The sequence below is a fragment of the Tubulanus polymorphus genome, chromosome 5 (assembly GCF_964204645.1).
Source record: "Tubulanus polymorphus chromosome 5, tnTubPoly1.2, whole genome shotgun sequence".
Lineage (NCBI taxonomy): Eukaryota > Metazoa > Nemertea > Palaeonemertea > Tubulaniformes > Tubulanidae > Tubulanus > Tubulanus polymorphus.
Window position 1 is genome coordinate 23,304,435 of NC_134029.1, and position 69,987 is coordinate 23,374,421.

The following is a 69,987-nucleotide window of genomic DNA, read 5'->3' on the forward strand; positions in this document are numbered from 1 at the left end:
ATCTAATTTGTCATGGCAGCTCATAACAGAGTATCGTTACCGATTAATAAACCACAAATTGCGCAATGGCGCTGTTGTCTGCTGAAGACTTTCTGTTTCGCGTTGCTTTGCCGTTGGGTTGCAGATTCACTAAGCTCGTGTTACAAAAATACCAGTATTCAGGTATGATTTCATATTGAAATAAGGTAGGTATGTCACCCACATAATTCTGAATGGAGACAAAACTTATCTAGCTCGCGAAATCTCTCGAATGCTTTTGCCGTATAAACAATAACGATGATGCTTTCGTGATAAACATTGAGATTATCGCATCTACACAAGACATCCCTCTAATGTCAATAAATGTCTCATCCATCAGGATGCTTTCCGATGCCTTGTTCTTACTCTAATTTCATCAGATTTTATGAGCCGCTATGAGCGCTGTTAGAAATGTCGGTATTTCCGTATTACAAATAATTTTATCATTTCCGACAATCGCAAACATTATATAAAAAAATACTTCGTTTACACCATATAGAAACCGACTCGAATCGCTTTCAACCCAATTAATATTTTACATTCATCGACGTAAAAGTAATCATGATTAGCATTTGAGTCCGCGCGGGAGTAGGATTTCACGGTTTGATTGTGTGAGATGATCTCAATATTCAATGTCCTGTGCGAGAATTGTTCTTGTAAATGCAACAAGTTGCCACAAGACGACACAAACTGCTTCACAATGTCAGCTTCATAGGCGATTACATGTGACAAAATACCGATGCAAGTCCCCAGGCATCGGTGATTGGTATGCGGCATGAGTTTGCGGGTCTTCGGTGGCGTTTGGTTTATGACAAGACCAATACATACTGAGTCAACATGTCCTGAGGTGAGAACGTTTCCTGCATATCGCGCAAAATGACAGAATGCCCTGCTGGCTGGACACGTTAGAAAATAATGATCTAACGAACATATTGGGCGTAATACAGATTATAACAACAAAATCGTTTGAAATATGGTTGACTCGGTACGCGCTGGTGTCACTTTTTCCAAAACGGTTTCTGTTCCATTGCTCGGTGTTTGTGAGGGTTTTTGAAGTTGGATAATTCTGATTAATAAACACACCTGTTTAGTCAGCTTTCATCTTATTTCTACTTTAAAGATCACACATTTCCTTGATGTTGTGCGTGGCGAATTCTTTTTCCGCGTTTAATACGTCGTCGTGGTCTCTAGGCAAATCATCATACCAAATTCAAGTAATTATTGGTAACTAATACACGTGATACATAAAGTTTGGATGGCTTTGTCTTAGAGTATTTCCTCTTGCAGCTGTGGTGAATAGCAGCTGACAAACGATGCTGCTACATGCAACAGTTTTGTCATTTATGGAGCCATTTATGGGTTGGTATTGATGAGTCATCATTGGTTGGTACAGAAGAGAGGGGGATGGCTCTGTGATGCTGCTGCTGATGCTGCTGCTGCTACCGATGCAGTTACAGAGTTACGATACCTTCGTTAACTACATCTGTTAATCGCGTTAAGCGGGGATCAATTCGGCTAAATTTACCTCAGTGACAAGAACAAACACAACAGGTTCCGTCTTACTTCGATTTATGTAAGCAGCCAAGCAAAAGATGAAATGTTTGACTGCTGATAGTTTCATACCTTGATTTATGTTGGCAGATGACTTCGCTTTGCTTCGAATTAATGCTAAAAGGTCCCCTGGCTATTGGAATAGTCCGCCTGTTTCCTTTGTTATGGCTACAGCCACGACTTCTCAAAACGAATAAAATGGCTCAACATTCCATAATCGATGTTGCTAAACTGCATTTAAATACTAATGAAATTTGAAAAAAAAATGAAATTCCGTTTGAAAGTTGTCCGATTTATCAAAATAATTTTCGAGTCGATGTCTTCAATTGTACATTGTATTTGCTGATATCGTTGATAACGTTTTTTTGATGGCATTTCATCGATTCAAATGCGCGCATCGCTTTCGTCACACTCCGTGCCGCGAACGCAAATCTTCTGGAGACATTTTTCAATTAAATTGCCGCCAGTGTCAGCCGTCGATTGACAAAAATGTAAAAATGATAATCATAAATGCCGAACTTATTGTGCACGAGAAATCCCTCGATACCATAACAGTTTAGATGACACATGAATATTGCCCGGCGTGGCAGACGTTTGGGACGGCGACTTACGCTTGATTTGTGGCCGTTTGGCGCGCGCTAGGGGTACCCACGAAATCCCACTGTCAATATAATCCATCCAGCGTTGATGATATATAACTTATGCGCATTACGGTAATTGCCATTTTGAAAATCATGTCTTTGAAGGGGAAATTATATTCGTGCGCGTATGTATACACAAATCACGGCCGCCGCGTGCTTTGATTTGCGGGATCCGTCTCGATGATGGAATTTCGAGTAGCGCTTTGCGACGTGAAGCCGGCAATAAAAATGGCCGCGTCAGATTCCCCTAATGGGGTCTGTCAAATGTTAGCGACCCAATCAAATTACGCATTTGTTACCGGTAGTGAAATTAAAGATCCTCATATGGGAAACGGCCATTTTGGTGATGGTTATCTAAGCTTGATAAATTCAACGGAACATTACTGAAAGGATTGGTTGAACGGTGGTCATTGATCTTTGATCTCGAGCTTGTTGATTTAATCGATCACACTGTTGAACATAAAATGATGTCATCTTTTTATATCATCCTTTCTATTATAACAGTGCACAGGTTTTTCAATTGATCAACTGTTTTCGTGCGTCACATGTGAAATAATTCTAAAAAAAAACGCATTTTGACCGCGTCGAAAATACGTAGTATTCACAATATTAATGTCTACACTTCCCAGTTCACTCTTCCCGGTATGACGTCACGAGTAACCTGAACAGAAAGCAAGAAGTTATCAGGAAGTGATCGATACCTGTTCTCTCTGTTCTCTTCCATTAAGTTTGCGTTTCCGTTCATTGGGCAGTTTGTATCAATTGGTTGTAACGCGTTTGGCCGGACGTTTTGGGTCCTCTCTTTTTTCAGGTCAGGTAAGTTTTCGAACCCCTGCTTTCCGGGGTTACACATCGCTGAGGATTTGAGTAATAATTAGTTCAATACATTTTTTTTTAGTTCATTTGATTTGATTTCTCTTAGTTATTCAATAGGTTTCCGCGATATGTTTAAATTAATCTTTTTTGCTTTTTTTGCCAACTCGTTGCCCGGTAAGTTAGCTCATTCAAACTCATCGCCTGCCTCTCTCTCTCTCTCTCTTACTCTGGCTCGTGGATTGGGCCTCGTATAACATCAAGTCTCCTGATGACTGTCCACCACAAAACCCATTGACCGGCAGTAAAACTCTCAAGCCGTCAGTTCGGATAAGTGCAATTAATCCACGGGGAATTGTCGTCTTTGCTCAGTGCGGTTAAATCCGTATCGACTAACAGGTGACAAAGACAGTAAATCCTTGTGTCATCTGCAAATCGAACATGACAAGAGATGACCACGGTATAATACCCTTATAATACTTACCCTTGTCACCGGTTAAGACGTTTAAAGCCAGCTTCGGTCCGCTTTTCTTACTTGTCTATACGGTTTCGGCTCCGACAGGAGATGACAGGAGCCATCCTACGCAGTGTTTTAAGGAGTGACCAACAGTTTCCGGGATGGGCATGAAAGATAGTTGCTGATGCTTTGCGTTATGTAAACTTAAACATCATAAAAGAGTCATTGTGCACAGGTTATTGTTTTCATACATGAGTTATGCAGTGTAGGTCTATATACAGGGTTTGAAGTGTCATCGTTAATGCAGGCGTATCAATTTTCCGAATAATATTAATTTGAGATGACAATCGAATTAACTGTCACTGCGTATTGTCAGAAATGAAGTGAAGAGCCAGAACTTAAAAGCATTTGTTATTGTGTTTTTTTTTTGGAATTAATAATGTAAAATTGCATTCGATGGTTATACGCAATATAGCAGTCGGATACAGTGTCGAAGCACTTGGGGATTAGGTTCTTTATGCGACCAAAAATTCCTTATTAATTTTTCATTTTTCTAAAGAATTTTTCTGTTCTATACGAAAAAATCGATCGAGCTCAAAACTGCCGGTCAAACGAAAGACGTGGAGGTTTTTGAATGTAATTTGAGCTCATTGTACGCACGACACCTCGGCGACTGGAACACTAAGTTTTCAGGAAGTTATCGAGACCTGTTCTCTTCGATAAAGTTTCAGTTTCGGTTCATTGGGTAGTTTGTATCAATCGGTGGTGATCAACGTAATTAGATGTGACGGTCCGATCACGATAGATGATCACCGAAAAAGATCCGATCCCACATCAATTTGTCGCTCATCTAAACAAGAGATCATTATCTCCATCAAAATGACAGGCGGCTGGCTATATTACCAGCATTCATCAAGCCAAGGTGACCAGGGGTCAGTTACTGTTGTCCAATTACCAGTCACTGCCGTAATTATCTATTAAATCAATACGAAGATATCGGTTCCAATGACGATAGTTCAGAGGACAAACAGTGACTCTGTGGACAGAATCGTCTATTCACTTCCTTACTCCGATTCCAAGCCTTTATCGGGGTAGAAAGTCTCACTCCTTGTGGAACGTCGATACCGAATAGACGGTCATATCCGCCATTTTGAGGTTACAGCTCTTTGTGGCTTGATGACCTTATAAAATAGCCAGTTTGGCGACAAGGTTCGGGAATTATCGGTCTTAATAATGATTGCGACAGTTTGCCTGCGGACCGCCGAGATGCCGTGTTAACCCGGTTAAACACCGTGCAAATTACTGCCAATTTCACTAAACGTATAATTAAATTGACTAAGCACGTGACTGAGTCGACAATTCCCTAAAAAGATATCGGCCTCGTGTTCTATGTTTCTATGCTGCGATTGCAACTGCGCGGGTTTCTTCCGATTGCGAGATATTTTACACAAGACACAATTTCAATGACCTAATGAGGCGATTTAGATTCAGGACAACTGGTCGACATTACCGCCACGACCAACGCCATTTCCAAAGACAAATCTGCGTTGATTAATCGTTAAAACCGAAAGCTCGTATACCGCGGCGATAGACGGCAACGGGACTTATCTTGAAAAATTTGACAAAAGTTTGCCGCAGAATGAGATGATTTAGATGCGTGACTGTATCTCAAACGCAAGCGGCTATTTACAAAAACACAAAACATCCGATGGCAACGCGGCTCGTTTTCATGCACATTTTGACGCGCCAATCGAAGTCTCATTGTCAAAAGACTTTTTGGACAGGACATCAAGCGCGATGCCATCAAGAAAAGTGATGAGGGTGCCGCGTAGACTTAATGTTGCAGATTTGGCGATCTTAGATAATAAAACCAATTCTCCTCGAGCGAAGTGAGAATAATAAGTGATTTGCTGGATAGATTTCGTAAGCAATTCCACCACAGAGTTCTCCGTTCATTTAGCTGTTGTCATAAGGAAATGATATGGAGATGTTGGTAATCGTCATTTCATCAAAAACGGGTTTATTCCTGTGTCCGCGAAGTGAAGACTGCAAAATGACAGTTGGACCTATTTGTTTGTGAACATGATATTCGATATGGAAAAATATATATTTGTCTCTGATGGAAGAAATTACTTGTGATATTTTATATAGCTACAGTGAACGGTTGGAGCTGTGATAGTAATAGAGTTTAGACTCCTTCAATCCGAGCCGATGTTTTATATTTTCGACGATGATCTTTCCGCCGTGTTTTACTGATCCGTTCGTAAGTCACATTGGCAGCGATTTACCACCTCTTGGTACAAACATCGCTTATTTATGCGATCTGTTATCATCAAACTTCTATGAAACTTAGTGCATGTCATGTGCCAAGTATATTTCATGGTGCGTACACGGATTCTATTTCTGCGATGTTTCAGGCGATTGCTCTTCTCTTTTTTATCTCGAATGGTTTTTTCCGCCAAAGATCTTTCACACGGAGATCTTTCCTTGGGACTCGCTATTTGCTCTTCAAAGTAAAGAAATGATCTTCTTTGATTGTTAATTTCGCTCGGAACTAAAGCGGGAAGTAGTGGGCTGTGTGTTTTTCACTGACTGGGATGCTTCGAGAACAAAAGGATGTGATATTCTAAACATATGGCTTAAAAATCACTAATCATACGCGTACGCAATAACAGAATCTTTACACTTCAGTTATTTTGGTAGGGGAATTGTTTAGACATAATTGACACAGTTCCACAGTTCGGGGTGGATTTCGGAAGTCACATAGCGATGATTCCTGTGTATAAATTTCACTGCGAAACCGCGGTCCCATCTCATTACACAGCTACAAATCTATCAAAATTCGTCCATAGTTTCTTTACAATAAATTCGGTTAATTTTTGGGTATATTTGATCGTCTTACGCTAGGGAGGGAGGTGGAATTGGATGTAATTTCACTTTTGCTGTTCCAATCTCTTTTACTCCTTCAATGCTGATGATAATCACTGGAGTGAATCATTGGCGTCAGAAGTTGAAGAGCCACCACGCGTTGAATCGTCGGTTTACCTCTTGAAACACGCACGAGGAAGAGAGTATAAACTTTATGACATTAGCCCGTGGCTTTACCGATTTACCTTATACCCCGTACATACCGTGGCAAAAAGATAAAAGAAACTGCTTTGCACGTATCTCTCATCTCCAACACAGATATCACTTTGTGTGTTCAGATTCACCTGAGCTAAGTCATGTAACTTTCATCATATAAATCTTGCGGTAGATCATGTTATATCAGCTATTTTCTATCTGATATAGTCAGGGGCAATCAGTATAACACGACACACATGTACACCGGATTCTTTCCATACTCAATTTTGCAACCATCTAATGGCGGAATAGATTTTCAAATTGAAGTCATATCGATATATGGAGACCTCAATACTTTGTGAAAACTGGACCCAATCGTTCAGACAGTTTCACCTGTAACTACTTAGACTGTCTATAAAGTTGACTGTGCTTACTTTCACCAGGGAAGTATAACCTGCTTTCACTGAAGAATTTGAATAATTGCAAAGTCAAATCCCGATTAGATTTAAGGGCTTTTAAAAGGTATCCGAATATCAAATATCTCCTCTAGTATATTTACACGTATCTACTCCAGCGAATCTTTGCCATTTCTTCATTTGGTTGTCCCGTGTAGCGCAGGTAACGTTTGCCAGATGCTTGTTCTGCCAATCGTTTATGAACTGTCAGTAATTCACCCATTATAAAGACTGAAATAGCAGCACGGACCTCTTTAGCTTGTATCAAATACAAGCACAGCCTCACCTGGTATTTCAGGTATGTAATGACTTCAAGCTGAGAGGAGCAGGACACCCGAAGAAACGCCAACAACTCCGATCGGTGCGGTTGCAATAGCGGCGCTGAACAAGTAGCAAATCTGTCTCTCAACTGCGGATATTTCATCTGTTGCGGCGTGTTATCTCGAGTAGAAAACCCGTTCACTGCTGGTTCTGGCTCGCTGACGGAGAACCTCTGTGTTTCTAGATTATCAGCGCACTACTGATTAGAGTGATTTTCTTGCTTCCGATGAGACATCGACGTCTGTAAGAAAGTAAAAGTCTGGCCTGATGTGTTCGATTTCAATTCGTATTCAAGTCAAAATATGAATTCAATTAAATTTAAAAAGGGAGCCATATACAAGTTATAAGTAGGAATGTCATCACTGTGTGATCACCAATCGTGTCGCTACTTTCTAAGCTTCCCAAAAGGGATGATCGTTTTTGGCTCGGGGATGAATCTAATTTTGGAACTGGATTCTTGATCTTCTTTTTTTGTGATTTGTCAAATCAATCAAAAGCAGAAAATGTATATAACAAAGTGAAAAGCTAAAATTAGTATGTGGCTATTTGAGCTGCCTGCGATACGTAAGCGGGGGAAGTTTGCCTGGCACAAGCACCGCTGATTTGAACGCTCAGTTCCAGCACATATCCATCGGAATAATGATCCCCGGTTTACAGCTCGTCAGCCGAGAACACCCGTGATGCGTGCCGGCTAACAGAATGCAAGCCACTGCATCCTATATAACTAATTTACCTGCCAGCGATGGTTTATCCGTTCGGTTTTACCCCTCTCCACAAGACGAGAACATACGTCTGTTTACAGTTTACCCGGATTAACTGACAAATTTTGCGTCAAAAACGAAGGCAACTTCATCCGCTCATAAAAATCACGTTTCGTTGTCCAGTTCATATTTCTTAGGTTTCCTCCAGGGTTAACCTCCTTGGGTCCAATTGACGTATTAATAAATAGGGAAAGGATGTTAAAGATAGCCGCGGAGTTACTTTCGTCTTATCTTGATATGATACACTCGTGTAAATCAGCGATGACATATTTCAGGTATTGCGCTATACCTGAAGGAACACACATATTCTGTGTGAATGTCAGGACGTTGAGTCATGGATGGTTGAATCAGCTCGCTTTTCATAGCTACGATAATTCAATTCTGATGAACATGTGGCATCTGGTCGTTCTGACATTTCATTCCATCAAAAACAACAATGCTTGTGTGCATGTCTGTTTGTTTTACAGTCAGCTAGATGGTGCCTCTGTTATACTGAAAACTGAGTGTATAGATTGAGCGAATTATTTCAAGCATAAAATTTAATCCTAAAACCAGTTCTTGCGGAACAGTTTTTCATTTGGCCTTCCCAAAAATTACCCACGGTCCAGTTTCACGAAAGACTCAGATTTTTGTTTTAATTGCTGCTAATGATTTCAATGAGGCCATCAATATTGAAACCTAACCGTTATCTAAGATAAACGATTTTCACGAAACTGGTCCCAAATGGCACTCCGGACTTCAGACGTCTGAAGAAATGTTGTATCTTTTTTCATCGAGTTTTAATTAATGGTCGTCTTGATTTTGTGTATTTTCAGCTCTTGATAAACTCGCGTACAACAATCTATATCCGTTAGGCATGCAAGTTGAAATCGTACAGCCGAACATTGTGTTCGACATCGCTAGTTTGATGTTATATGGAGCCCAAGCGACACCTATTCGACTTAAGATTCTTCTCGATAGACTGTTCAGCGTACTGCAACATGAGGAGGTCCTTCAGGTAATTCATCTATCAATATTCTCCACATTCGGGATAATGATACTGCAAAGTATCACGAGAACAGTGCAAATAAGCCAAAATCTGTAAAATCGTCATAGTTATGCATACAAAAATATTAGTTTGGTAGTTTCCAAGATTGAAATATTTTCATAAGATTCCTTCAAAATTAGTTATGATTTTTCTGATCGGAATGTTCTTGTTTATACATTTTGCAGGTTCTGCATAGTTTTGGTTGGTCGTACGAAGATTATGCGAGGGGATACATCCTGCAGGTAGATGTCAGTATATTCATATTTTTTATTTTTTATTTCCAATCGAATCTTCTTCCGCGTGAAGAATGTTGAAAGATAAAGTGAAAAACCCTCAATAAGATAAAAATAGGCAAGAGGGAATCGTCTTTCCTAGCTCTCGACTCAAATCTATGAGCCATTTTCAAAATCAAAATCTGATTTTTCAAAACTCAACAATTGGAAAATAATTCGTTATTAGCTTTTTTCAACGTTGCTTCACGGGCTTTCTATCTATTTCCCTCTATTTTCGTTTAAATCGAAATCTGATAATTTCAAGAGAGATGTCGTACATTAATGAATCGTATATTTTGTATTTTTCAGGATCGTAACGGTCGAGTATTGGACAAATGGAGCATCGCTTCTCGCGAAGAAGAGCAGATTATTCTGCAACAGTTTCTACGATTCGGCGAAACGAAATCTATCGCGCAGGAGATCATTCTACAAGACACGAAGGAACGTCAGGAAGTTTATTATCGCCATTCTCCGCGTACCGAATCGGACATTAAAAAGTTCATCGAACGAAGCAGTTTGCAGATGCAGAGTTTCATGCGATCGTACGAAACTCAGCGCCAACAGCAGCAAGCGTTACTGAACTCATCACGTCCGGCTCACACTCCGACTACTACCACCAGCACACCGAGATTACTGAGTCCGAATGGTGCGCATATTTACTCAGCCTCATCTACAAACTCACTGCGCGATTCCCGACCTCTGAATCTACCGAATCCGAGCATGAGTCCGGTGTCGCATTCTCCGCTGAATCGATTACAAACTATGCAGCCTTACGATCTGAAACGTGAAGCGGTCAGTCCGCACGTGAGCCCTGCATCCGCTGCCGAGAAACGAAGCAGCAGCATACCGCCTAGTTCGAGTCCAATCAATCTACCTCAACGACCGATGCCCGGATTGTTGTCGATGACACCTTCGATGCCGGATCCCCGAGCGATTATCAGCAGTCGAATTCAACAGCAACAGCCTGAAGATCTGTCCAAAAATAGCTCCAAATCATCATCCTCGCCAATGATAGTCTCTAAAGAACCCGAACCCCGTTCTGAACGCGATCGCGATAGACCAAGTATGGCATTGAACTTCTCCAAAATGCCAATGCCCGACCGTCATCCGCCTGTCATCCCATCATCCATGAGCAATGGCTTCAACTCTTTGTATGCGGAGCGTAAAATCAAACATCTTCGCAAGTCTGCCAATCCGATCAAACGAAACTGGACAAATACTCCTGTAACGGCGTACGGAGGCTCACTGATCGGGCCAACCGGTAAAAAACGCGTTCTCTGTACTGCTTGCAATAAGACATTCTGCGATAAAGGAGCTTTGAAAATACATTATAGCGCTGTACATCTGAAAGAAATGCATAGCTGTACAGTTGAAGGATGCAACATGTTGTTCAGTTCTCGTCGTAGCCGAAACCGCCACAGCGCTAATCCGAACCCTAAGCTACACCGCCCAATGAAACAGAAGCTTCCAGAAGGAGCACGAATTGTCGATGACGGTGGAAAGGCTCATATCATCGGAGGCGCGTCTGATATTTCCGGCATAGCTCCGCAGTTGTTGAGTCCGACGATGTCTACGCACGGATTACCGGGCTTCATTCACGCGCCGTCGCCGATTACAGCGATATCTTCGGTCGCGCATGCGATGGTAGAACCGCCTAGAGCTTCGTCGGTGCCACATCTTCACCATCAACACGCAGACGGCACAAATCCGTATTTCGTCGACACGATGGAACGTTACACACTCGTCGAGCCGTCTATGAAAAAACAACGATTGGATTTAAGCGATGACGATGATGTCGGATTCGATCCAACAATTCACGATGATGACGATGACGACGATGACGATGAAGAGATCGTAGTCAGCGAAGATGTTAAAGACTCGGAATTAGCGGTCGTACCGTCGGCTGAAGAGCGATTCGTGGAACCGGTGGCGCGAAGCACGAGCAAAAGGAAAAGCCAGGTTCCCGTCAGGTGTAAACAAATGGAAGAAATGTTTGAAATTAGCGATGAAAATTCTGACGAAAATCTGACCGGAGTAAAAGGGGTTTTATCGATAGGCTTGGACCAATCTGCTGATTCAAAGGACACTTCTACTGAAGTCCAAACATCCGAATCTACGAATTTGGAAAACATGAACATGGATGTCGACACCGACCCCGAATCGCATCGTACATCGCCTGTAGATATTCAGATGAAGAGCGTCGATACTAAAGACTCTCCTGCTGATGCTAAAATACAGCATGATGCCAATTTCAACACGGAAAAGCCCGAAGATACATCGGAATCCCAGCATTTGTCAAAAGAAAGTGAATCGAAGGCCGAGTCAGTTGATAGCGGAGTTGTCCCGGATAAGAACTTTCCCGCTATATCTTCAAATCAACCCGTCTTTCCAGATATGGATCCAGAAAACAGTCCGCACAGAGAGATCAATGTAGACAATCTCTCAGATGCCGAGTCGAATGCGTCGTTCGGTTCGAACGAGTCGGGAGCGCATCTCTCCGAGAACGGGGACGGTAAAACTGTTTTCGAGATCCCGATGGATAAAGAGAATCCGCGACGATGCGTCGCGTGCGGAAAAATCTTCCAAAATCATTTCACCGTTAAAACTCACTACCAAAACGTTCACCTGAAATTGATGCACACCTGCACGATCGAAGGTTGTAACGCGGCTTTCCCGTCGAAACGAAGTCGCGACCGGCACAGTAGTAATTTGAATCTGCACCGGAAATTACTTTCAACTGCTGAACAAAACGATGGAGTCGCTAGTGCGGTTAGCGATACGTCAAGCGAGACGCAACCGAATACGAAAGACGAGGAAGTGACGAAAATGAACGGTAGAATTTCTCCTGAAGCGCGGGAACGTATAGATGTTCGCGCTCAGTTGCTCGAAACTTTAAGTTTGAAATCGCTCATGTCGTATCCGGCCGACCAGAGTGACGACTCCGGGGCGTTGAACAGCAGCAGCGGCGGCGACGCGGCTTCGATCACGTCGCAAAACTCTACCGATCAAACGCACGTCGAGTGTCACTTATGCAAAGAAAAATTCAGAGACAATCTCGTGCTGAAGGAACACTGCGAAAAAATACACCCGAAAGAGATGTACTACTGCACCGTGGGTGGATGCGATAAAATGTTCTCTACAAGAAAAAGCCGCAATAGACACAGTCAAAATGATAATCTTCATCGCCATTTGGGGGACACTCCTTCGTGTACACCATAGATTACGATGGTACAGACTGGCGCTAGTGATGGACTGCAGTATTCATCAAAGAGAAATGTATATCAGTAACATGTAACACTTATTCTCTGCTTGGTTACTGACCGAAGACCACTAATTGCTCAATGTATGATTCACCTATTGCACATAAAGATTAAATACGATTCTAGAGAATTAAGATTAAGATTACTGGTTACAGTAATTAGTGAATCGAACATAGCGGACTAGTTCATAATAATGAATCTCAAACTGTTGAATACTTATAGCATTAGAATTTAATAGTATTTCTGACCATTGTTTAAAGAGCAACCAATCAAGTCTATGCATTTTAGTGATGTGATTTATCACTTTTCGCGGTTTTTTTTAATTGCATTTATTTTACACCAGTACAAGTAGTATATGTAAAGCTTATTGACGCTTTTGAAATTATGTCGTTTTATTTATTTGTGTTGGGATTTCAAGTAGCACAATTTGTACAAAATGTTTTCATTGCATGCATCACTATTTCTATATTCATATATATACATATATCATAATGATTACCTTATTTGTGTTGATTTCGTCAAATGTTATATTGATATGAATTTAAGGGTGTACTAACATTTTTTACTGTTTTACCCTCAAGCAGTGGAATTACGCGAACTCCAACATTAAAACTGAATATATAGGTTTATCGCAAGGATGCAATACGGTAAATCGAAAGCTAGTGAGTTGATATGATTTCGCAGTTGTGTAGTTCCAGTGTTTGACTCGTAAATCAAGATCGTGTGACTTACTAATTCAATGCAGATGAGTGGATTTTAGTCATGGATAAGAATGTTAGAACATACACTAGAAAGTGGGCGTTCGTTTAACTATTATATCTAAAAATGTGTTGGAAAATTATTTACGCGTTTATTAAAGTATATTTGAATGATATCGCATCGTATTAGTAAAACATATAAGGGGTATACACGAAAACGGTTGCTAATGTAATTATGCTGTAAATTATTTAGAATAGTTTATCAGGTCGGCTTGTGTAATACACGTATGTCCATTATTTGTTAAAGGTAATATTATAATGAAGATAAGCATTTATTTTGCATGACAATTTTGTTATTAATATATTCATAATTGAGTATTTTATCTGTAGTAATTTCTGATTGAGGTTTATATTATATATAGTTGCACATTGCTGTAAAAAAAACGAGCTTTGAACATCGATAGTGTTTATGTGTTATATTTGTTGGTTGGGCTTGTAAGTTTGCACATTGCATTATCTTAGTGTACTGCGTTGATAAGAAAGTCATAACTCCTCTCAGCCTATTCTTCCTAATACCAACAAGCGACCAAAGTCTTTGTCTTCCAAAACGAAGAAAAATAAAGAATATCACCAGTGGCCCTGTGTGTTGATATGCCATCAAACGTAGGTAGTCATGCTTCAGTGTGACATGATATGTATACCATAGGTTTAGCTGTTTAGCATACATAGTTCCATTTCACGTGTTAGGAAATATATCTGTGAACATCAAAATTAGTGAAATTTAGATGAAATTCACGAAGAAAAATGTAATCGTGAAACAATCATCAGTAAAACAAATTCAAATCTTGTCTCGAGGAAAGATTGTCTCTTTGAGTTTTGTGGGGAGGAGAAAGTCTCGATTTTAAGTTTTTCCATCACGGGTACGATGAGATATTTTAGTATTCTAATATTGGCCAGTGATTGTGAACGGTAAACACAGTCAAAAATTCAGAAATGTGTACATTAAATCGCACACTGTTACGCACTTGCTTTTGACAACTTCAAATTGTGTTTCTTATGTAGATAAACGGATCTCCACTTGTACATATTATAGTCATATTGTAATTGTAAATAACATTGTTAAGGTACGATAATCGTGTAGCTGATACGTAGAGTAGTTGCGACTTAGTATCTAAGTCAGTGTTCACTTTTCTATGCATTTCTGTATCAAATATGTCCCTGCTGGATGAAATAAACAATGTACCTTCTGCTGTTTAAAAAGATATTTCAACTAAGATAAGCTCCAGTACCACGTTCGAGTCTATAGTTGAACGATACGCAGAAGGTTCATTGCGAATTCTTATCACTTTTATATGTTTTGCAGTTCGACAAATTGCTTTATAAATTTATAATAAGCTATTGATATTATGATTATTATTCATATGTACAGTAAATATATATATATATATATATATATATATATATATATATATATATATATATATATATATATATATATATATATATATATATATATATATATATATATATATATATATATATATATATATATATATATATATATATATATATATATATATATATATATATATACACGTACGTATATAGATGATGAGATTAAAACTCGCTAAGTGAAAATGTTTTATAAATTTTCAGGATAATTTTATAACAACAACAAAAGTATAATAGTGTGTACGTGTAAATAGGATTGGAAGTTTGTATAGGTGGTAATTTTAACTTCCAATTTGTGTAATAGATATTTAACTCATCGACGAAAAGAGAAATGTGGTGTAATGGTACTTTGCATGAAGAGATTAATATATTATCAGATTTTAGCTTAGAATAGATATTTGATTATTACAAACATGTAATACATAATTCTCTGTAGTAAAAGCATATGAAAATTGCTACATAATATAAAGGGTTAAACCATAACAAGAACCATGGTGTCCAGTAGAGTCTCCGTACTAAGATTAAACCGTTTTGAAATCATTACAATTCTGTACACATAATCAATGATCCTTGTCCAAGTCGTAATTTTGTACTAGTAATTATTTATTGTTAAATCTATAGCAGTCAATCAAAAGAATGTGAGTGAACCTGCTGTAATCGTTTTACCAGACTTTGTTTGTTGACTGTCCCAACTGATGATGAGATGATCAAATGATTAGAAAATACAAGTGTTGTTACTAAGAATCGGTTATTCTTTCTTCGAATTGTCGTTTTCTTTTCTGGTCCGTTTGTTCTTATTGGACATTGGCGATACATCTGGTTAAATGCTCTAATGACTTCACCAAGAACCTTAGTGACTGATGTACCACACAGGTTACACTATGATCGTAGAGCGACGGAGATCACTGGTGGAGACAACCGCTGCCAGTGCTGGGTGAACTAATGACGAACCTTCAACTCGTGGAACATCATTACAAGATCCTAAGAAAACCCGATATGTTTGCTAAAAATGCAACTTGAAAGTTAGCACATTAGGGTCATCTTGATATCATTGAAGAGGCTCCACTGTCAAAAGAAATAGATATTCCTCTTGCTACTGAATATGAAGAAAGCAGCGGAATAAACAGGACCACATGAAGAACCGTAGAAATATTGAAAATATTGAGACACGATTGAACAAAATTATATCTCTTTATCGATAAAGCAATTGAACATTAATAAATATCAATATAATAATCAAACAATGAAAACATACCACGCATTAAACAGCACATAAACGATTAAAACTTTGAGGTTAATTCCAATGACAGATTATTGAATTAACCTGAAGTGTAAATGTAATAATAATCCGGCCCCTCTCCAATAGACACAAGATACAATCATAAAACAATAAATCAAAAAATTACAAATGGCTTAAAATCTTGTTTCGATCGAGTTGATAAAGTTCATGTGGGATTTCTAAGTCCCATTGTCCTGTAGAAACTAACAGCATTGCAATCCGTCCTATCTCGTTGCTCGACTTGGCGCAACATCCATTGTCTCCCAGCGCGATACCGAAACCTGGCTGAATTAGATCGATGATTGGTCGACCGTCATCTGTATGTGTCGTCAGGCAAACACCGGTGGATGTGGAAACAGGTTTGATATCTAAAACATAACGTTTTATAGAAAAAAATGTAACTAAATTCATCAAAGAACATGACACAACATCTCCTCATACATAAAATCAATCAACCAACCTTTAAAAAATTCTCTCAAGGTTTTTTCCAGAAAAGATATTGCATACTGATTTCCATTGCTAGAATACCAGTTTTTCAGTTCCTCTGGCGTCCGAAGTAGTCGTTCCATGTCATCCTTCCCACGTTCTGCATGTCCAACCTTGATGTAGTATTTGCCTGAAATAAACACAGAAATGAGATTTAAAAAAAACATCAAAACTTACACATTGAAATGTCTTACGCCATCCTTTGGATTGTCCTTACCATTTTGGTATCGAATTGGAGGCATTAGATAAAAATGTTCTTTAGTATTTGACAGCCAAGTTTTGCTTCCTGGTTTGTCATACTTACAACCCACGCATGGCATTCCCCTAGAAAAGAAGGAAGATTGTGAATATCACCTGATTCACACTATCTCGCAGTACTCGTACAGTGGAACCTGGTTATAATGAACTCGGACACAACGATTCATCAGATATTAGAAATATATGGAATTTTGTCCCAAGTAAGAAAATATGATTAATTTCATACTGGATATAACGAACTATCGGTTATAACGAACATATTTTCTGGTCCCGTGAATTTCGCTGTAACGAGGTTCCACTGTATATAGAATCTCATTCACCTCAGTTGTGCAGCTTGTTTTTCGGTAACCTCCCAAAACAGGACAGTTTGCGTCAATGGCCGCAGTTCTGGTTGAATCTCACGAGGAAGAATATCGCGACAATAACTGAACGCACCCGTACAAACTAACACTTTTAACGAGCGGATGATAAGCCCGCTGTCAGTTTCAATTTCAAATTCTGTCTTCGAATTTCGTGATATGTTTCGGACTTTCTTCGCGACGTCTTTGATAATTTTACAACCGTATCTCTCGGCGACAGTCAACTGTGCTTCACGGAGCTTACGAGGATTTATTCTTCCTCCGCGTTCATCAAACAGAAACGTTTGATCGGAATGTAATTTAAAGTTCGGAAACTCCTCGACAGCTTCATCAAAAGTAAGGTTTCTACCACATTTCATTTTCTCAGCAGTTCTCCGATACGCTTGTCCCATAGAGTCGTCTTTCGCATTACAAATTATCAAATATCCGATGTTATCGAAAAATGAAATACCTGAAAAACAAAAACCATGAAAAATGAAGATTTGATTATAACATAGTTTGATCGAATGAAAACCCTTTCAAAAAAGATGGCTTTCAAATTTTTCTTGTCAGTGTCAACACTATAAAGCATGCCGTGATGACACTTGTATTTTGTACAATGGAACCTCGTTATAACGATCTCAGATATAACAATTCATCAAGTTGTTACAAATCTACAGTTTCATCCCAAATAGGACAATTCTATTAATCGCATGTACTGGATATAACAAACGTTGAAACTTACAAGATTCCAATAATGTACTACCGCAAATTGTTTTTAGATATTTTCTGATAATATTTTTGTTCTTTCTAAGCTCCACCATATTGGCTATGTGGGGGCTACTAATCTACGACCGTTGTAGGTTGATGCACTCAATGCATGCACCTAAATCAAATTTATGAAAACCTCTTTTTTCAATCCGGCGTACAGGCCTGCTGTTGCTGTAGTTTGAGAAATGGATTAAGACTCGCCAGATTCATTTTCGATCGCGCGATATCTGGCAGCAGATTTAGCGCTCAAGACCGCATATTTTTCAGTTCGATCGATGATTGCCGAAATACGGCCTTCGTCGTACCACGCTCCGAATATATCAGCATCTCCTTCAGCCTAAAACATCAAAGTTTGTTCACATTAAAAACTTGGCATAACGCTGAAATATCAAATTCAACTTCCCAACAAGCGTTTAGAACTGAAACGAGAGACAACATGAAGAGAAGAAAGCTTCTCAATTAAAGCTACCTTATTTTCTCCGGGGCCAATAATAACCACGTTGCCTTGAAGAGTCTTCGATGCATGATATGCGGCGCCAGAACCTATCATTCCATCACCGATAATACACAGTTCGAACATATCCTCCGTTTCCTAATAAATAAAACTCACATCCGTCAACAGGAATGGAGCACTTGCCCAACTCGTATGAAATCATGTGTGTGTAATCTGTCAGATGTTTTTTTTAGATAATCTTGATAAATCCTGTTTCTATACACAAGTTCGATTGAGTGAGTGATGGAATCGGATTTGACCTGATAGGCTCCTATTTTGTAGCTTATTTTCGAGTGGTTCGAGTAGGCCTACTTACTGACAGAAATATATTTTCATATAAAGAATTGTATATAATGTATGACAAAATATCATTATAAGAGATTTGTGAAGGCTGAAGTGAATTTGGGTGGGGGCAAGATGATTTAGAATCCCCGGCCGAGTGTGTCAATCCCACAAACAGGGCAGCGGCTCGTAGGTAGTTGAAGCAAAGGGCCGGGTCGGGGGGTCATCCCTATTACCGAGATGACGTATTTTACCGAAATGAACCGAGACGAACCGAGATGAAATGAAATATAGCATATTTATTTATTCCTTATCGATTTTAACACTTGAAATCATGTTATATCAGTAATAAATACCTACTAGAGTCATATTTTACATATTTTTTTTATTTAAAAAAATTTTGACTTCAAATACGTAAACTCGGTTAGCAATAAAATTTCATTGAATTTGATTGATCGACGATCTTATCTCGGTAAAGTTAAGTTATTTTTCTACAAAAATATCCGACAAAATATGTAAAATATGACTCCAGCAGGAATTTATTACTGATATAATATGATTTCAATGGTAAAAATCGATAAGGAATAAATGAATATGTCATATTTAATTTCATCTCGGTTGATCTCGGTTCATCTCGGTAAAATACGTCATCTCCTCGGTAATAAGGATGACCGGGGTCGGGGACGGGGTGAGGGTAGCAGATCATCCAGTATCCTAGGTACTGGGCCTATATACCGCTGCACCGGTATAAAAAGAATAGCCTCTATCTATCTTAATGTAAGACCTACTAACCATTTTAAAATTTGCAGATCTACTTCAAAGAAGTGATTCGATCAGGAGAACTTCCTGAATCTGATATGGATATTTTACTTTGCTCGACAACCTTGAGAATTTAATCTCTTTTTATCTTAACCGTCAAGTGCTGCCTCTGAACACATCGTTGGCGGTGAATATGTGAACTATATTACTCGCATGCCGCAGTAGGAATATTACACAATTTTTTAACTTGGCACAATTAAAGTTTGAAAATCGAGTCACAACTACCAAGGTATAAAAACCCTGGCCATCTCTTAAGACACACACACTAGGGTTACAATGTTACTTGCAGTTGGAACGTACAATTCTGCTTTACTAAACTAAACTTAAAATGGAATTACAGAATTCCTCAGATATTTGAGGTCCTTAGAAATAATTTCAACAGGAAGGAAATATATCAAGAAGTTTGTTGAAGTCAGATTATTCTGAAACAGGCATCTTTGCACGAATTACCGCAACTGGAAATCTGACTAGGGATCTAATATATCATTGAGAGTATGGAAAATTGCCTAAAACATGATACAGTAAAACCCTGTCTTACTCTGACATGACCAACTCCAAAAACGAAATCATTGTTCCGACTTCCTAATGCATTTTCCTGTAATCCTTAACTCGGAGTTTGTTTACAACGGAAAAATCTTATCGGTCCCAGTTTGTCTGAGTTTACTCTGTATGACTTGGGCAGAATCTAGTTTAAAAACCTATAAGTTAAAATAACTTAAGTTGATTATGTAAATTGATTTTATTCTGATCAGGTCAGGACTCCGCACACAACAAGAAACATGTCATCGGTTCATAGAAACTCTAGGATACACTATAAACAGTTATTACGTCTCATCTCCTGCTGTTATAGTAATTAGTCTCGCAACTCAACATCCCGTACATCGTCAATTTCATTTTCTCTTTCTTCTTCGTCGGTTTCGTCACGTATTCTTTAACAGGTGGCGCCGGTCGAATCTTACGTCCGTATCGGCCGTCTTTACGCTGCCACCAGCCGCTTCTCGGCCGGAAACCTTTCCACCGACTGACGCCGGCTTTACCCCAGGGAATCTTATTGTATCCGACGTTCGACACGCGTCCGACCGTCGCCATACACGTCTCGTCAATGTTCATTTCGAATTTCGACGGCATTCGCACGATGCAACGTCCGTCGGTTTTACGCACGAGTTGAGCGGTAACTCCTGCAGAGCGCGCCACTCGACCTCCGTCGCCAGGGTATCTCTCGATGCAGTTTACGACGGTACCGATAGGTAGCGCTCCGACGCGATGCGCGTCGCCTTCTTGCGCTTTCACCGGCATCCTCGGTATCGCGGTAGTCGTAGTGATAATATCTCCGGGTGCCATATTCTCCGTCGCGACGATGTAACGTTTCTCTTCACCGCTGGCGACGATCGCAATTTTCGCGTTTCTCATCGGATCGTCCATAATCTCGATGACTTTCTCTCGAAGCGGCGCGTCGTCGTCTTTCACTAGACGTTCGCGGTTAAAATCGATCATGCGGTAATAACGTTTGTCTTCTCCGCCGCGACGCACGACCACGCGACCTTTCTCCGAGCGTCCGCCCGTACGCAGGGTTTTTAACGGACGCGTCGTGTAACCTTCGACCTCTTCGGCCAGTTTAAACATTTTATACCCGAGATCTTGCGGATATACGTACGGCGTATTACCGGAGAGCGCGCGAGGTATTACCGTAATACTCGCTCCCTTGGAAACGACGTTTAGAGTCAATCGCGACATATTCTGAGTGAGAGCGTTTAGAAACATGATTCATCCGATGTTGACCCCGATCGACCTAATCCTAGAAGACAAGTGAAAATAATGAAAATAATGTAGTGGTGAAATTAGCGAGCGCGAGCCAAGTAATTTTGGTAATAAAGAGTATTTTTGATTGAGTAGGCCTATAAAATTAAATTTAAAAATACTAATTCAATCAACTAACAAAACTTACAAATGGAATGGATTGCTACCGGATCCCCTCTTCGTTTTCTAACAAAGATGGACAATTTTTTGTCGAAAATTGCAGATAAAAATCTTATAGTGCAAATGCAACATCAAAAGTGGAGCATCACGAAACGGAAGTACCGAAACCGTATACATTATATTTGTTACATCGTATGCGAAGTAATTTTGTTTTTCAGATTCAGACAGTAACTTCCGCATATTAAGGTTCGATTCCCGATTTTAACGATTCTGCGTAATTCGACACAGGGCTTGTCACACGACGTAATACTAATACGGTTTCGTTACTTCCATTTCGTGGATTTTCTGAATTATCGTGGATTATCCAAATTACAATGCGTGCCAATCTAAAATGCGGTCAAAATGTACTTTAAATAATTCAATCCAAAAGGGTGTCAATAAAGTCAAGTTGCAATTCAAAATCCAGCGTCCGTAGAATAGTGTTTCCCGAGGGTTACGTTGAAAACGTCATCGGTTTTTGTTGTTTACATCGGGTTGCTAGAGAGAGTGATAATGAGGAAGTGTCAAAATTGTTAAAAATTAGGTATCGGGACCCGGCAGGCGAACTCGTAGAGCAGACTGACAGACAGACAGAGAGAGAGAGGATGTTGACTAACATGCCCCCGAGCATGTCTGACTATAACAATCAATCTCAACATGTCGGAGAACTTTTAATAAGGGTAAAATTTCTTTACTTTCATTTCACAATCAATTCAATAAATTATTTTCAATAATGAAAAAATGTCACGACACACCATCCATTGATTGACATTTCAATTCAATAAGCCTAAGATTTAAGTTAAATTTACATCAATTTTAACTACTTACAAATACAATTGTGGGGGCCAGTTGCTCATATAAGTTGGTTTGTTCAATTGAACCAACTGCGTAAGATTTAGACTTAGAGGAGTGGACTGTCAAACCTTTTTGGCGTACTGTCATATGAATGCAAAGGTGTAACAGTATGACTGATCTGATCTGCCGAGGGCCTCTCCCGCACCGCCTTGCTATAACAGACTTTATAACAATATGATGGACTCAAGCTATCAGTTGGGCCCTGGTCCTAAAGTACCCTTGAACTGCCCCAGACGCCGAATGTTTATGTCCTGATGGTTTGATCGAGTAGCTGGATAGCTTACAGCTATATGCACTGTCAAAGGAAGATAGCTTGCAGCTACATGCACTGTCAAAGGAAGATAGCTTACAGCTACATGCACTGTCAAAGGAAGATAGCTTACAGCTACATGCACTGTCAAAGGAAGATAGCTTGCAGCTACATGCACTGTCAAAGGAAGATAGCTTACAGCTACATGCACTGTCAAAGGAAGATAGCTTGCAGCTACATGCACTGTCAAAGGAAGATAGCTTGCAGCTACATGCACTGTCAAAGGAAGATAGCTTGCAGCTACATGCACTGTCAAAGGAAGATAGCTTACAGCTACATGCACTGTCAAAGGAAGATAGCTTGCAGCTACATGCACTGTCAAAGGAAGATAGCTTGCAGCTACATGCACTGTCAAAGGAAGATAGCTTGCAGCTACATGCACTGTCAAAGGAAGATAGCTTACAGCTATATGCACTGTCAAAGGAAGATAGCTTGCAGCTACATGCACTGTCAAAGGAAGATAGCTTGCAGCTACATGCACTGTCAAAGGGAGATAGCTTACAGCTACATGCACTGTCAAAGAAAGATAGCTTGCAGCTACATGCACTGTCAAAGGAAGATAGCTTGCAGCTACATGCACTGTCAAAGGAAGATATGTCAAATTATGACAGTATGATGTATAACACTTGATGATTGAACTCTCTTGTTTTGTTTAGGTTCAAGAAGATCTGCACCATCTCCGTGAGAAAGTGAACGCTCAGAAAGATGGACGTGGGGAACTTAACATTGATGCATTGGACGACGCTATTGAAAAAACTGAAAATGAAATCAAGGTTAGTCAAGTAGATCATCAACTTAACCCTTTCAGAGCGTCTACACTGCAGTGCGGTGTATAAATCAGTGATGGATTTTGCTAGTACACCGCACTATGGTGTATTGATGAAATTAGTAATCATCTCTCTTAAAAGATGGCAGTACATGTCAAACATGGTGAAATATCAGTTACTAACGATACACCGCGCTGCGGTGTAGACGCACTATAGTGGTATTCCTATTGTTCAACATGCTAGGGTGGAATGATTCAAAATTTTCAAATTAATCCCGAAAGGGTTAACTGAAAATGAAAGTATTTTTAAAGCCAAAGCGACCGAACAAATTTTCTTTCTGAATTGCAGGCAAAAACTGAACAGCTCGTCAATCAGATGAACAATCAAGTGTTGACGTTACCATCATTGGAATCACAGGCTCAAATACGTCATGAAACTACGTGGGATCTGAGAAATCAATCACAACCGTCTCAGGATTATGTAATTCGTACGACGGGCGCAATCGATGCCAGGTACGATTAAACGCCTCCTCGTTTTAATTGTGTGCGGCAAAATGTTCCCAAAATCCCCGGGTTAAAATCCTCTGCAGATATCATACGTAAAAATTCCCCTGGTTACGGTATATCCCTTTAGAAGGAAATCTACACAGGGTAACAGTTTCTTCTATCAAAGATTTAATGCCTTGGAGGATTTTTACTTAAAACTGATTAGAAATATTGTTTTTCTTTGTTTATTTGCGTAGAACACTTCCGAAGAAGACAAGTATTTTACCGAAAGAGAAATTACAAACCAAAGGCCCGACACCGGGACAGCAGGTATGTTCAGGTTCATCAATACTGGTTCAAATTTTAAGACTGAGTTGTTACGCTTAGAACCAAATAAGCCTAGATCTGCCTTAACATCAAAATCACGAGAGCAAATTTCAGTTTGGAGCTTGTGTCCCGGCAAATTTCAGTTTGGAGCTTGTGTCCCGGCAAATTTCAGTTTGGAGCTTTGTGTCCCGGCAAATTTCAGTTTGGAGCTTTGTGTCCCGGCAAATTTCAGTTTGGAGCTTTGTGTCCCATAACGTTCTTTAAATGTTTCATGTTTTATGTGTTTTAAAGGCTAGAATGTTGTACGGTATGAGAGTTGTACAGAATCCTTATAACGCGCAAAATCGTCAAATCATGAACGAACAATACGGAGTTTCGTTACCAATGATTGCTGAAAGAACTCACCAAAAGGTATGTAATATACGTCTGATGTATATCCCACAATCAAGAGATCGAAAAGTCTTTTAAAAATATCGAAACGTTAAAATTTATCTACAATCCGAATTTTCGGTTTTTCACTAAACTCCATTATCAACGAGTGAAAAACCGAAAATTTGGATTTTTAATAGATTTTAACGTTTCGATATTTTTAAAAGACTTTTCGATCTCGTAACTGTGGGATAAATAGCATACTCGTCTTTCGCGATTCATCGCATAGTTTTACAACAGTCTATTCAATATCGTATTATCTGTGACTGGTTGTGTATAAAGCTAAAGTCAATAGAAACAAGTTCTATTGTTGCGTTATGATTTACGATGACGACGTATTGCGTTATTGCTCTTTGTAGCCGACAATGAAACCGATAACTGGTTCAACTGTTGATCATCTAGCTGTGTTACCCCGAGCGAATAGAGTCGATCCGCAGGTATGCCGCCTATTCAATTCAACTTGTCATATATTAATGGGTTACAACATTAAAGTAACTGGTTATAGTTCGTGTATTATGGGATAATCTGTTTCTATTTTAACGGATTTGAATAGAATTCTACCGCTCTCGGACAGGTGAATTATTAAAGATCGTTAATTTTCTGCGTATATGTTTCAGTTGGCCCCTCCTGCGATCTCCGATGAAGATACGAGAAAGGGTATTTTGAGTTTGTTAGAACGAGGTTTGATACCGCCGGCTGCTGAGTTAACTCTCGATCCATCCCCGGTTAGACATAGGACGGCTCAATTACATAAATATGTTGAGAAAGACACTAGAGGCATCCCTCCACCTGCTGTTAGTCTTACCGGTAAATATCCCGTGTTCCTTGTGAATCTAAGAGGTCTCTATGTTTATACATATACCTGTTCAATGCTGTCCATGTGATTTTAGGACTGCATTCATTCTATAATATAACATTACGGAAGCAAAATGCTAAGCTTTTGAAAGATTTAAGATTTCATTTCATTTTAGCTTCGTCTCTCACATCAACTACTTCTGTATGAAGCAATTATCATTGTAAGCAATGATAAGAAATTGATGGCAATTTATGTATATTTGAGCAGTAATGACTGAGTTACAGAGAAGTGGATATGAAATTGGCAGGGATGGCTGCTCCCCCTCTGAAATCTCTAGCCGGGAACACTATGATTTTTCATCTCTTCCACATTGTTTTTTAGATGGCTATAATATGGCTTCAGTGAAGTTAGATACTGTGGTTCGTCTGAATGAAATGCCGTCCCTTCGTAAAACCATCTCATCTGCTCGAAGCCGCGATTCGAAATCCGCCGGCAGCTCACGTGCATCTAAAACTCCTGCTGCCATGAAAACATTTGAGATGCCTCTTCAGCCTCTGGTAAGCCGGGTTGAAGAATATTGTTATTTCGAATTGGTTTCAATTTGTTGGCACATTTTAATCTCAAATGGCCAACAACAAACGCAGTGAAATGAAGTTCTTTGCAAAACAAAGGTGAAACTTGATTCTTATTCCACTAGGCAAGTTTTTGTCATAGGCCTGAATCTCTACCTGAAAACCCCTTGGCTGGTTTTATAGACCCGGAACCCAGTCCGCAGTTCCCGTATTTAGATATTCTTACCTAAGAATCAAACATCTAACATGAACTGTAGAGAACAAGGTCTTGTTTTAACTTCAACCCTAGTTCAGTAATTCGAAAGTCGGTCTCAGGTTCATACTTCATGTCCTTTTGATTTTCACTGGTAGCAATAATTACTGTAAAATCAGAAAATGTTGCTTTATCTGTTTAGAAATAGTTTCTCTTTTAGCTATATCTCTAGAAGCAGTTTGAAATTGTCTTTTAGCTATATCTGTTTAGAAGCAGTTTGAACTTATAGCTATATCTCTAGAAGTAGTTTGAAATTGTCTTTTAGCTATATCTGTTTAGAAGCAGTTTGAACTTATAGCTATATCTCTAGAAGTAGTTTGAAATTATCTTTTAGCTATATCTGTTTAAAAGCAGTTTGAAATTGTCTTTTAGCTATATCCCTTTAGAAGCAGTTTGAACTTATAGCTATATCTCTAGAAGTAGTTTGAAATTGTCTTTTAGCTATATCTGTTTAAAAGCAGTTTGAAATTGTCTTTTAGCTATATCTCTTTAGAAGTACCCGGTAGTTTGAAATTGTCTATATCTCTACTATGACACTATTATATTACTCAATTAATTGTTTTTCCAGCAGACGAGAGTGAATGAGAGCAGACTGGGCAATGTCATGGCAACAGGCAATGTTGTATGTTTTCATTCACGTATAGTGAATATTTGCATATTTTTCTAATGATTTATAAAGATTTGTGATCATTACCAGTTTAAAAACCAGTGCAGGGTAGCGGCATAATGTTTTTCGTTAAAATGCTGACCTATTTGACGGATACCAACAATGCCTATAGACTGGGAGGACAGGCCCTTGAACAAGCCTAGGATGTTGTTCAATTTCTCAAAAGCGAAACCTTTTTGGATTTTTGGCAGTTTGTCTTAAACCCCCTCAACCCCTACGCTACGGGTTTAGTACCAAATATTCGAGGACTTGTGCCACTTTTCACTGGTTTTAATTTACGATATCACTGTAAATGCACCGACCCTGCCTACATCATCTAAATATGCAATATCTGCTTGTGACGAGAATTTTAACTAATTTTACCAACAACTAATTGCATTGTTATGACATATTCTGCGTTGCCCATTCTGTCTCAAACGTATATTATTTAAACTTTATAATGAGCTTGAATTTATTTGTTGGGTGATATCTCGTTTGCAGAGTTCTGATTATTTACTTTATTAAAATAAAATAATCAACGCATTAAACATTTTCAACTTAATTTTTCGCAACTTTTGTAACAATAGTTGAGTTACTATTCAATCTCCTATTTGGAATTCATGTGCCTTTAGTCTATGGATATTTTTTTACTTATCATCGAGTCTTGATCTATACAATTCTAGAGAGTATCTTAGTTTTAGGGATACAAGATACTCCATTACCGTCACTTTATCCCGCCATCTCAATGTTTGGTGATATCTCAGTTTGACTTTGACTCAAGTTTTGTGTCAAGAGAACACAGGAAAGGATTAAATTAGACAGATATTTCGATAGTGAAATCAGAGATTTCTTTTATCCCCTCAGGATAGTTTCCATTCCTATTTTCAATATTCAAAACAATTCTGAAAAGTATATCTCCAGCCCTGGCCGTTGTCTAACTTTTCATAAACATCGGTAGTGATTCATTTTTGTCTGTTCATAGGTTCAACCATTAAAACTGGTGAGTTAAGTGAATGTCACTGTGGTCTTTCAGTGTTCACACACACATGTTATTCCCCACCCTGTATCTATACCTGATATCGAAATGCATGTTATCCCTCACTCAAATTATGTAATTATGTACTTGTCTCGGGTGATATCTGTTACTTTACTTTCGCGTTGTACATATTCCCTGTGCTGCGTCGTCTATGTAGCCTTCATGATTCAATGTGTATCTACCGGCAGCAATAAAGATGATTTTCCAGTTTTATAATATAACACCCCTTCCTGCTGAAACCCTTTGATATTTCTTCGTACCCTAGATATATATGAATACATGTTTATACCCTAAATGTGTAAAAGTTATTCTAGATGCTTCCAGAAAAGATGGCGCTACATTTGAAAAATCCCGCTATGACATCATAATTCTTTGATACGTGATTATGTTCATTGCTGACGTAATTCTAAATGTGGCGGCCAGCTTTAGGTAGAACGATTTTAAACCAGGGTGGTGGTTGGTCTCGAAAAAACAGGGAATCAGAAAAATCTTCAGAAAATTTGAAATTTCAAGGGAATTTGTAAATCGAGTGGTCACCCTGTGTACTAGTTAGTTACCTAATCGTTGGTGGTAAGCTTTTTATAATCGGATGGGCTTATACCAACCATGTGGTTTGTGAAAATATCCGATCGTGAAACTAAACCACAGACAGGTTAATGACTACCTGTGTACGTAACTTCAACAAAAAAGTGCTGATCTCAAGTGTATCTCAAGTGAACCGCTGGAATAATGAATGAATCCATTACGCAATGCTGATATATATATATATATAAATCATATTGTCTACTCTTGCAGCCTCCACCGACGACACCTGCCAGCGGTGAATTCAAACAACACAACCATCGATTCGCCATTCAACACGGTAAAGTACGCGATAACTCGGCTGAATTCCAGGCATTTAAACAACATTACTGCTTAACCTGGGGAAAGTAAGTATTAAGGTCGCGATAGATCAGATGGTCAAACTAGTCGGACTAGAGTCAAATATTGCTTGCGCTACACGTATTATATAATCTAGTAATCTTGGTCTTGCAGTATCGTCACAATGCTGAAACACCTGCAGAAAATGTTGAACACCTACAATATACCGATAGCATTCGTCAATGGAGATGAGTGAGTTTAATTTATGAGTAACGAGGGAAATAGAATGAGTGAATAGAATATCGATTACAATATTTCATTACATTTTTCAGAGTAGCCGATTTATCTTACGAATACGAACTCGAGAAATTGCCCACCGTAGATGATTTGTTGGGAGTTATTGTTAATCGCGAGGATGTTGAAGCTCTTATGTACAAACCTGTAAGTTGATGTTTTTGCCCTAATAAGCTTTGGAAAAAGGGGTAAACTTATTACCTGAACTGCCAACTGTTCTTGATTTTCAGTATTTTGTTACTATTTTATCTTTGAATTTTTGGATGCGTACAGAAATATGAAACAAATAACTGAGGGATTAATGTTGATTACTGATTAATTTCTTTCATATTTCAATGAGATGTTCCTGTAAAAAATTCAACTAATTACTGATAGAGGTTTAGCAGCCATGTAACATGAGTGACACTTATCACATTGTTGTGAATAATGGCGCACTTAAACTAAAGATGTTCTTATTATTGTTATTTGAATGAATTCAGGGCCAGAAATTCCTTGGAATCGGCGGTCGCGATCGCGCTGCTACGGTCATACAAGCGATGTATCGACGATACAAGGATCGTTCGTGGTACCTCAATTATCGACGCAGGAAGTGGGCGGCCGGAGTTATCGTTATATCGTGGGTGATGCATGTCAAAATGGCCGACGTTCGACGCGGTCTCAAACAAACCAGATTGGATCAACTCGAAAATTTCAGACAACGATCGAAGGTTGGTTTTCATGTTTAAAATGAACTTCAAATAAGAGAAAAACCCACGAAAGAAAAACTATGAAACAATCCTTGATTACCACAGCTGGCTCCTCATTGCTATGATAATAATATTTATTTATTCGCCATATTCCTTTACAACATAAATGATATGTAATTACAAACGAGGCAAAACGTACATATGGTTACATGTATGCCGGTACATGGCTGGATGATTGGAAAGCCAATATAGAAACTGTGTCCACCAAGAAAAAAGAACCATCGGAACTTAATGAAAATTAAACCGATTGAAATGTGAATAAAAAGGGTCGCTGAGTGGAAGGGGGTAGTCTGTCTGTTGCAATAGTTTTAAATGCGCCGGTGTGCGATTCATTGATTCATGATGTATTTTTGAACCTGAAAAAAAAACTGAAATCTTTTGCTTGAATTACGAGCAAATGACTGAGGAAGAGAATGAATATTTCTATTTCTCGTGTATGTTTTTCTTTCAGAAATTAGCGTTGTCGTGGGATCGAATTAAATCATCTCGTAGAGTTGTTATTCATATTCCGTCAATGGGTTATAACGATCGTATTCGCAGATCTATCGCTGATTTAGGCATTCGTCAAAATACACAAATGGCTCGACTTTGTCAATTAACAGGTAAATATTGCACGAAACTTCCGCAAAAAGAGTCATAAGAGAGGCTTTGCCTACTAGGTGAGGTTAAATGAGTAATCCAATAGGTTTAGTCTTGGGAAACCAAGATCCAAGCGACGTAAAGCCAAAACAAACGAACAAGGTTCATACTACTCGGTTCCTTGAAATCTTAATTGATTTACAGGGACCTTAGATCTTAAAGAAATTACACTAAACTCTTTGGACTGGTTCTAGAGACTCTTATTACCTTTAACCCAGGGGTTAACTCAATTCATTATCAATTGAGTTAACCCAAAGGTAATGCCCGTCTATGAAACTGCTCCCTTAATTTTTGGGAAAGTTCTGAAAGGTTAACAATTATAGTTAGAGTTGCTGCCAATTTTCCTTCGCTCTTGTTTCGGCATCATTTGGTGAATGTATTTTTTTCTATTTAGATCCGAATGTAGATGTAATATACGTTTGTCCGGTGACGATGAACGACGAAACTTTACAATATTACGATAAACTGATCAGTCTTAAAGGTGCTATAAACTCGGGTAATGTTGAAGATCAAGCCGACCTACAAGAACGATACAAGATCATCGTCCCCGACGCGATCAAAAGTTTCCCTGTACGTATAAATCTTCCTTCTAATCTCCGTGGGATAGAAATTGTAGCGACGATAGTTAATCTTCTGCTTAAAAACACTGATCCAGAGAATGCTATTCAATTCGCTAAATGTTAAGTTCATTCGTTACAGGCCCATAAAATGTGTTTGTCCACTCATCTTAAATACAGTCCTAGAGCGATCAGCAGGATTAAAAATCTTGTCCGCGGCAGAAATGCTTACATCGTTCCAGGTATGTTAAACTTTCTGTTAACTACTCAATCCAGTTCCACATTTCTCCTTAAAATTTGACTGTATTACTGGGCCCAGTTCCACAGTCACGAGTTAGAGTTAACTCTGAGTCAAAATTAGTTCATTTTCAATGAGTTAACTCAGGGTCAAATCTTAACTCCAAACTGTGGAACTGGACCCTGGTTATTCAGTTGCACAAGTGGGTACAGGTTAGCAGCCCTGTAAGTAACAAATGTGTAAACTGTATTTTTAGGTATTCCTCATCAGGATGATTTGGCTGTAGCTGATTATTTAGGAGTACCTATGCTCGCTCCTGAACCGGACGTTGCTCATCTTTACTCAACAAAATCTGGTTCGAAACGAATATTCTCGAGCGCCGGTGTAACAATGCCTCCCGGTGAATACGACATTTACAGCTTACCTCAGGTTCGTTAGCTTCTTACGAGAATTTTCCATCTAGAGTTTGAAAATGAATTGACTGGGTTTACTCTGTAGTGAGTCTGACAAATTATGAATATTTTGGGAAAACTAGGATAGGCCCTGTTTAGCTTGTTCATTTCAGGTAAAATCCTGAAAGTTCACAAATTTTATTGCGGCCTATTGCGTCTTTCCAATTACAACAAGTCATAAGTTTCTGTCAATATGAATTTCTCCTAAGTTGATCACAAAACGCATATTCTTATTTCATGGATTCATCACTGGTGAAAAATGGCAGCAAATCTTGCTGACTTTTGACTGAAAAGTGGTGACTTTAGTCGCAAACCCTGATTAATAATCGATCGTTGTTTTGTATAAACAGTTGCAGGAATGTTTGGCTCAGCTTGTCACCGAGAATCTAAACGTTCAACGATGGTTAATGAAATTAGACTGCGAGTTCGACGGTCGAGGCATCGCTTATATCGACGTTACTGAACATCTGAAATGTTACAACTGGGCCGTGAAAGAGTCGCAGAGATACGGCGAGAAATGGAGTAAAAAATGGGCGCAGGTAATGTTTACCTACACAATTCTTTTAATTTTCAGAATGCCCAATTCTTTATCCCCCCCTCATGGATGCATATGTTTGGTTCTATAAATGGCTCTTTTTATATTGATTCTTTGATGATTTCACATTGTATGTTTTAGGAACCTGCGTATATGAGGATTTTAGCCGAAATACCCGATATACTTGATAAATTCGCCGTGCCTGCTGATAAAGATATCTTTCCGACGTGGGAAAAATTCATCGAAGCTTTCCTTAGTCAAGGTATGTTCTCCTCTATTAATCTATTTTATGATTCTATTCGGCCTGATGGTTTGCTGGTTTTTGCTGGTTTTCAATTTTAAGTTACGTTGAGTCAGATCTCAAAAAAGTTGGTTAGTTGACATAGTAACGATTAGAATTTCATTTTTACTATGGTATTTCTCGCCGATAATGTTAAACCAACTTTTTAGCAACCGGCCCAAGGCTATTACAAAAGCTTGTAGCTCCTGAGGATGTATATGCGGTATGACATCTTATGATGATAATTTTCCTAATTATCGGTTGTATATATTTTCTAGGTGGTATTGTTGAGGCGTGTCCTCCGTCTGAAAGTGTCACCACTCTAACCGTAGATATGTTAATCGAACCTAACGGTCATATTGAAATGGTAAACATGGGTGATCAGATACACGCGAGTTCTCCATTCAGATGTTGGGGTTTATCCGTGCCTCAGTCGTCTGTCGAAGCCGACCAACTGAATAAAATCTGTTACGATGTCGCGGATGCTTGCAAGTCACGAGGGGTTGTCGGTTATTTCTCGGTGGATTTCGCGACGTTTATTGATCCTGTATCAGTGAGTATAGAAACGTTTATGAATCGTAGAATCTAACATTTTCAGCGTTCAATGCGGGGGTCTTATAATTCTGAAAAATTCTAAATTGAGGGAATTGTATAAAATGGCCTGCTATGCAGAAGTGCTTATTTTTATCCCTTCATGCAATTATATGTACTTTAAAGTGCTAAATCTCATTTACTCGGCCGTTTTAAAAACCAAAGCCTCGCATGAATCATTTGTGGTAAAAGAGCAGATCAGCTCTTCTCTCATAACTGACAAAATCGATTGCATTAAAAACCACTGTGTCTGACTGAGAATGTCTCTAGAAATCAAATGCAGTAGTTTATTTCATGATATGACCACCAGAAAACAATCAACAAAAGGCTTAACTTGAATAATGAAAATGTTTTTAAACGTGAGGCTAGAAGATACACAATATCCGTGTATGATGATACCGAGAGAAATCCCACAATAACGAAGCCAAGATTGAAAAATTCTATATCAGAATGATTATATCAATTATAATCATTCTGATATAGAATTTTTCAATCTTGGCTTCGTTATTGTGGGATTTTAAACGTGCTTGAATATGAATGTAGATTCATCATATCTATGAACCCTGGATTTTGATTAGTCTTTGCGAATCCTTAAACAAAGCCTATGTCTATTTGATTTTACTTGAATTCTTAAATTACTCAGTCCGTTGTGCGTGAATTAAAATGATTTACACTTTTTCTTTCGCAGATGGATCAAAAATTGTGGGCAATTGATCTGAGTTTGTGTTACAGCGATCACCTAGCGATGACTCAGATGATGAAATTCGTAACTAACGCGACGCTGGATACGAAAAATCACACGTTAGACGTTCCTTTACCTCCGAAAGAAGAGAAAAAACCGGCCAAGGGTCGATGGAAATATCTGAAAAAAGTCGACGAAGAAGAAGAGGTACGTTTAGCGGGAAATAGCGGAATATTTGCGGGTGCGAATCTACAATGATTTCTGATCTATTTTCAGCCTCCAAATACGACGCGTTTTGCTATTACGAGCACCAGACTTCTTCATACAAACCTCGCCGTCGTTCACTACAGCGTATTCTTCCAGATGTGTAGAGCTCACGGTATCGGTTTCGATGTTAAGGTAATGAAATTATCATAGTTTTACACATACATGATTTGTCTTTTAGCGTTCAAATCGCTCGGTAAAAGACTTTAATAAACTCATCGCTGTTTGTTTTTTTTTTTTTCACAGGAAAAACAAGGTACGATGTTCACGCTTATCGACAGTTTTCACAGAGAAAATATGGGCATGCTGTAAGTACAATACTTCAATTACAATTACTGGATTACTGCTATTACAATTACGTTACTTCGATTCTCAACTCGGTGAAATATTTACACGAATAAGGCAGAGTTGACTGCATTTACAAGGTTAAGTGTCTAGTAGAACATGTACATGTTAGTAGGTGATATTAATGCATTTGTCAATTTCACTTCAGGACGATTGGAGACAATTTGCAAGGTGCATTAGCGACGTTTGCGCGAAACTTATCCATCATACACCAGGAGATATCTGCTCCAAACATGCAAGGCACGAGTAATTTCCAGGTAAATTAAAACTCAAATAGACGACTCCTTCAAAAAAATCTTAGCCATCGTTGCAACATTAGTACCCGGTATAAGAATTGACTGAATGCATTTTTCTATTTGTCTAGGCTGCTATTGAGGATATTGAAGGTATTCTGGGAACTACAATCGAAAATGCCGGACAAGAATCATCTGATGACGAATCCGAAACTTGATTTACAACAAAATAATAAAAACTAAACTGAGTGCCAAAAAATAAATAGATACCGTTATAATTCTGTTATTGAGTCAGTGGGACTAGTCAGTGCTCCCTAAATCTTATATCTATTATTTTTCCTCCTCACTATAAAAGGCATTCAGTCAAATGGTTAGTTTAATGATGTCTCTACGACAAACGTTGGAAATAAGAAGCCTATTATCATCAGTTCAGACATGAGATATTTAATCATGTTTGAATGAATGTCGAATACTATACATCTGTTTGCTTGACAGCTTTAGGTTCAATCCAGTCCTTATCGCCATTTGTAGTAAATTTTTAGAGTAGTTTTTGCCATATTGTGCAATGAAAATCAATCGATAGTTTTAGATGGTTTTTTCTGATTCAGTGCATTATATTATACAATGTACTTTCATTCCGTCCAATGTTGTCTTCAAATGTGGATAAATTTACAAGGTTTTTGAAAGTAATTCTTTAACTATCTCTATTATATTTACTAGATCATTATATGTTTTATGAAAAGATGCTGTTGTCATTTTGAAAATTGTTTGTACAAAATATATGAAAGTTATTGTAAATAAAATCAGTCTGCTTGAAACTAGAATTCATGAATTCAATTTGTTTTTGATCTGGTAGTTTGTAATTCTTTGCCAACGCATACATGTAGTAGGAGTTGACAAAGGCTGTGAATATACGATCATTGTCGCGAGTAATTCCATATGTTCATGCATGAGTTCACTTAGTAAGTACCCAGTAGTCCATTCCAGCGTGGTGTATGTCTTCATGACAGGCGTTACCGAGGCGACATGAAATTCCTTTGTCGTTTGTCGTTATGCCTCGGTGAACAGTGACTCAGCCTACAACAGTTGAGTGGGCTTTGAAAATCACTCGTTCAATTTGGTCCTACTCAAAAAATTGAATCACAAATTTTGGAACACGCAATTTTTTTCTGCTGTGCCTCACGATGCATTTCAAATTTTTTCAGAAAGAAAACTCATTTCAACGATCAATAGAATAATTTATTGGATCACAGGATTTATTGATCACATACTGACTAAAACTTCACACAATTACTGCTACTTTGTAGTAAATGCACTAAAAATAATAACGTATTAATACAACATATTGTACTATTTTAGTACTAGGAAATTTTACCTATTTCAGGTTTAGTAACAATAACAATATAACAGTGTACATTAAATACTGGAAGATTAATTATATACATGCAATATAGTGCCAGAGATAAGATCTTGGATAAACCCTAACAAAGTGACTGAACATACCACATTTACCAGTAGACTTTATAGGTACTGAGCGGCTATGTTGTAGATTAGGGCCCAGTCAGATTTAGTGAGGCCTAAGCCAGTGCAAATGCTTGTCAATACCGAAGTCAATTTTGATATGCCACAACCTAGAAATGCGTGAGTGGCAGAAGCATGTGCAATAAGCTCATAGAGGCTTTAAAATGTTCAGAACATCGTAATCTAAAAGCACCTGGGTATTTGATTCATTTTAGTACCTACATAGGAAAAACTAGGTAAAATCTTAAGTGTTAGGATACAAAATTCAGCACAATCATACAGAAAGCCACATCGAGCAAATTTGAGCAAATAAGAAAGCGATAATCATTGGAAAACTAGGCAAGATCACTTAATACTTTTAATCACAATTACACAAAGGAACAAGAGATTACAACAACTTTTACTTCATCGGTGTAAAGCATTTCAAAATTGAGATCAAATAAAGCAACTTTCTATACACTAACTGTATCGCTAGGAAGATATATCCATCTTTATGAATTACAGTTTTTTTCATAGAAGCAGATTTTAATCTAAAATTGCATTGTAATCGCAAATATATATCCCCTTGGGATATCGGGATTCAAACCAGTTAGGATCCGCTTGAAATCTTAGCGAGGGAGGAGGATACTTCAACAATGTAACGTTGGTAGTATTCTTTGTTCAATTGGGGATTTCATTCACACTTAAAGCCTACAAATAAACAGCATGCACGCACATGCTCTCCACTCTATTTGTTCGATTGGCAAGAAGCACAGGGTTCATAGTGTCCATGACCAACAATCTCATTTTATGACTTTCAAGGACTTTTTTGACTCTTGATTCCAGACTTATATATAATTGTCATGCTTAAGCCAGGAATCGTGAGATCTACATTTTCCAGGCATCCTTATAATCGGTAGATTTTAAGAGCTTTAACAGTGAACTACTTGGATCGTGGATCTGCAGATGATAACTACCAGTAATGACTGATGACATTCAATGATTTACGGATTTCAGAGACCATTCTTATGATACTCAAGGCCTTGAATTGACCCGTTCCCATTGCTAAACTTTCAAGGACTGCTATGAACCCTGGAAGCTTATGGATGTCCGTGACTTGGCTATTACTCGATGGAAAATCACCGTTCTTCAGAATCGGAAGAGATGAAAAACTTCACTCTTTGATCGACAGTTTTAACGACGCGATCGAGACATTGCGCAAGAGCTTCATTATCACCGTCATTACTGATTATAAAATCCCACGAGACGCCGCTATCGAGACCACACTCTGATTCAGCATCATCAATTCCTGAAAATATCAGATCATCATCAATTACTGATTTGAGTTACAATCTTTTGACAGTTCCTATGGTCAAATCCCTCAAAGCAAGAAATAAGTTAAATTTTCTCCTTCAGACATTTACTGCTTTAGAGTTAAGTGTGAACAATCTCTTTTAGAAAGTGAACGGGATCCAGTTCCGCAGCTAAAGAGTTAAAGTAAACTCTCGAGTCAAAATTAGTTTATTTTCAATGAGTTTAAACCTTTAATCAGATCTGTGGAACTACTGTTTATTTTGGTGTGGACGGTCAGTTTTCAAAATGTCTGGTGTTTGTAGTTCATTTTCAATTTGTCTCAGGTGAACCACTGGCACTGAACAGATATTCAATGTGTGGATGATCAGTTTTCAAAATGCCGAAAATTTGACTAAATCTAATGTCAATTGGGCCATTGTTAAGTTGTTAAGTTAATCAATGGACAAATGCCACGGTGACAACTTAAGTTTTTTTGAACTGGGATCGGTGTTGTTAGCGTAGTTCGATGTCTGAGGGGAAACACAAGCCTTGAACTCTAAAACCCACCTTTAACGAACCCCCATCCTCGAGTTTTACGCACTTCCTCACTCGCCACTACCCGCACCGTGTAGGTGTGAGTCGGATAATTGTCTTTGAAATATTGCACGTCTGATTTCCGTCTGGCGTCTGTAATAATCCACAGGGGTTTATCGCTGTTCTCGTCGTCTAACGTCGCGATACGACAGAAAAATCCCGGATCCTTCACACGTTTCGATTCGCCCCATTTTATCATCGAATCTCGGTACATTTCTTTATATTCCGAAGCATCGAGCAGCTTTTCATAGTCGAGATGATTCGCCTGAAATGATAATCACTCGTGAATGATCTGGAATAAATTTATCCGAATGATACTTCGATCTGTTTGCTCTCTCTCTCTCTTACCACAGCATATTGCTTTTTAAGTGGACCAGACAGCCTCATTACCGCACATCTAGCTTCCCCGATACTAAAATTAAGGATGAAAACATACTATATATGATATACAACTCAACACAGAAAATTCACCAGGAGATGCTGCCACCTTGTGGTGAAATATTGCAAACCGCTAGTATTAATCATGTTTCTGTAGATTTAACTGTAATCCCTACCCTCCCTACACAATCAATTAACGAAACGAAACGAACATAGAAGTTCTCAATACACTCACCGTTTTTGAAGATCTAGAGCCACGTAATCTTTGCCTGCTTTCCTTTTTCCGCTAAAAAGTAGTATAGCTACTGGTTCGCGTTCCACCATCTTGTCAACATAGGCGCTACGCATAGATGGCAGCACTATACGGGTCGGACTGAAGAGGGTAGCTCCGACAATTTCCACACGTTTGCTTTTTGTGACGGTCATGCTAAACACCACCAGGAACCGTCAGAACCTTCAGAAAGGAAGACCGGGAAGACCGTCAGGACACCGTCTTGAACTCACGGGCTCCCTCCAAGTAATTAAAAATGCCTCATATATCTCACCTCAATTGAATCGAGGAGTTTTTTTAAATGAAAATCTGTCTATTGACGGGATTCTGTGATAACAGTATGAATGATGAATAATCGTGAATACATGAGGCGTTTTTCGAGCCGATTCGAGATTAGGTCGATTAGCTATTATGCGCAGTTTGTGAGCCAAGGTGTTTAGGCTAATCGGTACATTTGTGAGACGATTTACATAAACTGGTTGGCAAATTCTCATAATCGTCCCAGACCGATTAGACCGGTTTTCAATCAAAAATTAAAATGGCGGAGGAGTGAATTCTTCTTCGTTATATTGTTCAACAGTTTTTTCAACATAATCATTAATCCGTTTATATGTTTTTATATGTTTCATTCTTTCTGTTTCAAAAAATATACTGGAACTCGTAGGACATAACAGATTATTTCTGACTGCTGTAATCTTCCCATTTTTATTTTGGTCTGGGTATTTGTCAGTTTTCAGCAGCTCATTGATAATAAGAAGCGCTGAACTCTTTTTCTTGTTGTCCATGGAGGCAGCCATGTTACTAGTCAGTAACCTGTCTGTGGTTTAGTTTCACAATCGGATATTTTCACAAACCACAGTCAGGAATGGGAAGGTCATTTTTGTATGAAATCTTCGTCAGCCAATTTGGCTGACGAGTAATTTGCCTGGCATTTCATTGTCTCTTAAGATATCCGTCTATTTTTTGTTGTAATCGACGCACAACAGATTCGTAGTTTGTCTGATACCTATAACACCTCACCTGACGATCTTAATCCATGTGCTAATCGGCCGTAAAGTGAGAGTAAATTTCCGTCGGGTCAACAGCTGCCATTTTGAAAATTACTGGAGGTGCTGGCACCTGTGGGTTGAGGCGAGGACAACAGCACAAACTAACGAAGCGAAACGACGAAATTGAAAAAAATTAAGAAATCAACACTTATTCACATTTTTCTTTTACCAGAATTTATTATTTCATGATTTATTATGGAAAACACGAAGATTTGAAATATAAGTTGGAAAACCATCAAAAATAAAAATTGTCGTTTCGTCTCGGAAGTTTTATATAAATCCTTGTAGGTCCCCTTGTCTTATCATGCCACATGTGCAATACAGAGAAATGGCGGCCAATGGCGAAATTGGTGGAGAAATTAATTAATTTCTCAAAATTATGTTGATTAACCACTCGAAACATACATAAAATTGGATTATTTCGAAAGGTACCTGTGTTAGTTTGTGAATTAAGCCATTAATTGTGGACTGAAGTGAATAGAAAGTATACTTTTGAAGTGTTACTTTTTTCAACCGTGTTTTGGTCCTTGTCATCCCTAACGTTGGTATAAGCCCATCCGATTATAAAAAGCTTACCACCAACGATTAGGTAACTAACTACCATGTTACCTAATCGAAGTAACTAAACTGCTCATTTGTGGACCAAAGCTAATCAAATCAAAATTGCACCTAATCGCACTAGCTAATCAAAACCTAATCTATTCAGCTCACAAAAACGCCTATGGTATTAGTGGGTTTTCCCCCAATGACTCAAATAGACCGCTTTCCTCGTGCATGTGAGGTAGTTATCTCGGGGTGCATGAACTGTCCGTGACTAATAAACTAATTTCATTAGTAAATGTTTACGCGGTTTCTATGACAGGAAGACCTGTGTTGAACTGTTGAACTGTTGAATCTGAACTGGAAGTGCTATCGGTCGGTATAATTTATAAATTATTCTAGAATTTAAGAAAAAAAAAACGGGCGGATGCTTATAAATTCGGAAGTAGCTGTTGGGAATCAAGTAATTTATTTCATGGCCTTATTAAAGTTCCTCCACTATATTGTTCAGCTGACTACTGGCGCGTATTCAACCCGGTGGTGGAACCTCATAATGTAAATCCATTAACAATAGAGACACAATTGCGGGTTTTCAGAGTTGTTGATATGATTCTGACACGCGCTATTGAATATGTCACCGGCTGACCACGGTGTACACAAGCATAGACCATTCACCTCAGCTTACTCACACTGTGAACATGCTACCGTGGATTCTCCTCCTGGCGATTTTCGCTGCGCTCCCGCTCCTGCTCCTGTTCCTGCTTCCTGAGGAACGACGTCTTTATGTTTTATGTGTTACTGTTTGTCTCTGTGCTGTCCTGTACTGTTCCGTGTTAATTAATCCGTTCTATTTTTCAGCAATTAACCCGTTTTGTTTTTCAGGGCCGATTTCTTTGTCGAATTTCAACGTTTGCTGGAACAAAACTAATGTCCGAAAGCGTCAGCTCTCCTTCGCCGGTCATGTGTCGAGGATGTCAGACAAAGAGTCGGTCAGGAAATTCTGCCCTCTACACGCCCTCATACGGAACACGAAAACGAGGATGACGAGGCCTCACTGCCCCCACCTATCTACAAAGTGTGCTGAGTGATGTCAATGACGGGCATATCTGCGGGATTGCGCGGGATACAAATGGAGCGGTTATACTGGATTGTCACGCTACTAGCATTCATTGTGTCCTTGTGACCGCCCGGATGAGGGATGATTCTACTGTCACGCTCTTTGTTTCTGGTATTCTGAGTCGGCTGAGGGATGATTCTACTGTCACGCTCTTTGATTTCTAGTTTGAGTGCTAGTTTTCATTGTGTCCTTGTGACAACCCCGGTCAGTGGATGAAGTCTCTCGTCGGCTTGTGAGTGCTAGTTTCATTGTGTCCTTGTGACAACCTCGGTCAGTGGATGAAGTCTCTTGTCACGCTTTTGGGTGCTAGTTGAGATCCTGAATCTCAACCCGGTCAAGCTGGTTGTACTGCGCTATTTGTGTTTCGTGCAATTTTACAGGTGTGTCAGTTACTGACGTCGCCCAGTACATCCTGCAGTTAGATGGGGAATGTCAGGCGTTGTCATTCTGGTTTTCGCGTTCTGTGTGAGGGCGTGTAGAGGGCAGTATATTCCTGGCTGGCTCATTGTCTGGTGTTCTCGGCATGTGACCGGCGACGGAGAGCTGAAAAGCTTTCAGACATTAGTTTTGTTCCGTACCAGGTTTTCATCGCTCTTCTCTTTTTTTCATTTCAGGACTCCCAAGATGAAGAAGAAGATGCTGAAGGCGACTACAACGAAGACGATGCCAAAAAAGAACACTGAACTCAGCAATATTGAAAGTTAAGTTGATACACATGTAAATTACGATGCGTGATACGGAAAGGATTGTGTAACTACAGAATATCGTTCTTTTACTCATTTCAGGTTAATCCGGAAAGGCCCATCTAAAATCTGCCCACCAGAAGTGCCCACAAAAGACTCCACCTTGAAGTACCACCAAACACCGAAAGACCTGTCGCAACCGAAACCTGGCAGTCTTGCATGGCTCATCCTGCATGGCAACAGGAATACATACATACATAAAGCTAAGTTGATTTTTCATATCTGGGGTAGAATGCATAGGCGCTGGTCAAGCTCACCATCTCCGCACTACTTTATTGAAGCTCTGTGGCCGGTAGAAAATTGAAATATAGCTAGGCAATGATTGCTTGAATATTTACAATATTAGACGAAATGATAGAGTGAGGTCCTTTAAATATTCTTTGGTCTGATAATTAAAATGTAGATTGCTCAGTTATTGATTAAAAGATTTTGTAAGTACGTACGATTAAGGTAAATTCAATATCTTATGTGACATTCTAAATTATTCGAATGTACCGTAGATATTTCAGGCCTCATTTTTAGTGACTATTGTTTAACTGACAATCAAGATCTAGATAGGACAATTTTTACTAAAAGATATATCAATTAAACTTTATCGTTGGTTGATAGATTTTTCTTTACAAATAATATATTGATAAATTTATTAAGATTGAGGCCATACTTTACAATATATACTGTGTGCTGCCTCACACATAACAGTTATGAATTTCATAAGATAGTGTCTAGGGCTCTATCGAGGTCTGGTGTTATATGGGGAAAACTATGGAGTACAGGTCTTTATGAAACAGTGATTTGGTCTCAACACTTTGATAAATCCAGAATAAACCAAAGCTTTAATTGATTTAATTCATTCCTGAAACACTGCGTCTAGTTTTGGGCGACGCATGATAATTGTTGTTTGACTGACAATTAGCATACAGCCAGGAAAAATGGCTTAAATATTCACAATTAAGATGAATTCAATATTTGATGTTAGATCAAAAACTTTTTATATCATAAATATTTATTGAAATATAGCTGAAATATATAATATATTTGAGCACATCTATAAGTGAATCAGTCTCATTGACTGATCAGTTCTGTATCGCCAACTGCCGCGCTTACGACGACTAGCCATGCTTTTCATTATTGGCAAAATTTACTCAAACCTAACTGATTCAATTAATATTTAACTGAAAATTAGAATCTAAGATGAATTACTCATTAAAGTATTAACTTAGATCGATTAAGGTTAATTCAATTGTTATGTGAAATTATTTCTAATTCCATGGACATTTGAAATGTAGCTGATACATGTGTATCTGAGCACATTTATTTATCTGTATCTAAGTGAACCTATGGTGTCTTCACACAGCTGTATTAGTTTTGATACATATTGCCAAAATCATTTAACGCAGATTTACTTCCGATCGAATCTGTGCACAAATACATTCCTGGATTTGGAAGGGGGAATATTTCAATTTCACTGTGTATGTCAGATTGAAAGCCTTATTCTGACAGGATATCCTAAACTTAGGTCTTATTCCTCTTGCTAATAGCTCTCTTTTACTAACCCCTCTCCTTCAAACTATTTTCTAGCATCATGACTCGCACCGCACCAGGGAGGTCCGGTCATAACAAGGTCTTTTGGTCCTTATACACAGTGTACTATATAAGGGAAATAAAGATTCGGCTAAGGGAATTTCTAATTTACCACTAAAAATATGCTTTTTTATCTTTAATTTCTGATGAATTCAAATAGTGACGAATTCACCACATCTGAAATTCTACTCATGTAGATTTTCAGGCTCCATATAAATATTGTTCAACTGACAATTAAAATATAGCTAGTATGATTACTAATCAATGGTTCGCTTAGATACCTAGAATTTAATTAAAATTAATTCAATGTAATGAATATAAGTGAAACTTATTCAAAATTGCACAGTGGATGAGACGACTGTATCGCGCAATGTCATCTGCGTCTAACTGGGCCACATGTGTGTGTGTGGGATCTGTTGAATCAGTTAGGTTTTGGGGGATTCTGGGTTAGTTAAGCTAGGTATCAAAAGCTCTGATGCAAAATTAGCAGTTCAAATAGTAATTAATTCAAATTCGTACCGGATCTGAAATTCTTCTCGTGTAGAAATTTCAAGCCCCATATAAAATATTGTCCGAGACAATTTCAATTATAGCTAGGACATTATCGATTAACTAATTGATTAGGTATCTAATTCAGCATCTTCATATAAGGTAAAAGTGCTCAAATCTAAACCATAGGGGTTGATAAGTATAATTCAATATTGGTTGATATATAAAGAATACTGGGTATGTTTTTGTCTCTTGTGCGTGGGATTTATTGAATCTTTAAGGCTTTGCAGAATTCTGGATTTGTCGAGTTGTGGGAATGATTCGAGGTTTCTTAAATCTGTAGAACCATGTTACTTATAGGATCAGTGTGCTCAATGCTGGCAGCGCACTCACTCTTCAGTTAGTTATATTATCATAATTACAAAATCATTGTATATATTAGGAGCAATATTTAGAATTAACGAAATGGATTAGAATACCATTCACTGGGTACAGATGTCGCCATCTGTGGGTAGAAAACATCTCTTAAGTTTATTAACTGACGATGAAGTAAATTTGATAATACGAACATGGTTTAGCTGACAACCGAAATATATATAGGCCAATATTACTAGCAGGTTTGCACTGTATGATGGGCCTGGGTTTCAATAAATGACACATCAAGAATTTCAAGAAGATAGAAGAAAAAACAGTTCAAAAACGATTTGATAAGATTGATTATGCATTACTAAATTTGTTGTAACTCTGGTATTCCTAGAGATGACTATAGATGCTTTAGTTGAATTGTTGTTAAACTATAATAATCAACCATTGCTTAGATATTTAGAATATAGATGAATTACTATATGAGTTGAATTTCATAAATATCATTTAAGACTATTATTGAAATCTACGTATCGATCCACGTTGCTGATCTTATATATGAATTGACATGATAATTATGATCAGTGATATTCCAAAGGATTTTCTGCTCAAAAGGTTCTGCTCTTTTCTTCAGCTTGCCGTTTCAGACTGATTGGAAGATAGTTTGAATGAACTGGAATCGAATTTCCCAATTATGTACTTCGATTTCAGACATACTCGAGAAAAACTACAATAAACTTTAAAAAATTAGACAAATTTAAACGGTGAAAATGACAAAAAAATTAAAGTTAGACAAAATTCTCCCATCTTGTAAATTTTCGGACTAGTTACATGAAAAAAAGACCAAATATTGTAAAATATAGTTATTTCCAAAGTCTCGATGTATTAAATTAGGCAGAAAAAAAATAGATAAAATTATTCAACCTTGTAAACTTTCGGACTAGTTATGAAAAAAAGACAAAATATTGTAACATATAGTTATTTCCTAAATCTCAATGTATTAAATTAGGCAGAAAAAAATAGATAAAATTATTCAACCTTGTAAACTTTCGGACTAGTTACATGAAAAAAAGACCAAATATTGTAAAATATAGTTATTTCCAAAATCTCGATGTATTAAATAAGGCAGAAAAAAAAATAGATAAAATTATTCAACCTTGTAAACTTTCGGACTAGTTATGAAAAAAAGACAAAATATTGTAACATATAGTTATTTCCTAAATCTCAATGTATTAAATTAGGCAGAAAAAAATAGATAAAATTATTCAACCTTGTAAACTTTCGGACTAGTTACATGAAAAAAAGACCAAATATTGTAAAATATAGTTATTTCCAAAATCTCGATGTATTAAATAAGGCAGAAAAAAAATAGATAAAATTATTCAACCTTGTAAACTTTCGGACTAGTTACATGAAAACAAGACCAAATATTGTAATATATAGTTATTTCCAAAATCTCGATGTATTAAATTAGGCAGAAAAAAAGTTAACCCCAATCAGTCACTTAATATGTGCTTCGACTATTTAAACGGTGAAAACGACCAAAAAAATTGAAGTTAGACAAAATTATTAAACATTGTAAACTTTCGGACTAGTTGCATTAAAAAAAGACCAAATATTGTAAAATTATCTTCAACAATATAGTTATTTCCAAAATCAGAATTAGGCAGAATAAAAGATTGTTTGAATGAACCGGAACCGAATTACCAATTATGTTCTGGGACTTAAAAAAAAAAGATCTGTGAAAACGACCGCCGATCACGCAACTATATCTGTACTTCGATTTCCGATTTTGAAAAAAACCGCCGTATCGCTCCCGCCAGGTGTGGTAGGTTTGTAAGGGACACCAACTCGAAAAGTCAAACGAGAGCTTGAGGTCAACAACTCATCAAAAATCTGCCAATTAGAGAAAACAGTGCACAGAAACCAACCGACTTAGGAGATCCTCGTCAATGATGAAACCAGCAATCATAAAAGGTGTCTTGATATACATGGAGTTATTACGATGATTTCTAAATGTCATGATTACAGGATATATTTATTTACTCATTGCAGCTAAGTGTCAACTATTAGAAAGAGACCAGCTTAAAATCAACTACTCACCTGAAATCTACGGATTTGAACAACCCACAGAAGAATCAAACTCATTAGATGGAAATTACCGGTATATAGAAATTTCAGGCCTCATATGATTATCATTTGATAAGTAATTATCATCGAAATCTATTTACCTGTCCACATGGCTGATCTTAGAACTTTTATCTTTACTAGTCTTACACCTTGGAGTAATAAATTTTTCAAATGATTTCTCCAAGCTTAAACATTAATGAACTAGTCCTACTACTGCAATTATTTATTGGGGTTTAAATCGGCAATTGACGTCAATGAACCTAATTCTGATTTTGGAAATAACTATATTAACTAAGTGAAAAACACGGTGGCTTGTAATTTGAAATGACATGTAAGTTATGATAAATCTGTCTAAAATGTTTTGCTTTCTTCACTTTGTTTCAGTCAAACTACATCCCGGAAATAATGGCCTGAAGAAGACACAAGTAGACAAATACCCATTGACCCATTTGCTGATGAAAACTGCAGAAGCCCAGATGAGAAGTTTAGGAGCCAGCGACGGATTAATCACTCAATGATGGAATCTTCTACAATCAGTGGTTGATCAAAGACTAAAAATAATGTTATTGAAAATTAAATCAAAGACTGTTTAAAATCAAAAACGAAATGTTCATGTCAATTGTTCTTCAAACGCTGAATTAAGGTCGTATCGATTCTAGTTGAACTTTTTCTTGATAATTAAATGTCATTTGAAAAGTTGACACGGTAGATTCATATTTCATGAAATATAACAAAGTGTCGGTTATATTGACCTCATGAATTGTCAAATTCATAAACTTAGAATTACATACTCCATTAAGCATCAGGGCCACTCGTTCAAACCCAGTAATTGCTGATACTGATTCAGAGTGGTTCTGAAAACAAACATGACTTGAAAAATTTCCGAAATTCGAAGTCAAGTGGTCAGACTCGGGGATATCTCAATTGGTCAGTTTCTGACCATCATGGTGTCACCATTGTGGTCTATAGCTCAAATGAAACATGTGGAACCGACGAATGGGCCCAAAAGCGTAAGTCATTTCCTGAGTTATGTGATCCAAAAATGCCCAAACTGGAAAAGGCAGTCTCTCAATTGGACGAAACCAAATCGGACAGGACAATTAAAATTTGGGAAGGCCACAGGCAGTGGTCTTTCGAAGCCCACGCGGTGAGCGTATTATTATGAAACCTTTTTTTAAACCACCATGTACCACGAAGTAATAAGCACTTGAAATAGCTATTAACCACTTGAAACTGTCAGATCATACCGCATCCCCGCAAAGAGGGGTAGTTCAGCAAACCGGGGTTTTCATTGGCCTCTCTAGACTACCCCGCCAGTACGGGTAGCCGAGCAAACCGGAAAACTCATAATGCTGCTCCTCATTATTCGATAGGACTTCAGTTTGATAGTTGCTTTAAACTTAACTAAACAATTGAAAAGTATGTACTCGAGGAATTATCATTTATTTGTTTAAAAATAAAGATGGTTTCTGACGGTTCCTGGCGGTGCCTGACGGTGTTTAGTATGACCGTTTTGTAAAGGTCAGTGTGGAGACAATTATGGCTGCCAGATTTCTGAAAACGGGAAATTTCGTATTACATCCGAAATTAATCAACTATCCCTCGCTTCATTTGCCTCTCGACAAAAATGTAACATCAATTAGAACACTATGTTATAACTCAGCAGTTCTGAATGAGTTTCGATCTTTCTACAGAACTCGGAGTTTGCTAATATTTTCGCGGAGAAGTAGCAGCAGTGTATTGCGCAATACCTTCGTATCTAAGTTTCGAGCTTGTTTACCATATTTAACAGCGAATTCACGCCTTCGACAATCAATAAAATTGACCAGTTTCGGTATTCTCTCAGCAGCTGGTTTTATAGGTTATAACCGTAATTCAGATTCACTGAGTAAGTTGGAGATATTTAGGCTATAAGAAATTTGATAGATCGCAAATGTTGATTATTGTAATACTTCTTAATTGCAGCAGTCAATTTTAGTATAAAGTAACAATACAGTATATATCAAAATTTGTAGATGAAGATCTTATTTCTGCTGCATTTGAAGATGATGCTGAAAGCATTCAACGGTAAAAATACTATGATAATCGATAAGAAACTATCAATGAAGTATATGATACTGTTATATGATATTGATTTACAGATTGGTGAAACAAGGAGCTGATGTAAATGCCCGCCACGATTTCGGTTGGACCGCTCTTCAAGTGGCCACTGTTAATAGAAACTTAAGGTACGATGTTTCGGAGTCTGTTTTGAGACTATTCTCGTATGGTAAGGTGTATTTCACTTAAATAATTGAAAGCAAGAAGAGCTTAATGATGAATAATATAGTGGTATATAATTGATTTCAGTGCTGTAAGAATTCTGTTAGAACTCGGAGCTGATCCAAATCTCGGCGATGAATTCAGCTCGATTCAAAAGATAGCCAGACAACATCGAATCAGTCCACTGAAAGGTATTAATCAGTTGATGATAAAATGATCATTCAATTCGTCAACGATCCGGTGATAATCTTTCATTTTATTTTCGAAAGTTCTGATGATTCGTGAGATGGAATTTTCCGGTAATTTCAACAATCAGGCGACGTTCGGTGGATGCACGGCGCTACATTACGCGGTTCTGGTGAATCATAGCGAAATCATCGAAGCTTTACTCGCTGCAGGTATTCTAATTATCATCGTTGAAAAGATCATTTTCTATTGATATCGCGTGTGATAGAGTTCACCTTATCCAAAATCAAAAAGATACCAGGGTCCCTACAACTCCTTGAATCCTTGAAAACTCCTTGATTTTTGAATATATTTTTCAAGGTTTTTGAAAATCCTTTAATTTTGAGAAATATCCATAAACTCCTTGAAACTCCTTAAATTCTGGGAAAGTCCTTTTTTTCAAAAGGTCCTTTTCAGAAGACAGTGTATTCTATTATTCTTCATTGTGTGACTTGTGAGTGAAAGTTGTTTCACTTTGAGATTTAAAACATTTAAACATGTAAAACCAAAACGGCACACACAACAACTGATCAAAATTTGAGAAAAACGGGGATTTTGTTTTTGAATTTTCGACTTTTTTTCCTTATATATGACTGCGAAAACCTCCTTGAATTTGGAAAATTACTCCTTGAAAATTCCTTGAAAAGTCCTTGAATTCTGGATACCAGGAATTGTAGGAACCTTGGATACACAACATCCAGCAATTCCAGCCATAGATGTAACGTTCTTGAGTAAAAGAGTAGTAGAGGACCCCTAGTTATATTTTGGGCAATGTTCAGGTGCGGATCTAGGAATTTCCATGGAGGGGTGTCCAATGAGAAAAAAGGGCACTTTTTACGAAATACCACGTACTCCGAATACTTCTACACCATTTTAGGGGGTGCTTTCGGTCATTCCATGCGTTGAAAAAATATTATAGGTGGAAAACCTTGGTCAAAGAATTTTGGGGTGACATTTTTGAGTGCACTTCAAAGTTGAGGGGGGGTCCGGACACCCCGACATCCCCCCTAGATCCACCCCTGATGTTTCAGCTAAAGACTATTAGTCATCATCAGTTATTGTGGAATGTGGCGTGTCCTCCAAAATTAACGTCTGGATCGTTTCATGAGCCTAACAGATTTTCTTCGATTGATTTTCAACAATGTCAACGTTTATAATATTGTATAAGTACAATAATGTATAATGTATAATGAACCCTCAATAGCCTGTATGCTTTGATCATTTGTGTCTTAATATTATCAAACTGATTGTATTTTCAGGAGCTGACCCAACAATAGAAAATGAAAATGGACATCGACCCAGCGCTTATGCCAAACAAGATAAAAGGATGCTTGGTTTGCTGCAAGAAAATGAAGCAAAGGTATAAAATATGTATATACATATATATTTCAGATATTTTTCTTCCCTTCTTTTTATTGATACTCATATAATAACTAGCATTTCATACCATTTCAGTTTGAATTGAAGCGTAAACAATTAGAAGCAGAGCAGAGACGTAAAAATCCGCTCGAAAAGAGAATCAGGGAACATATTATTGGTCAGGAAGGAGCTATTACAACTGTAGCGTCCGGTACGAAATACGTCAGCAAATACCAAATATAGTAAGAGGAATCTATTTTCATTTGAGTTAGGAATCATGTTTTATGTTTCTGTCATCATTTTTCCAGCGATTCGTAGAAAGGAAAATGGCTGGTACGACGAAGAGCATCCATTAGTATTTCTGTTCCTCGGATCATCAGGAATAGGTAGGAATAATGATTAGATTTGTGAACTCAATATTTAATCCTGATACGGTAAAACCTGCTTAATCGAGATCATTTGGGGCTGACGAAATTTATCCGGTTTATGATAAACGGGGTTTGTGCTTGTCCTGCCAAATCCTCTAGAAAAGTTATAGAAATAAGTAATAATTTTTTCAAGGCTTGGAAAGTTATGAAATTTTAAGTTTTTCGATTGAAGCTATGAAATTTTGAAAACATGGTCAGAATAATTTTTTCTTGTGGTTTACGAAGCGTAGCCCTAGAATTTTCAAGATTTCCTAGAGTTTTTATAAGCTTTCTTCGTTAGTGCGTTACTTCACTTAGTAACTATGGAAATTTGTATATTTGGCCCTGGGAAAGGTATCGAAAATCACAAAGAATACACACGATTCAAACCGTGGCGAAATCTAAGATTAAATCCGCGGATTTTACTTTATATCGTTATTTCCTCACGTATCGAAATGTTCATATCTAAAACAGGCAAAACCGAACTGGCGAAACAAGTGGCGCAATATTTACATAAAGACGTCAAGAAAGGATTCATACGTTTAGACATGTCGGAATACCAGGAAAAACATGAAGTCGCCAAGTTCATAGGATCACCTCCGGGATATGTCGGGCACGACGAGGGTGGACAGTTAACTAAAGCGTTAAAGAAACAACCGAATGCCGTTGTTTTATTCGATGAAGTTGATAAAGCTCATCCGGATGTTTTAACGATCATGCTACAGTTATTCGACGAGGGACGACTGACCGATGGAAAGGGTCAAACGATCGTTTGTAAAGACGCCATTTTTATTATGACGTCGAATTTAGCGAGTACGGAAATAGCGCAACACGCTTTACAACTTCGTAGCGAGGCGCAGAAAGTAACAGAACAAACGATCGACGATAACTCAGGTATTCTTATTGTCAGAGAATGTACTCTTGTGACATTTACAATATAAAGTACCTACCCAAGCCATAGGCAGGACCTCGTTGTCAAAATCATGCAATCTGCATGCACAGCAGCTAGCATGTGTACTTAATGGATCAAAATGCGCCAAGTTTTGCCAATATTTGCACAAAGTTTAAACTAGTATTTCCCCCTGTCTTATATGACCAGGTTGACTTCAAATTCCCTGATGATTTTATTTTACCAGTCTTTAAGACTACTGATGATCAGATTTTCAATTTACAGAAAATCTGGTGCTCAGTGAACGTGTAACGATATCTAGAAATTTCAAAGATAAAATCGTTCGACCGATACTTAAGGTATGTTTAATACTAAATGACGTCTGAAGCCGCTACTACTGAATTTGAAGTGAAATCATTGTGAATATTTCTTTCAGCGTCAATTTCGTCGCGATGAATTTCTTGGCAGAATCAATGAAATCGTTTATTTCCTACCGTTTTCAAGATCTGAACTCGCTAAACTTGTGGTGAAAGAACTTCAATTTTGGGCGCAAAAGGTGATTATTAGAATGGCTTAGACTTGATGAATATGAATGTGAATTATTGTGTATTATTATTGGGGTTATTTGTGTTATTTTAGGCTTCAGAGAAACATCAAATGGACCTCACCTGGGATCATCAGGTGATTGATGTATTAGCAGACGGTTATGATGTACATTATGGAGCTCGGTCTATAAAACATGAGGTAAAATACGGCTACGGTACTTGCTGCTTAAAAATTGGCAGCACCAGTCACATTGCCTGTTGTGTAACCAACCCCGATATACCCCTCTCATCTAATGCAGATTTTTTCTGATGACATCTATATTTGATCATGGATGAATCAACATGTAGTCGAAATAAGCCCCCTATACATTACCACCAAAATGCTGAATCACCAACGTGGTATATCGCGGGTTGACTTGATAAAATGGCTAAAATGATACATGATCCTTCATTGGCTGATGACATCCTGACAAATCTGTGCCGCGACTACGTGCGTGCTGGGTCTTTTCAGGCAGCAGTTAATTTTGAAATTTAACTCTGATATCATATCTATGTTACTTACTGGTACTTATTTGTAGGTCGAGCGGAGAGTGATAAGTCAGTTAGCCAGCGCTCATGAGAAGCAACTGATTTATGACGGGTGTCAGTTACGTCTCACGGTTGATAATCCTAGAGATGTTTTAGCTAAACCACGCGACGAATCGACTCAGACTCCGTCGATTAAATTACAAATCGTCAAAAAAGGAACGTTGAAAAATGAATACGTAGATTTGCCGCTTTTAAATACCGAAAATGTATTTGGAGAAACTTTCTAATTCCGTGCGCTAGTACTAGTCAAGTTTAAACGATTTTAACTTACATAGTTATATATGTACTGGTAGAAAATACATGTGGTTATTTGTTAAACAAATACTCTTTTTTTCTTCATTACTTGGTATTACGTAGACTCTGCTTGCCTCAGATCTTGCAGGAGGTATTTGTACTCTCTGAGGGACGTGAATTCCAGGGGGAAGTCGCATGCAGGGTCGTTATAACGATGAATTGGCGCAAGAAAGTTTGGTAAAATACTGTTGTTTGTTTTGCTAGCGAACATGTCGGTTGAGCGTCTTCGGTAAAATGCTGAACACAAGTTTGGATAATCGATCAAAAGAATAGTGATAATTCATGGAATACCGGAGGGATGCAGACTGAAAAACTGAGCCGAATGTTATCAAAAGGATCACGAACATTTAAATATTTACACATAATTTATGATGACTAACGTAGTAACATGATTGTTGGTTTTTGTATAATTTGGACTCGTATTAAGTAATGGTAGTTAATCAATCTATTACAGCAGTTAAAAATCACTTTATAAAAATTCGAGTTATAAAACAGAGTAATAATTATACAAGAATAAAACGGATGACGTAGTGAATTTGTGACATATCTTCGATTACATAGCACCTTTTAAACTTTATAAAAACCATTTCAACTAATTGTGTCTATTATCTCACAAACAGTAGGAATGCAATATCAGCAGTTGATAAAAAAATGTAGACATTTTGTGGTTTTTAACGAATATCATAAAATCTTAGCAATGTGTCAATGTGACAATAACGTGAATATCGGAACAATTATGTGAATATTAGAACTCTTTCCTAAAGGGCTCCATTATGCATGCATTGAATAAACAATAGAATGTTATATAAACTGTACAAGGAAACAGCATTCACCTTAAATTCATTACTGATACAGTCAAACCTGCTTAATCCGGATGGGCTTAATCCAAATTTTGGTTGAATCCGGACTATATTTTCAGTCCATTTGTTCATTAATATACAAGAAAATGACTTAATTAATCGGATGAATTTTGTTGGTCCCAAATGATCTGAATTAAACAGATTCTACTGTCATTACCATCAGTTCCTCTGCTAAGCCAATAAACATTATAAAGCCACATTGTAGGGGCCATTCGTTGGTTTTCAACAATTTTTAGCAGAAACGAGCCAATTTTTCGCTCCTAACAAATTCAAATGGAGCAGAAGGGATTTATCAATCTCCAACTAACTATCCATCAACGACTTCAGAGAATTTAGGGGCTACAATATTAAAATAACAATACAGTAAAGGTATTTACAATAGAGCAGCCTGAATGTGACTTTGATTAGTTAGGCTTTAGTCGACTCTAAAAAATATGTTAACATACATTTTAATACCAGATATACATGTTAATACCAGACACATACACTGACAATTAGTACATAACATCGTTCATCACTATTATTTGATCATAGATCACTTTTCGATTGTAGATCACTATTATGTGAACAAATCGCCTTAAAAAAGGTTATAGTCCGAAAACTAAACGAACAAGCACCAAGTTGAATTATTTTTTTGATCATTTCGCTCAATCCTGATAATCTCTATAATCGCGTTCTAGTAACAATTCGATACTTTCCCTCAGCTTGTAAAACGAAGGTCTTCTCTCGGGAACCTGCAAACATGAATCGAATCGTTAAGAAAGATAATCGAAATTCAAAATAAAGCGAGAGATTTTGTACGTACGAATCATGACTTACCCGATGCCAACAGTCTAACATGAATTGTTGGAATATATGAGGTGGACAGCTGGCGGGTCGTTGAAGTTTTGAACCACCGTTTATATAATCGGAAATATCTTTGTTCGGCATGTTCGCGTACGGCGTTTCACCACCGGAAAATATCTCCCACATAAGCACTCCTGTTCATATACAGATTCAAACAGATAGAAAGCTGAATAGGTTTACACACGATATTTAAATTAATGATAACTCACCGAACGACCAAACGTCTGACTTGCTGCTAAACTTGTAATAGTTTAACACTTCCGGCGCCGCCCACTTTACCGGGAATTTTGATCCTAACGAACTAGTGTATTGGTCATCCAGAACGTACCTACATAATTATAAAATCCTGAATTCTAATTTTTTAATCGCAACCAGTTATCAGGAACCAGTTATGATTTCATTTGACTTTAGGAGAAACGTTTAAAATGAACTTATTTTGACTGTATTCATAGCGCGATCGATTATCTTCACTTGGTATACCCAGGGTTTACCCGGACGCATTCGATTTATCTGTCACGTGATAGTTCGGGCTTCCCCGGGGAAGTTTTAAGTAACATAATAATAATAATAATAATTTTATTTATATACCGCTTTACACTGCGTTTCAAGGCGGTTTACAATAATGAATACATTAAGATAATAATGTAGTTTTAATAAAACATTAGTTATCATAATACTGAGTAAAAAGAAACGTTTTAACGTAACCTGCTCTGGGAGTCGCTCACTTTAAACTCCCCTGGGAAGCCCAAACTATCACGTGACGGATAAATCGAACGTGTCCGGGTGATCCCCGGGTATATCCAGGCTTACTGGAACGCGCTGTGAACTGTGAAACTGGGTGTAGACTATGAGTAAATCTACACACCTCGCTAGTCCAAAATCTCCTACTTTTACTTCTTTTCTGTCGCTGACGAGACAATTACGAGCTGCTAAATCGCGATGGATGAAACTTCGACTTTCTAGATATTCCATCGCGCATGCCACTTGAACGCACATTTCCAACAGGAGGTTCGTCTTTTGTAATAAACCCTTGCTGCGACGTTTTCTCAAGTATGACAGCAGTGCTCCTGAAAACGAAATAAAATCCATTTCATGACGTGTTCAAAAAAAATTGTTCTCAGATTAACTTACATGAATAATACCGCAATGCCGGCTAAATGTTGAAGGGTTTTTAGTACGCAAAAGTCGACTCTTTTTCATGATTCCAAAAGGAAGTTTTGTTCCAGTTAAATTCATAAATTCCCAGAAATTTCCAGATTTTCCCCAAAGTTAGCACTTTTCAGGACATTATCGGACTTGAACAAACCCCGAATGGGTGAACTATGCTTCACAGCATGGCAGTGAAAGGGTTTTTCGACCGAGTAATTTCCATAAGCCTACCGTGAGCGAGGAATTCTGTAACGATGTACATCGGAGTTGTCGGATTCCTCGGACTAACGCCGTATAACTGAACTAAGAATCGATGATTCAGTTGACTCATCGTCTGAGCTTCTGCTATGAATTCATCCTCGGACATTTTATCGGCGTGTAATGTTTTGATCGCCACTGGTCGTCCCCTGATCATTCCTTTATACACAACCTACACAGGAGTCAATTTGAAGATCAGTCACAATTCGCATATCATTATCATTACTTTCTGGATTTTTTGAATCCCTGACAATCTCAGCAGTTTTTTCTTTTTATACGTTTAAGATTGTGGAATAAACTAAACTGAATTGCGATATGAGTGAGACCCTACTTACACCGAACTGTCCTCTTCCCAGCTCTTCACCGAAAGTAATTTCTTGAGGATTAATAATTGTCATATCTGAAACAGGTTAATAATGCGGTGATATGCATTACGAGATCGAATGACTGTTTGCGATCTATGAACTGATATTCCATTTCTGATTGGAAGATGTAAAGCGCTGTGATTAATTTCGATTATCACAAAGCTATAAAAGAAAATGAATCCTGATATGATAATGATTAAGATGCTTACCATGTCCGAGCCCTGCAGTAGCTGGTTGAGCTCTGTTTCCGGGTACATGCTTCAAACGAATAACTAAACCTGAAACCATCATAAATCAACCGTTTTAATTTCGACCGATTCTCCATTTCATGGTCGGGTTTTTTAGTGAATAACTTCTACAAACCTCCAGCATTATGCATATGGTATCTGATCACCTCGGGAATACTAGTGAAAACGTGATTAGCAGAAAAATAAAGTTGACCCGCTTCATTTCTCTTGATGTGGTAGTGACGTACTAAACCACCGCGCCTGTCAAACAAAAATTACTGTTATAAAACTACAGGGTATCCACTTTCATTTGACTTGCTTTTTCCCTGACAGACACATTGTTTTTCCCTGACTTGATCTGCTAAGAACTCAAACATTTAACGCAGTCACATTTAACGCAGTCAAATACGTAAGACATTGACGGAAACTGTTTGATTATACGCGTGATCTAGCAATCTCTAAAAATTTCCCTGACCTATAGCTTTTTTACAAAATTCCTTGACTATTCCCTGACTTTTTTCAAAGAATAAAAATTAACCCTAACTTCTCCCAGATTTCCAGGTAAGTGGCGCCACCCTGAACTATTCACGTGCTGTATTCTAAACAAACAAATACAAAGTAAAACAAGGAACGATGTGAACCTCGTGTTGAATTAGTTTTATCTAAGGTACAAACTTTCACTTACCCGGTATTTATAGAAGCATCATCAGTTAAATGAGCCGTTTACTCATCACTTATTTTCCCGATGAAGCTTAGCAAAAGCTAATATCTTAGATAAAACAAGTTATCCTATGAAGTGTTATCGTTCTGTACCTTGCACTAATTCGACACCAGTTTAACACGGTTCTTCTACAACTAACCTTTCCATAGTTAACAGTGAGAGCGTATAAGTTCCTCGGGTACTGGAATCGCGCACTAAGAAAGATCCTTCTCGACCGTCTTTAAGCAAAATCTCTTCACAAACTGATCGCGAAACACCCTTAAAATACCAGCTATAAGTAAACAGAATCGGTCGATTATTCAAATGAATACATCGTTTAATGAAAAAACTCACCATAAGAAGTAAAACTAGGCTAATAGAGGCCTAGAGAATTGTTTAAAAATGGCTCATTGCATTCGAGTTAGAACGTCAAAATCCTCAAGGCTTACTCAAGGCTCTACTTTTTATTGTCGGTTTTTCCCTGCAATTGCCACTTGTCAACGGAAACCAAATATGTCATTATTCATACCTGAATTTATCCATACCCTCGAGAGGTCGTACGTAGTTAGCGGGAATATATCCTTTTGACCTGAATAATAACAACATTACTGCTTCTTCATTGATCAAACTTGTGTAAGTCATCATCACATAAGTCGTCACATTACTCAAGTCATCTCTATTTTTGAGTACTAATTTGTATTTATAAATCAATTTACTTAGTGCAACTTATCATTTGGATCAGTCTTCAACATGATGACCGTTCTAACCTTCAAGACAAGTTTGTGCTAAGTAAAATGATGATCAATTTAGCATTGACTTTTTGCATAATATATGACTTATGTACACACCCATCACTGGCCTCAGCGAACCACCAGTTCTCATTATCTTCGTGTAATATTAGATATTCTTCACCCTTTGAATGTAAAGTAATTGTATTTTTGACACCGATACCGACCGTCGACAGACGTGTGCAGATCTTCTTCGAAAGAAACACGAGAAATCATACCTTAACCAATGAAAGATCACCGGGAGACACAGCTTCGTGGTCATACATCGCGACAACCATTTTATTCTCCTGTAAAAAAGTCAAAACACCTCAGAGTAATCATATTGCAACAATCCTGATACAGTAAAAGCCAGTTTTAATGCGACTGATGAGAATGAAATTATGGCGTTAATGAATTTGGTGTTAGATGGTACTGCGTTCCAATGAACTCCAAGGGGATCAGAAAATGTATTAGTTACAACCCACATGTTTTTATATCCAGTATAAAATTAATAAAATTCTCCCAAATCAAATCACTTACCTTGTCTTCATTTTCTGCAGAGTTTGGCGCGGTACCCACTGGTGCGGTGGTAGAACCATTCGTAGATTTATTTAGGCGTTCGTCGATCGCCGTGGAATCTGTGCAACCTGACGTTTTACTGAGATCTGAACAGCACGAGAAACCGGTAGTTTTATTGTATATTCCCGGGTGATATTGAGGCATCAATGTCGCTCCATCTTCCTGACAATCTGTAACACACAAAATATACGATCATCACTGATATCAAGTCACGTTCATAAACGAACAAAATATCTAAAAGCTTCCAACAGTATTCGCTTCATAGTGTTCAAAAGGACATATGATTTTCTGAGCAGGATTAGAGAAAAATGTACATACGTTTGTGATAGGGGGTTCCTTGAAATGATGTACGTACGTCGTGGATAAGACATAAATTAAAACACGTCCAAAACTGTCTTTGTAGATTACAGTAACTACATTCATCACAACACTCTTTTAGATCAATTGTTTCAGTGTGCACTGGTAATGACCAGAAGGCTATTGAAGTCTGATGTTATGACAGCCAATTTGAAGGTGGATACGGGATCTGTCAAGATGTACACAAGGGGCTATGTAAATAAATACTTAGATTATACTAGGGTAGGGGAGGCGGGTTTGAAAAGTGGCAAAATTGGCCGTAAAAACTACATGCGTATTTGAATGCTCTCAAAAGCTGATGCCATTCAAGGAACATGACAATTGGATTTTAGAGCCCATTTCATGATATTCAAGGCATTGAATTCATCCATATCGGGATTGTTTAATGACTGATATGAACAATGTGATGGTGGTCTGCAACAACCATGTCCGACTGGATAATATGCTTACATTTCCTGAGTATACAGGTCCATTCAGAACGCATGTTATCAGTATCTGCCACTACGTACAATATATGAATCTGTTTGTCCTCTTTATAAACGATCTTTGAAATGGGAAAAAAAAATAACAGAAAATACGAAGAATTTTAGAATTATGAACGAAATGAAAGATTATTTCAATCAAAAACGACGTTCACAATATCATTATACCTGGAAGACATTATTATACTTTGGCAAAGCTCCATCTTGAACGTTTTCGACAGTTTTTATGCTGCGCAGCGATATTTTACCCATTTCTTTTCCCCGATTCTACAAATAAAGATCAGGTAGCTGTTTTAACATGAATGTGTGATATGAATAATTTCTATATTTTCAATTATATCAATATTGCGTATCAAACTTCCTGTTTGTATACATAATGATATATCGTAATATTGTGATATAAATGCAAAAATTCAGTGTTCCAATTTGTTGCCACAATCAGGGGACATCCAGACGTCTTACAAATCTTCTGTAAGAGCTAAACATTTATAAAGACACCCCAAAAATAGCCCCAATGTTGTAGATATCTATCTGAGAAGAATCTCACACAGGCAAAAAGTTTGGTTTGTCAAAATCTGGAAGAAGGATTTTTAACCCGTCAAAAAGGAAACATATTGTACCAGAAAGAAAATGGTTAGCAGCTTCAGAGTTCCGGTATCGCTCTCTAATACTACATCCCCTCCTATCTGAATCCTGTCAAATACTCATCAATGAGGAACATCACTCACGCACCACACTTGGGTACAGGCATATATATATATATATATATATATATATATATATATATATATATATATATATATATATATACAACCGATCTGATTGGAATAATTTTGCTTGATTCAAGCTCAAGGCTTTATGGTGGATTATTTATTATGGTGGATATCGGTCATCCCTGGATTTTAGCCTAAGAAGTTTCACGTATTTTGCTCAAATTAACAAGTTTCAAGCACCTATAGGGGCCTGATAGCATTTTCCATTTTTAAGGGATCAAAGAGTCGTAAGATTATCCATGGAAGCCTGAACCGTGTTGACTGGAATTTACCTCAATCGTGCCGCTGAAATATTTCAAGTAATTTTTCATCAACACGAACACTCGTTGTTTGTAGTTTTCCGATGAAAACGTCGATTTCATCTGAGATCGTTTTTTCATGTAACCGATTTTCACCTCGTCGATATTCATTTTTCTCGCAAGCGTCGGTCGGTCGGTCGGTCGTGAGGTAAAACGTTTAGGATTGACGCCGATTCTAAATTCAAATTTTGCTGAAAAATATTAATACATATCGATCAATCGTGAAAGAGCTCCTTAATTTTTTTCTTGTTTAATCTTTCAATAAAGACTTTTTGGATATCCTTCAATACAGTTTCGAATGATGATTTAGGTCGACTGCCTGTCCTTTCTCTGGTCCTATTAAGACCTTTGTCAGGTATGTACTACCAAAAAATAGCGAGCTAGGCCACCCGGAATGCTCTCAAGTCAGGTTGAAATAGACATTAGGTTGAAATAGACATTAGTCAACGGGCATTTCAGTCTGATAACATTTTGACAACCGATTGCCTCTCTGGGCACTGCTCTCTCTCTGCCATTACCTCCTCGGCCTGTTTCTCTAGTAGTATCGTGTTTTCCCCATTCGGGTCAATTTCGATGATGACCAATATAAGTTCAGTTTTACTGTTTCGTTTTTGATTATCTTTCGTTATGCTATTTACCATTAATTGTCGCTGAAAGTTAGTTCTTTTCATTTACTTGGTATTTCCACCACCAACCCGGAAGTAAATTTCTGTGGTCAATATTACACGCAAGTCTCCAGAGTGACAATCCTACCTCAATTCAATTCAATATTTATTTCACGAAAAAGCAGAACAATATAAAATCGGGGAAAAATAGATAAGTAGTTCAACAGAGCTTTCCTGGGACTTAATAGCCTATTGTGTCCGTATTGTATAGTACCGTACCACCAGGGCCGCATACGCGAAACGCCTCAAGTTTATCAATCATCTTTATTTCCCCCAAAAAATCAATCGGGTTTTTTTGAATATGAATGTTACGGGGCAGTCGGTGTAATTCATTCAATATTCCTCATTTTTCCTGAGCGATATTTGCTTTGTTCGCAAATAAAAGCTTTTCTTTGCAATACATAAACTGGTTTGTAGTTCGACGATCTTTTATCGTTTTCTAACATGGAATAAAAGTTCAGAATTTCAGCAAAATTGAATGGCCAAACAAAAAAAACCTTTTGGAATCTTAGTACCTACCGTCGGTAAAATATCTATAGCCGCGTTTAAATGACGTTCTTAAGTACGTGGGCCATCAATATTTATCCATTTGATTAATGAAAACTTCATGACAGAACTAGGCCAAACAACTTTCCCCTTTTGCAAGGCATTGAAAAAATCCTATGTAGGTTTAATTATCGCGAGAATATTAAGCCGTTTTATTAGAACGACAATGAAACATTTTAACTGCAATCAAATGAACTACATGATTATATAATTGATGTTTGGGTAGATGTGTCCGCGGTGTGAACGGTTGTTGTTATAAGGACTATCCTTGACTAATGAGATTAGATACGATTCTAATTCATGTTGAATGCGGCATTATTCATATATGTTCACTACAATACACGGCCATTGACGTTGGAGGCCGATATTCATCACGTTATAAGTGATTGACTCTTAAAGAACTGCGTATCTTTTTTCGAACAGCTACAGCGGATATCAAGAAATCTGTATTCGAACGCGAAGAGAAACGACTATGGGAGGTTTTCTCAGTACAGTCGTTCTGCGGTAAGCTTTTATATATTTCCAGTGTCGTCATCAACAACAAGTGGTTCTCAGTGGTGGACCCAGGATGGCCGTTACGTCTCTCGCGTTAGGCACTGATTAATTTGAAATACCCTCGTGAAATACCCCGAAATCCTCGTTTGAATTTGTTTTAACCAAATCTATATGAAATGTGTTTATTAGATCGAAACAATTTTCAATTGCTGCACTCTGCATCTCATACCCTTAAACTTCTATTAACAGTTTCAATTCTGAATGCTCAAAAGTGTGAGATGTAGCTAAAAGTTTTTAGATGTCACCTGAATATCATAGTGGATGGATTTTTAGTTCGCCGCTTACTAATGGGCTTTTGAAAGACTTCACGTACAACAATGAAGCCGTTGAAGAATCAGACTTTAATTCATATCTATCTCGCAACTAGAAGGTGAATAAAGAAGAAAAAAGGCTAAAGAAAATGCGACATGTCTGACAAAACTTAGTCTGACTTTGACACGTGTTGTTTTACCGTACGTTTTATTTTTCCATGTCGAATTTATCTATTTTGACATTTCGTCTGTTTCTAGTAACTTTAAACCGCGCAGTGAGACGAGTGTCAATTATGCTTTGAAATCATAGATGGCAAATTTCACTTCTAACCGAACAACATTTAGATTTTCGGTTACTGCTGTTCGAACTCGTTCGTAAAAGATAATCATTCAACACCTTAGTGAAAATGTCGTATTCATCGACATATCATACGCCCATCATTAACATTGAACTGCTATGTGATGATTACTTGTTTTCATATGGTAAAACGCTGAGACAGATTACGGGTACCGGGTGCTTCCAGTCAGGCTCGGCAACAATTCCCTATCAGCTAAAATACATATTACCTCTTCATGTATTTTTTGCAATCAGCCATTCACCTGTTTGTTTCTTTTTTAATATTCTTTACAGCTTTTCATTCGTATTTCCGTGGCGTCGCCGACATTCGAAGAAAAGTTCGGATCAAAATGAAAACCGGGACTCAGCTGATGCCGAATGCGGTATTGAAAACTATGAGTACGTTCTAGATTTCACAACATCTCGATTAATGTTTAGAATTCACGGTCTCCATGAAATATGACGGTTTAATAACAAAATGAAAATTAGATTACGAAAACTAAAATTCTTTGAATGTGAAATATGGAACTATGGGTATATATATATATATATATATATATATATATATATATATATATATATATATATATATATATATATATATATATATATATTCTACTATATTTAGGTATCGCGATACAGACGTGCAAGTATATAGATGATACTAATGAATAAATCGTTACAACACACATGAATGATGCGTATATAATCGTACATATATATGACTGAAATAGACCTAATGAGTTCATAATATATTGAATGAATTATTGTGGTGATACTACTGATAAAACAACTACAGGCTAGACTTTTTGGTACCCTTACTTCCGAAACTACCCCATCTTCTTGGTAGTTATCACCGCATAAACCACGGGGGTGTTTCCTTCTCGACGTTTTGTCTTAGAGATTTTTTTCCTAACGGAAATGACTGGATCGGTTATCAGTTTCCTGGGTTTACATGTATAGGTTTCACTTTCGCTTCAAAAGCGAATTTGCAACACGCGGATGAAGTGCAGAAGGTTCGAATGAGCAGAGATTCACCGAAAATTGTACAACCGTTCTGAAAAGGGAATATTCTGAAATCTTGTAAGGAAAAGGTATCATTAGTAGCTGATTCATGACAAAAATGCGTAAAATTCTACAAACTTTATTTTTTTTTATTGTACGCGTTGTTGATTTTCACGTAGTTTTTCAACAATGTGAAAACAAAATATATCACGTTGCTTTTTACGTCGATTCTACGCGGTGTTATATGGTGGCTGATTCGGGCCATACTAACAAATTTTCTGTTCGGCTAGAGCAGCGATAAAAAAATGTAACATTGGCCCGATGTTTGGTTTTCTCGAGCGAGAATTCAAAACATTTTGGTTATCGCGCGAGAAAACAAAAAAACGGGCCAATGTGAACATTTTTTATCGTTGCTCCAAGCCATACAGAAGTTTTTTTTTAGTATGGCCAGAATCAGCAGCCACCATAGTGCAAGGACACTTCGAGAATGCGTCACGAATTGGCTACAAAAATGATGTCGGGTGCGGTGCATGATCAGACATCGACTTATACAAATGTAATTGGAGGTTATCATTTCTATACTTGGATCAGACAAAAACTGTATCTACGTCATTTCAACGTTTTTCTTTTGAGACTTGTCGGGTTTGGTTTCTTCGATTTCACTTGATGTTGACTGCTCAGGCAGAAATTGTATCTACTTCGTTGCAACGAGTTTCATTTGGTCCATCCAGTAAAAGGGAAAAAATGCGAAACGCATCTCGATAAGGAAACAGATAACGAAAAGGTGTAGAATTTTCTTAATTGAAAAATGCATTAAAATTCACGGAAAAATAACTGAATAAAGACGATTACAATATGCTCTCATGCCGGGGTTATTTATCAATATAGGGGGTCAAAATTAAGGTAAATCGCTTAGTTAGGGCAATTAGCCATTATCGTGTGGTCACTGTACACACACAGCCTATAGAAACGAACCGTACTAATCAAGGGTGGCTTTTAAACATCGGGAATACAATTAGACTGGCCACATTTCATAGTTGACGAAATGTCATGAAATACGTTGAATAGAGTTTCAATTTCAATTGGAAAAAAATTGAAAAAAGCGTGTTAGGACCGTCGTCGAGTTTAGTTTCACAACATACATCGCGATTGACGGGTTTGTAGGATACATTTCTTTTACGAAAACAATTATTTCCACACACAGGAAAGGTTGCGCATTTTTTGATGTAGTTATTCATTGCTTAATAGTTCCATTCGACGAAACAGGAATGCCAATTAACGAGCAAAGAACACGCGAAATCTGACCTCCAACCAACACGGAGATATATCGTGATACATGTTTATTTAATTCAAATGTTTTGTGCAGTTCAGAAGAGCACACGCAAGATTTACCAAGTTTTCTTTTCAGTAGATTAATTTGTTTATCTTCCGCAGGCTGTCAACGGACAAGGAAACCTGTAATCCAGATATTGTGGTTCATTATTGCGAGGATAAAGATATGGATATGGTTGAACAGGAGCCGGGGCGAATCGATCCTAGTCACGGTGCATTCGCGTTCAACAAACTTTTATCACATGACAATGACAGTTCGGGAACATCGAGTTCAGAAGATAAAGAAATCGACGAATGTGTTAGTCCATTGAGATCGATAAGTCCACCCTCGCCCAAACCTACATTAATGCGTAGACTGTCTGAGAAATTGAATCTCTCAGCTGCCGGACTCGATCTTGAGAAAATGGATACGGATATTTTGGTGTCCATGTTACGAATGCCCACCATAAAGAACTTCTCAGCTTTAAGACGACAAATAACTCAAGCTAGTCCGCAATGGATACAGAAATTTTTGAGCTCGGGAGGTTTGGACGTTCTGTTAGATTCGGTAGAGTCTATGGGCAATAAACGGGTTGCTCAGTTGTTAGATGCGATGGTTTTGCTGGAATGCGTGGCATGTATCCGCGCTTTAGCTAACTCGAAAATAGGACTGGAGTACATCACGCAACAACAAGACAATACCAGACGACTTGCTAATGGTAAGTTGTGATCGCAAAAAAGCTAAAATTAAACTAGGAAAAGACACCGGAAGATAAGTATTTTTATTTAAGCGCAAAATTCATTGTTATCGTGAATTTTTTTCGATAGTCCGAATTAGACACCGCAACAACCCTCTATAATTTAGGTTTCAGTCAGATAATCATTTCACTTTTTTAAACACATGATGGATTGAAGAATAATGATCCATTTGCAGCAAGATTGTAATGATATTCATTGCCGCTTGTTGAAGAAATTCGATGAAAAAATGTATCTGTAATACAGCAATTACATGTTTATGCTTAGTTCCTTTCAGGGAGGTGGGAGTGTTCACTCCCACCTCCCTGGTTCCTTTTGACTGTGATATTTACGCCAATCCTATGTACGCAGTTTCGTGGAAATCAGGCAATTGGTTTTATGAAATACGGGTACTTGATGTAAGCGCCACCTAGCAGTGATTACCCGTTTATACTTGATATGCGGAACAGTATGCGGTGCTAACGAAGAACCCACGTTGTGCGATGGTCGTAATAGTTTTAAGGATAATGAAGATACGGTTATTTCGCTATCCGGTCACTGGTGCAGATTGCTCTACTCAGTTATACCCATCAGTTTCATCGTAAACCCGAATGGGCAGAAACCGTAACAAAAAATCCTACGCGTATATATAGGCGTTAATTTGGACTGGTGCCCGGGTAATTGGGTGACAACAGTAGATAAGAAGTCGAACAACAGCTAACGTATATTGACTGTCACAACATTGCATCGTGTCTTTTTCAGCCTCACAGCTAGCAAACAAACGCCAAATGTCAAAGGCGTTTTCTATTCGACTGTTTTTTACGTAAGAATGACGTACCTATTTATATATTCAATCACCACACATACAACGATTACAGTTGAATGATAGCTGTCGTAACCAGATCCTTTTGTCCTCGTAACACAAAACATGGTCTCCCATCCAAAGTCACATATTCTGAATCGAATCCCAGTAAAATGATATCTAAAAAACTTGTTTGGTGTTAATGCTTTTTTTTAAATTTTCACGCGATCAAAAAAAACTTATCATAATGTTCACAAGTTATTAAGGGTTGAGAAATCAAATCTTTTGATGTTTTTAGGGTCAGATTTAATTGTAATTGCGGTGATGAAATATTATTTCGCGGAACACAATAAGTAACAATAACGGCGACGGACGTGATCTCATCGGTAAACTAATTACAGCATATAATATCGAATGAATTATTTACTCGTGTATTTAATCAAAATCACTGACACGATTTGTCGTTTTAGTCGACATTATGCGTACGATTGATTGACAAGTTACTAGCGAAATAACGCACAGAAAACTTATATAATATTTATAAATATGTATGTACTGTTTCAACCTTTCTGATGAAATATTCATATTGTGCGCATGCCGAACTCAGCCAATTGTTCACAAGCAACCGAACAAAGAATTTTCGTATATTTGTCGGTAGCTTGGAATTAAATAGCTTATTATTCGAAAAAGCCTTACAAAACGGGCATTCATTAGTGGTTAATACATACTACTATATAAACTACAGTAACGAATCGATATTCACTTGCTGACCACAAAGTGCGGTTTTCTTTCGGCCACATTTCACGACGTTATTAAGTTATTGTTAGTTAGATTGATAATTGACATCGTCGCTAATTCAATTACCTGCTACACGAAACGGGGAGATTGTGAGTGAGAGGAAGTGATTCTTACAGTTTGGGAATCTTTACACCATGGACCAGAAAGCGAATTCGATTCCAACCACGTAAATATACCTACTTTGGACTAAACACAAATGGAATGGAGTTGAGTTAGATTATTTAGCAGCTCGGATTGTGATAAATCTACGCCGTAATTGACAAGTAACAACGTTTAGATATACACCAACATCTGATCGTATCCTCATAGTACAGATTGAATAGTGAAATAATAGTCGCGAGTATTTTAAAAATCGAATCCAAAGCGATATTTTTAGAAGTGACTGAACACGACAGGCGACTGTTGAAAAATGGCATCTTATCTGAGAAAGTGGGCCAACCGCACCGGAATTGATGTCAAAAAGAGCAGATCACGGAAGAAAAATGGAAGCAAAGATGAAAGCAAAGGAAGGTGTTTTCGGTCACATACGTCGCTGTCATGTCTGGCGGTACGGAAAACAATGCCTTCCCGTTCGGAAGGATGTATCGGGATGGTGAAAGATGAAGATGCCATATCTTCCATCCTGACTCCTCAAATGTGCATTAGCAGTTTGACAAACCCGACCGCAATGTGTTTTACACGCTTAAGAAAGTGTATCGAATCAAGATCGGATATATATTGGATGGAAGATTTCATGGATTTGGGCGGATTGGAATTGTTGTTCGAGTGCATTCAAAGCTTTGTCGACAAGCAATACTCCAACCAGAAAACGTACGATATATTTTTACAAGCCGAATGCATCAACTGCATCAGGGCCGTGATGAATTCTAGAACTGGCCTCGAAAGTTTACAATCGAATAAAATATTTGTCCTGCAACTTCTCGGTGGTAAGATAGATGTATCGGTTTTACTCGACTTTTTATTTATTAATCAAGGTGGCCACTTACCTGGAAGTCAGGGAAAAATCAGGGAAGTGTCTTTTCTTTAAAAGAGTCAAGGAATTTTGTAAAAAAGCTTAAAAATCAGGGAAATTTGTTGAGATTGCTAGATTGCGCGTAAAATCAAACAGTTTCCATCTATGTTTTACGTATTTAACTGTATCATTTGATTGGACTTATAGCAGATCGAGTCAGGGAAAAGAACGTGTATGTCAGGGAACAGTCAGGGAATAAGCGAGTCAAATATAAACGACCACCTTGTTAACAACGTTATGAGAAGCACATCATGATTTCTATAGTTATGATGATTTATTCTATCTTATAACACGTCTATTTCATTATCTTTTGCCAGCTCTAGATACAACAAATATCATGGTGAAAAAACAAGTATTCGAACTTCTGTCCGCTTTATGCGTCTACTCAACACAAGGCTATAGACTAGCCCTAGATGCATTGGAAAACTATAAGGTATTTACGAATATTTACATGTATTCGTTATGGTGGCTGATAAGACCAGATTTCGTCTTGAATAAATTTCCATCAAAATATATTCACAAGTAAAAATAATTCCACTATGAGAAATGAATCGCATTTAAAACATATTAGTATCTTCATCTAAAAACTTTCGTTATGAGTTATAATCACCTTCGAAATATTTACGTCAATAGAAATAATTGCACAATGAAAAGGAACTCTCATTCAAAATATTCTAAGTCAAAATAATTTCGGTGTGAAAAATAAAGCGCCTTCAAAATATATTTGTGAGTAAAAATATTTCCATCGAAATAATCTTTTTCTCAGGAAATATTTTCATGACCCGTATCAGCCACCACATTTCATTGATCGGTATCATATCATCGTATTGTCGATAAATCCTTTTTTTTAGGTGAATCGGAAACAACGATACCGATTCAGTCTGATTATTAACGAATTAAGACAGGCAGATGTGACTCCGTATAAGGCTACACTGATGGCATTTATCAACTGTATATTAGTTGGACAAGAGCGACTCGAAGAAAGAGTCTACACAAGGAATGAGTTCATAGGTATGCAAATACCAGT

General features: G+C 37.8%; 8 protein-coding genes and 1 long non-coding RNA gene across 14 annotated transcripts in view; 5 read left to right on the forward strand and 4 right to left on the reverse strand.

Annotated features, from left to right (window-relative positions):
• Positions 1-8,921: 8,921 nt before the first annotated feature.
• Positions 8,922-12,626, forward strand: LOC141906333 (zinc finger protein basonuclin-2-like). Its single transcript, XM_074795580.1, has 4 exons — positions 8,922-9,077; positions 9,293-9,349; positions 9,689-10,967; positions 11,040-12,626. Exons 1-4 carry the CDS (start codon positions 8,937-8,939, stop codon positions 12,596-12,598), a joined length of 3,036 nt encoding a protein of 1,011 aa, XP_074651681.1. The 5' UTR covers positions 8,922-8,936; the 3' UTR covers positions 12,599-12,626.
• Positions 12,627-16,041: 3,415 nt separating this feature from the next.
• On the reverse strand, positions 16,042-19,558 carry LOC141905641 (peroxisomal sarcosine oxidase-like). The gene is made up of 7 exons (XM_074794600.1): positions 19,489-19,558; positions 18,391-18,513; positions 18,123-18,258; positions 17,133-17,622; positions 16,772-16,878; positions 16,529-16,684; positions 16,042-16,436 (listed from the first exon to the last, which is right to left on the reverse strand). The coding sequence occupies exons 1-7, from the start codon at positions 19,489-19,491 to the stop codon at positions 16,192-16,194; spliced, it is 1,260 nt and encodes a 419-aa protein (XP_074650701.1). The 5' UTR covers positions 19,492-19,558; the 3' UTR covers positions 16,042-16,191.
• A 690-nt stretch (positions 19,559-20,248) lies between these two features.
• Positions 20,249-21,615, reverse strand: LOC141905714 (large ribosomal subunit protein uL2m-like). Its single transcript, XM_074794701.1, has 2 exons — positions 21,461-21,615; positions 20,249-21,310 (listed from the first exon to the last, which is right to left on the reverse strand). Exon 2 carries the CDS (start codon positions 21,274-21,276, stop codon positions 20,347-20,349), a length of 930 nt encoding a protein of 309 aa, XP_074650802.1. The 5' UTR covers positions 21,277-21,310; positions 21,461-21,615; the 3' UTR covers positions 20,249-20,346.
• Positions 21,616-21,978: 363 nt separating this feature from the next.
• Positions 21,979-35,472, forward strand: LOC141905812 (IQ domain-containing protein H-like). 3 transcript variants are annotated; one of them, XM_074794853.1, is made up of 25 exons: positions 21,979-22,151; positions 23,293-23,409; positions 23,752-23,915; positions 24,146-24,218; positions 24,507-24,626; positions 25,004-25,081; positions 25,262-25,451; positions 25,822-25,997; positions 27,894-27,911; positions 28,743-28,876; positions 28,983-29,060; positions 29,141-29,249; positions 29,582-29,809; positions 30,300-30,450; positions 30,882-31,057; positions 31,187-31,286; positions 31,539-31,711; positions 32,085-32,273; positions 32,411-32,531; positions 32,828-33,102; positions 33,829-34,029; positions 34,099-34,221; positions 34,333-34,394; positions 34,580-34,688; positions 34,796-35,472. In XM_074794853.1, exons 1-25 carry the CDS (start codon positions 22,077-22,079, stop codon positions 34,880-34,882), a joined length of 3,327 nt encoding a protein of 1,108 aa, XP_074650954.1. In that variant the 5' UTR covers positions 21,979-22,076; the 3' UTR covers positions 34,883-35,472. The 3 variants fall into 3 exon arrangements, with proteins under 3 accessions (XP_074650954.1, XP_074650955.1, XP_074650956.1); XM_074794854.1 differs by lacking the exon at positions 27,894-27,911; XM_074794855.1 differs by lacking the exons at positions 21,979-22,151; positions 23,293-23,409 and having other exon boundaries at positions 23,779-23,915; positions 24,512-24,626.
• Positions 35,473-35,961: 489 nt separating this feature from the next.
• LOC141905749 (phosphomevalonate kinase-like) lies at positions 35,962-38,761 on the reverse strand. The gene is made up of 4 exons (XM_074794751.1): positions 38,665-38,761; positions 38,400-38,463; positions 38,025-38,316; positions 35,962-37,473 (listed from the first exon to the last, which is right to left on the reverse strand). The coding sequence occupies exons 1-4, from the start codon at positions 38,751-38,753 to the stop codon at positions 37,304-37,306; spliced, it is 615 nt and encodes a 204-aa protein (XP_074650852.1). The 5' UTR covers positions 38,754-38,761; the 3' UTR covers positions 35,962-37,303.
• A 7,553-nt stretch (positions 38,762-46,314) lies between these two features.
• Positions 46,315-47,221, forward strand: LOC141906369 (uncharacterized). Its single transcript, XR_012619321.1, has 3 exons — positions 46,315-46,559; positions 46,638-46,746; positions 47,097-47,221. It is a non-coding gene; the product is annotated as an uncharacterized LOC141906369 (long non-coding RNA).
• A 1,030-nt stretch (positions 47,222-48,251) lies between these two features.
• LOC141905040 (mitochondrial disaggregase-like) lies at positions 48,252-53,286 on the forward strand. Its single transcript, XM_074793761.1, has 13 exons — positions 48,252-48,600; positions 48,728-48,779; positions 48,854-48,940; positions 49,062-49,165; positions 49,244-49,372; positions 50,459-50,559; positions 50,655-50,769; positions 50,867-50,944; positions 51,440-51,859; positions 52,140-52,213; positions 52,291-52,410; positions 52,494-52,598; positions 52,978-53,286. The coding sequence occupies exons 1-13, from the start codon at positions 48,252-48,254 to the stop codon at positions 53,212-53,214; spliced, it is 1,971 nt and encodes a 656-aa protein (XP_074649862.1). The 3' UTR covers positions 53,215-53,286.
• Positions 53,195-61,645, reverse strand: LOC141905038 (tyrosine-protein kinase Btk-like). 4 transcript variants are annotated; one of them, XM_074793758.1, is made up of 17 exons: positions 61,462-61,645; positions 60,917-61,134; positions 60,040-60,138; positions 59,840-59,933; positions 58,994-59,202; positions 58,693-58,761; positions 58,535-58,599; positions 58,216-58,275; positions 57,847-57,978; positions 57,123-57,247; positions 56,969-57,037; positions 56,730-56,794; positions 56,368-56,566; positions 55,853-56,054; positions 55,197-55,315; positions 54,961-55,121; positions 53,195-54,875 (listed from the first exon to the last, which is right to left on the reverse strand). In XM_074793758.1, the coding sequence occupies exons 2-17, from the start codon at positions 61,052-61,054 to the stop codon at positions 54,789-54,791; spliced, it is 1,893 nt and encodes a 630-aa protein (XP_074649859.1). In that variant the 5' UTR covers positions 61,055-61,134; positions 61,462-61,645; the 3' UTR covers positions 53,195-54,788. The 4 variants fall into 4 exon arrangements, with proteins under 4 accessions (XP_074649859.1, XP_074649858.1, XP_074649860.1 ...); XM_074793757.1 differs by having other exon boundaries at positions 61,582-61,640; XM_074793759.1 differs by lacking the exons at positions 60,917-61,134; positions 61,462-61,645 and having other exon boundaries at positions 59,840-59,920; positions 60,040-60,055.
• A 4,354-nt stretch (positions 61,646-65,999) lies between these two features.
• LOC141906334 (inverted formin-2-like) overlaps positions 66,000-69,987 on the forward strand; it is a 10,261-nt gene continuing 6,273 nt past the window's right edge. The window contains exons 1-3 of the mRNA XM_074795581.1: positions 66,000-66,332; positions 69,278-69,393; positions 69,812-69,971. Of these exons, the coding sequence (XP_074651682.1) occupies positions 66,038-66,332; positions 69,278-69,393; positions 69,812-69,971 (571 nt within the window). The 5' untranslated portion in view covers positions 66,000-66,037. The remainder of the gene's footprint in view (positions 66,333-69,277; positions 69,394-69,811; positions 69,972-69,987) is intronic.

What these genes read in the sequence shown, in the direction of transcription:
- LOC141905038 (XM_074793758.1), bottom strand. Translation starts at nt 61,054, where the DNA reads ATGAATATCGACGAGGTGAAAATCGGTTACATGAAAAAACGATCTCAG. An exon ending in ATTTCAGCGGCACGATTGAG is followed by an intron (nt 60,139 to 60,916) that starts GTAAATTCCAGT and finishes CTTTATTTGTAG; the next exon opens with AATCGGGGAAAAGAAATGGG. An exon ending in GACCTGTATACTCAGGAAAT is followed by an intron (nt 59,203 to 59,839) that starts GTAAGCATATTA and finishes TGTGTGTTACAG; the next exon opens with ATTGTCAGGAAGATGGAGCG.
- LOC141905812 (XM_074794853.1), top strand. Translation starts at nt 22,077, where the DNA reads ATGTTGACTAACATGCCCCCGAGCATGTCTGACTATAACAATCAATCT. An exon ending in CTGAAAGAACTCACCAAAAG is followed by an intron (nt 24,627 to 25,003) that starts GTATGTAATATA and finishes TGCTCTTTGTAG; the next exon opens with CCGACAATGAAACCGATAAC. An exon ending in GGAGTAAAAAATGGGCGCAG is followed by an intron (nt 32,274 to 32,410) that starts GTAATGTTTACC and finishes TGTATGTTTTAG; the next exon opens with GAACCTGCGTATATGAGGAT.
- LOC141905641 (XM_074794600.1), bottom strand. An exon ending in TTGGCCCCGGAGAAAATAAG is followed by an intron (nt 18,259 to 18,390) that starts GTAGCTTTAATT and finishes TTGATGTTTTAG; the next exon opens with GCTGAAGGAGATGCTGATAT. An exon ending in CTTGAGAGAATTTTTTAAAG is followed by an intron (nt 16,437 to 16,528) that starts GTTGGTTGATTG and finishes GTTATGTTTTAG; the next exon opens with ATATCAAACCTGTTTCCACA.
- LOC141905749 (XM_074794751.1), bottom strand. Translation starts at nt 38,753, where the DNA reads ATGGTGGAACGCGAACCAGTAGCTATACTACTTTTTAGCGGAAAAAGG. An exon ending in GCTCTAGATCTTCAAAAACG is followed by an intron (nt 38,464 to 38,664) that starts GTGAGTGTATTG and finishes CCTTAATTTTAG; the next exon opens with TATCGGGGAAGCTAGATGTG. An exon ending in TTAAAAAGCAATATGCTGTG is followed by an intron (nt 38,317 to 38,399) that starts GTAAGAGAGAGA and finishes TTATCATTTCAG; the next exon opens with GCGAATCATCTCGACTATGA.
- LOC141905040 (XM_074793761.1), top strand. Translation starts at nt 48,252, where the DNA reads ATGGCTGCCAGATTTCTGAAAACGGGAAATTTCGTATTACATCCGAAA. An exon ending in CCGTAATTCAGATTCACTGA is followed by an intron (nt 48,601 to 48,727) that starts GTAAGTTGGAGA and finishes CAAAATTTGTAG; the next exon opens with ATGAAGATCTTATTTCTGCT. An exon ending in AACGATCGACGATAACTCAG is followed by an intron (nt 51,860 to 52,139) that starts GTATTCTTATTG and finishes TTCAATTTACAG; the next exon opens with AAAATCTGGTGCTCAGTGAA.
- LOC141906333 (XM_074795580.1), top strand. Translation starts at nt 8,937, where the DNA reads ATGCAAGTTGAAATCGTACAGCCGAACATTGTGTTCGACATCGCTAGT. An exon ending in AACATGAGGAGGTCCTTCAG is followed by an intron (nt 9,078 to 9,292) that starts GTAATTCATCTA and finishes TACATTTTGCAG; the next exon opens with GTTCTGCATAGTTTTGGTTG. An exon ending in CGAGGGGATACATCCTGCAG is followed by an intron (nt 9,350 to 9,688) that starts GTAGATGTCAGT and finishes TGTATTTTTCAG; the next exon opens with GATCGTAACGGTCGAGTATT.
- LOC141905714 (XM_074794701.1), bottom strand. Translation starts at nt 21,276, where the DNA reads ATGTTTCTAAACGCTCTCACTCAGAATATGTCGCGATTGACTCTAAAC.